The sequence below is a fragment of the Humulus lupulus genome, chromosome 1, assembly GCF_963169125.1.
Source record: "Humulus lupulus chromosome 1, drHumLupu1.1, whole genome shotgun sequence".
Lineage (NCBI taxonomy): Eukaryota > Viridiplantae > Streptophyta > Magnoliopsida > Rosales > Cannabaceae > Humulus > Humulus lupulus.
Genome location: NC_084793.1, coordinates 64,172,457 through 64,244,545, shown reverse-complemented (window position 1 = coordinate 64,244,545; position 72,089 = coordinate 64,172,457). Strand labels below are relative to the sequence as shown.

Below are 72,089 nucleotides of genomic sequence, written 5' to 3'. Positions count from 1 at the left end.
TTTAAAGCAGCATGAACGCAATAATTCATAATAAGATCAAATAATAAATGATGAAAATTACTGTCACAATACCTGATCAGCCTGAAGCATACGCTTAACACATTCACTGTTGGTGTAGCAATCTGCAAGATCCATACATCTTGCTTCATCTGCCAATGCAGCAGCAGCAGCCAAATCACCAGCATGCTTCAAAATTCGGCTCTGTAATAAAAAAAACAAAATTAAAAATTTGGAAGAAAAAAGATAAACAAAATTAAAGAATCCTGGTAAGTGCATGAAAACAATATCTCACCAAAAAAACTCAAAACGTTATAAGTTCAATAAAATTTGAAAGATAGTGGAATGTGTACAGTAATCAAATCCTATTTCCCATGGACAACACAGCTAAAGATACAACTCTAGTTAAACTGCTCCCAGAAGATATCTGCCCTTCACAATTAAGCTAAACCGGTTCTCACAACTAAACCGTAAAAATTCCAAGGAAAATGCATGTGAAAACCTCTAGACTATAAACAAAAACTTACTAAAGATCTCAGATATTGTGGCCACTGGCCAACAATATCAAATCTCTTTAAGAAAAGAATACACCATGAAAGATAATTTCAAAATATATCATCAAGTGTATCTATAGATACAGACACGTGCACAAACTATATCTTGTATGTTGACGCCATTTTTCGTCAACTTAAAATGTAGAGCACGTAAACAGTAAAAAAATATGGCCAGAAAAATGCAATAAAACAAGAAAAGTTTTTTACATGGTTCAGCAGTTAACTCTGCCTAGTCCACGAGTCTTTGTTATTAGAACTTAGGAGATTTCTGGAAATTCTTTAGGGATGAATTCTCCAGAGTTTCTGTCAAGATCACAAAATTTCGGTCCTTTACAAAGGTACATGACTTCTCTATTTATAGAGGAAGTCTCAGGATACTATCCCACACATTCAGGGAAGTTATCCTGTATATTAATAAATTTAAAGGCTTTAAAGCCTATAACTCCTATATACAAGGAAACGTCCCCTGAAGACCAGGGGGCGTATAACTAACTAATAAATATCCCTTTATTGTAGGGAAGTTACATAAATAAATGTAGACCGCGTCTCTTCAAGTGACTCACTAAGCTGTTCGAAATCAGCAATCAGCATCATCAGCATCATGCCAGTCTAGGTCTCTAAGTAACTTTCAAGTTATATTATTTTCTCCAATACCACATTGTTTCGAGCTCATACTCATGTCAGGCTCAGAACTCTTGATCCGAGGTCACCCGAGAATGGACGCCTTTCGATGCCTGTCTTTCAAGCTTATAAGGACTTCGAGGTCACCCATCTTCGAGGTTGCCACCAACTATGAAGATTCGGCGCCTAGGTTGCGAACACGTATTCTAGACATTGCGAGCTCACATCTGACGAATCCAGCTTTCGAGATCACAATTCTCAAGGCTCGAAATCTGGGTGTAACATATTGCCCCCTCAAAAGTATTTGTTCGAATCCTATGAGAAGGAAACTTTTGAACTACTTTCCTCGGGAACTGCATCGTCACACATAGTCGAGTATGGACACGTGTCAGTTGGGTATTGCTCATTCAAGGTACTCGAGTGCCTTGGAAATCTGCCCACGATCGTTTGCCTGCCACCTTTTCGGTACCATCTTGTCATTTATCCCTGGCCATCGGATTTGATAAGGATCCTGGCCAATGGCTCGGATTAATCCCTTTTTACCACTTCTGATAGTCTATATATAAGGTTCCAGTCATCTTCTTCCTCTTACTTTTCCGTTTATCAGAGAAAAAAGAAGAGAGAAAAAACCAGAGGCCATCCCAGAAAGTTTTCGCTTTTGCATGTTTTCCCAGCCAAAGAAGTAAAGGACCGCTAGCTTGTTCGAGACCGTGAGATCATACCTGCTTCTTCAGTCATCCGTTTCTCTGGAACCACCATTTTCAGTGTGTAAGTATCTGATCTTAACTTGTATGTATATCTTCTTTTTCTTTACGCCAGTTTCTGCCTTTGTTGCGTTTGCATTTCTGGGAATGTGCTGGTTTATTCTTTAGTTTGATATACTAGGATACTTTGACCGATAGATATTAGTTTAGGTTCCCCATTACTGGTTTTGAATCCAGTTCAAATGTAGGAAGACCCAAATATGGTCTTCTTTTCTGGGTTTTCAAATTTTGGAGGACATATCTTGTACACCAAGATATCGGGTACAAAATCTTGATTTTAAAGAATGCACGATACCCGAAAATACCATTTTTAAATAACCGCCACCTTTTTTTCCTGATATTTCGGGATTCTCAAAACTTAGACCCACTTCCCTTTCTTTTTCATGGAATACACATCGTGACACATAATCGGGTCTCCAGGATCGATCTCATCTCGTATCCAAGCATTTTCGAGCTTGACCTACCAAGATTGTTATTCTTGATTCCTTGCATGCATGGCCCTCACCATTTTTTCTTTCTCGCTAGATGCCATAGAATCTGGAAAGACGGTGGGGGTCGTTGCTTGCCATCCCGTATTCGCCAAAAACTCTGAGCCCAGAGTCGTTGTTTGCTTAGAACCAGTGCCTGATTTGTGAACACGAGCTAGCTCATGAACAAGAAGAAACTTGAGCTCATTATCGTCGTCAAATCGTTGAGGTCATAGAGAAGAAGAGAAAAATCCTTCGAGAGGCTCTTTACTCGGAATCTGACTCAGGGCCCAAACTGATCCCCCTTGATCCCAGGCTAAAAGTGACAGTTGCATATAACCCAGGAGATCTTCAATTCTCACTGATGGGGGAGTCCTCTACCTCGCAGCCGAGGAGGGAATTTTTCAAGGTCGAACATAACTGGAGCTCGATCACCTCGCTAGGTCAGATAAACGATATCTTGGCCTTTCATGGTATAAGATTATCAAGCTCGCTAAGGTTTCTAGCCCCTACCTCCCACGAGCGAAGCTGCCACGCTCCAGGAGATGGAAATCCTGACAACAAGCTGAGATATGCAGCTTCGAGCCAGGAGCAATACTGCCTTTGAAGTCTTTCTTCAAGGACTTCACCAACTTCATTGGGTTGGCTCCATTCCAGCTCAACACTAATTCTTACAGGGTTCTGTCTACCCTGAGATTGATATACCACGAGCTGAAGTGGGAAGGACCGTCGCCAGAGGAGATCCTGTATCTTTCCTGTTTGAAAAGCAATCCCTCCCGAGCTCGGGGAGGAGACAGCTTCTATTACCTTTCGAGCTATCCCAAGGAGAAAAAGATGTTTGAGGATCTTCTCAACCATCCTCCTAATTTTAAGAAGGCCTTCTTCTGGACAGATGGCCTATCTCCGTCTCGATACTATTCATTCAGACGGATTCGTAAGTACCCCAACCTCATTTATCTCTGTGCTCGAAATTTTGTCTATAGGCTCGTACTTAGTTGAAATGTATTTTGTTTTCCAGCCAACTATCATCGTCCCACTCCTTCCGACGAAATGAAGGAGCATAGAGAGACTCTGCTCCAACTCCCTTATGGCAGGAGATCTCTCTCATACCTTTTGCATGAAGATAAGCTCCGAGCTTGCAGGCTCTTGGGAGATGGCCAGTCCACCTCGGATTGGTCTAACAAAAAATATGACCGCTGGGAGCTCGTGCCTTTGCCAACAAGCATCCTCCCCCCAAGGAGAGAGGTGAGGCCCCCGCCTCCAGTTCACCGAACGAGCCCACAATCAGGGAACGAGGCCAACGATGAAGCCTCGAGCTCGGGTTCGGATGATCAAGGTATAGTCATCCTAAGCTCGAAAATGTGGTCCCCCACCCTATTAAAACACAAACCCGATAGGTTAGTATTGTGCGAGGATGATAGGAACCATTTTTATGTATGGACTTGGGTAGATGAACGGGTTCATAGGTTCGATAACTGGCTCGGGAAATACGACACTATGTATAGCCTGAACGAGGTATGGGATGGAATAGCCGTCCAATATGGGACCAACGACTATAGGGACCTTTCGAGGTTGACGTCCACCTATAGGGAAGGTACTCCCCCGCCTCTTCTGAAGATGGGGGAATTTCATGGTCTCCGAGCTCAAGCTCGGAGGAGAGTTCCAGTTAGGTTTCTCTCCACTCGCCTTTTCATCACTTTGTATATTTGCATGATGCTGAGTTACTTTAAATATTTTTTCTTTTTTGATAACTCATATTGTGGTGATTGTGTAGGTGAGATGGACTCCGATCTTAACAATATTCTTGAGAGTGGCGGAGCCAAAATGAGCAAGCGTCCCAGGGGGTCGCGAAAGACTGACTGGCCTGCCAAGGTCCTTAAGAGGACTGAAAAGACACCTCCTCCACCAGCTCCGTCTGCCACGAGCTCTGCTGTGGGGCCGACTCCACAGGTCGGGGCATCCACTATGGTCGAGCCCCAACCTCCCATCCGGGTTCACCCGATGCTCGATCCGCCTCCTAAAAAACCCTCTGCTTCCCATGGGGCTATGCTGGGCTCGGACATCTTATCCCGAGTGGGTCAGAGCTTTAGCAGTTTTGATGCTACTCACTGGCAATTTTTGAACAACGCCCGAGACTGCAACACACTCTACAAGAAGAGTGTTGAGCTCACCGCCGCGGTAACTTTCCTTTTCTTGCTACTAGCTATATGTATAGACGGTCCGTATGCTAATGTTGATTTCTTTGTATGCCAGGCTCTTGTTGTCTCTGCTTAGCTCAACTATAAGTTGAATAACGAGATCCATTCGAGCGAATCCTATGCTCAGGAGGCGAAGGATCTTCAGCTCAAACTGAGTGATGAACTAAAGGCAAACTTTGAGGCAGGAGCCGAGGAGCTTAAGGCCAAGACATCCGAGCTTGAGAAGCAGAACGCTAGGCTCGCAGAGCTTGAGAAGGAGAACGCTAGGCTCACGAAACTTGAGAAGGAGAACGCTTGGCTCAAGGAGGTTAATGCCAAGCTCGAAGAAGACAAGGTCGCTATTTTTGATATAATTGAGAGTGAAAAGGCTCTCCTCCTTGCCGAGTACAAAGAGAAGAAGGACTAGGCGGTCGTTCTGGCTATGTACAGAATATGGGCCAACAATGACAACCTCGATACCAGCTTCCTAGGTCCTCTTGAGGCAAAGCTCGTAGATAAGTGGAATGCTCGGCTTGAGGTGGAGGAGGCTGTTCGGGAGGCCGCTCAGGAGGCTGCTCAGAAGGATAGTCATGTTATTCGTTCTGAAGAGTCTAGTGATGCTGGTGCTGAGAAGGCTAAGGAGACTGCTCCTTCTTGAATCTCACCTCGGGGCTGCGTCCCTTTATTGTTGTAATTGTTTTAATTTATGCCCGTAGGGCTGATACAATTTCTTTTTCTTTTTGGATTTTTTTTAATATATATGCTTTACATTTCTTAGTTTGAAATATTTTGCACATTTTATATTAAAGAATCGTATATGCTTGTTTATTCGTACAAACATAGTTTGGATTTAGGCTCGAGGCTCAATGCATTCACGCACAGTTTACTCGAATTATCTGCTTCCGATCTCGTTATTTGTCAAGGTCAGATATTACTTTAACCATGCACCTGAAAGTACTTGTATGGTGTGTAATGCAAACAGTTTAGTTGTATCTTCTTTTTTTTTTAGTTACTTTTTCTCGTCCTCGGTTATCTTTCCGAGGTTATGAGTTCGAAACTATTTGTTTTATAAGATACTCCAGCCTTAATCTCGACTTAACTCGAAGTGGGTTTATGTTCCAACTTATCGTCGATTAGTTTTAGCTGGTTTGTTCCAAACCTATTAAGGTCGTGTTTGGTTTGTAATCCATACACTTATATTTTTAATCTAGTTCGCATATTTGGTTACATCCAAACATTTTTATCTTTCGATAATTTGGTTACGTCCAAACTATCCAAGCTCGCGCATTTGGTTACATCCAAACACTTGTATGTTTTTTATAATTCGGTTATATCCAAATTATCTTAGCTCGCACATTTGGTTATATCCAAACACTTGCATGTAATTCGTATATGTAGCTTTATTTTTCAAGCTGGTGGTATTTACATATACCAATGATGCCCCCTTAATATCCTATGAATGTGACCATAGGTTATTAGATTAAGAGAGATTGCAAAAATAAACCATATTAGACGAAATAAATCTTTATTTGATAAAATCCAAAAGTAGGCAAAACAGTACAAATAAATAAGCATGGTTACAGGCAACATCCTTCCTACACTATTGATAGTAAGGTCTTAGGTGTTCGCCATTCCATGCTCACAGTACTAGGCTCCCATCCAATCTCGCTAACTTGTAGACACCGAATCAGATGACTGACTCTATCTGGTAGGGTCCTTCCCAATTTAGCCCGAGCACGCCAGCTGCTGGATCTCGCGTTGCCAAAAATACACGCCTTAGCACCAAATCTCCCACACCAAATTTTCAATCTCGAACTCTCTTGTTGAAGTACCTGGTATCTCGCTGTTGGTATGCAACGTTTCTTAGCTGAGCTTCGTTTCTTCTTTCTTCGATCATGTCTAAGGTTTCTTCGAGCTGAGTGTGGTTCGAGTCTTGGTTATAAGTTTGGGTTCGAATCGTAAGAATTTCGACCTCAACTGGCAACATAGCCTCGCAACCGTACGCCAGGGAGAACGGGGTATGTCCTGTTGACGTTCGAGCCGTAGTCCTATATCCCCATAGGACTTGGGGAAATTCCTTGGGCCATCGCCCTTTTGCTTCTTCCAACATTTTCTTCAACGAACTCTTGAGAGTTTTGTTTTCAGCTTCGACCTGGCCATTTGCCTGGGGATGAGCTATTGACGAAAAACTCTTTATTATTCCATTTTTTTGGCAAAAGTTGGTGAACAAGTCGTTATCGAACTGGGTTCCGTTGTCAGATATAATTTTCCTCGGCATCCCATATTGGCATACAATGTTCTTTACCACAAAGTCAAGGACTTTTTTGGAGGTTATAGTTGCTAATGGTTCTGCTTCTGTCCATTTTGTGAAGTAGTCTACAGCAACCATAGCATACTTCACTCCGCCCTTGCCAGTTGGGAGAGAGCCTATGAGGTCGATTCCCCATACCGCAAATGGCCATGGGGAAGTCATCATGGTCAGCTCGGATGGTGGAGCTCGAGGAATCGTGGCGAATCATTGGCACTTATCACACTTCTTTACGTACTCAAAAGAATCCGACTTGATGGTAGGCCAGAAATAACCTTGGCGTATGATCTTCTTGGACAGGCTATGCCCCCCAGTATGGTCTCCACAGAACCCTTCGTGAATTTCTTCAATGATCTTCTTGGCTTCGGGTGGAGTCACACACCGAAGTAATGGCATGGAATATCCCCTTCTATACAGCCTTCCATCCAAAATGGTATAACGAAGGATTTGATACATTAATTTTCGAGCTTGGTTCCGATCTTTTCGAAGGACGCCGGTCTCGAGATATACGACTATCGGAGTCATCCAAGTAGGTTTGGAATCAATCATACATACGTCTTCCTGCTCTGGCTCGTTAATACTAGGTGCCGAGAGATGTTCAATTGGCACAACATTTAGCTCATCATTCTCGGTGGAAGTAGCGAGCCGAGCTAAGGCATCTGCATTCGAGTTCTGCTCTTGGGGAACCTGTTCAATCGCATAAAACTCGAAATGTTCCAACGCTGACTTTGCCTTTTCTAAGTAAGCTGCCATTTTTGTGCCACGAGCCTGGTATTCTCCCAAAATTTGGTTAACCACTAGCTGAGAGTCGCTGTAGCAATGTATTGCTTTAGCTTTGAGCTCCTTGGCTATACGTAGTCCTGCCAGTAAAGCCTCGTTATTCGATGCATTGAAGTCGAATCTTAAGGCAGAATGAAATTTACTTCCTGCAGGAGTGATCAAAATGACCCCTGCCCCCAATCCATTTTCATTAGATGACCCATCGACGTAAAGTTTCCACAGCTCGTGGCCCAGGGTTATAACTTCATCGTTGGTCATGCCAGTACATTCCACTATAAAGCCTGCCAAGGCTTGCACCCTAATGGTTGTCCTTAGGTGGTAGGTGATCTCGAATTGCCCGAGTTCAACCGCCCATTGAAGAAGTCGACCTGAAGCTTCAGGCTTAGACAAGACTTGTCTTAGTGGTTGATCAGTTAATACATGGATGGGGTGCGCCTGAAAGTTGGGTCGAAGTTTTCGAGATGAATGAATTAAGCTGAGAGGTAGTTTTTCCATCAAGGGGTATCTTGACTCTACCCCCAGTAATCTTTTAATGATGTAATATACGGGCCTCTGCACCTTCTCTTCCTCTCGCACGAGCACTACACTTATTGCGTGCTCGGTAGTGGCAAGATATAAATATAGCACTTCTCCCGTAATAGGTTTTGATAAGATGGGGGGTTCTGCGAGGTGCTTTTTAAGCTCCTGGAAGGCCAGCTCGCACTCTTCCGTCCATTCAAATTTCTTACCTCCCCTTAATAGGTTGAAAAACGGAAGACAACGGTCTGTAGATTTTGAGATAAACCTACTTAGTGCCGCCATCCTGCCGGTCAAACTTTGGACATCTTTATGTCTTTGAGGTGAGGGCATGTCAATCTGGGCCTGGATCTTGTATGGGTTGGCTTCTATTCCATGAGCGTTTACAATGAAACCCAGGAATTTTCCTGATGATACCCCAAAGGAGCATTTCTGAGGGTTAAGCTTCATGTTATACTTCCAAAGCACGGCAAAACATTCTTCGAGATTGTCAACATGGTTATCGTTAAGTTGGGACTTGACTAACATGTCGTCAACATAAACTTCCATATTGTTCCCTATTTGCTCCGAAAACATCATGTTCACGAGCCGCTGGTATGTGGCCCCATCATTTTTTAGCCCGAATGGCATGACATTATAACAATATAGCCCTTTGTCCGTTATGAAGCTCGTATGTTCCTGGTCAGGGGCATGCATTGCAATATGGTTATATCCAGAATAGGCATCCATGAATGACATCAGTCCATGCCCTGCCGTGGCATCCACGAGCTGGTCAATCCTCGGTAAGGGAAAGTAGTCCTTTGGACAAGCCTTGTTGAGGTCCGAATAGTCAATGCAGGTTCGCCACGTCCCATTAGGCTTTGGGACCAGTATCGGATGGGTTACCCAGTGTAACGCCCTGGATAACCAAGACCGTTACACTGTGTGTTTGAAGTAGTGCAAGACTTGCTAATCAAGTCATTTAGTTCAAAATGTGTTCCTAATGACACAAGCAGGTTAGGTTTCAAAGAATCTCGGTTATAAATGATTAAATTTTATTAAAAACAGATGTTTAATACATGGGATCCCAAGTCAAGGTTTAAATAACGTGAATACAAAGCTCTTAATTACAAGTAAGTAACCGAGCCACTCTAATGGCAAAATACATGTTTTAGGTTCCTGTTCCTGAACAAACCCTCAACCGTGGTGGCCGAGCAGCTGACAATGTACACCTTGCCCCCAAAGCTCTCCAACCCATGGTCGACTTGTCTTACCTGCACCATGTAGCACCCGTGAGCCGAAGCCCACCAAGAAAACATAATATCATGACATAACAGTATTAATAGCTAGCAATTCACAGAGCATAGTCCAATAACCACAAAATACTATTCAGTACCATCAAGCCATAAAATGCATTCAAGCAACACACTAACCAATAACCATTAATCCAGCTCCAGACACTCATTAAGTCACAGAAATTAATCCACAATAAACACATATCAAGCAATAACTAGGGTTAACGCCCGCAGGCCGCACCCTCTGTTTAACTCACCGCCTTTGGCTCGCTTAGGCCAACTACAGTGACATGCCCACTAACTCCGACCAGCTTAATCGAGCTCAGTGCATAATAAGTTGTCCTCGGATACCAGTGTCCGAGCCGCGCCCTACGCGCAAGTGTGGATTTCGGCACCCTTAGGCCGTTACCACATGTCCCCATGGCATAATACCACCTTATGACATTTATACAATTATAGGGAACTCTTAGTCCCAACACATTCACATGGTTTATTATGATCACATAACAATACATTCAAATATAGGGAACACTTAGTCCCATCCTATCCACATACACAGGTGCAGTTTTCTTACCTTTAATCTGTGCGGTTATAGAATTACGAGCAACGCCCCTCAAGCACGATTAGTTCCCGAGCCTAAGCCTTTATTACCTAGTCACATCCAAATCATAGGGTTTCATAAATACTCAAATATAGGTTCCAGTTATAAAACTAACTCCTGGGATATCAAATTCCACCAAGCACGGTGGTGAAACCAAACCTGAGCACACTAGGTCACTCCCCCATGCTTAAAACCCTCAAAATCCCAAGTGTGCAACCAAGGGCTGCGGCCCCCAAAGCCTAGCCGCGGCCGTTCCCCAAAACAGAACCTCCTCCCTCACTGAACCACACACGCGCCGCGGCCCTTGCCTTGGGCGCTGCGGCGCGCCCCCTTGGCCAAGCCCCCTTGGCTTCCTTGCATGCTAGGGCCGCAGCGCTCTAGACCAGAGTCGCGGCCCTCCTCTTTGAACCCAGATTTTACACCATTTCCAAGTCTGAAACCTCACCTTAAACTATCCCAATACTCCCCAACTCTTAACCAATTAATTCCCAACTTCTTTAGCATGATCTAAACCACCTAACTCCCAAGAAAACATAGCCTAACACACTCCAATCTCCTCCTTTCAATTTCTGAAACCCAAGTGCTAAAACACACACAAACCAGCCATCAAGCTCAATGAAAAACCTCTAAACCAGAAGTAGGGACTCACCTTTGCTGTAGTATCACTTTGCCAAGCTGTGACCAAGCTAAGCTCCCAAGTTTCCCCTCTTAATTCTGCCTTAAAACATCACAACTAAACTTGTTTCAGCACTTAACTAACACCCAGCTAAACTCATAATTCAACCACAGAAAACAGAGTTAGATGCTTACCTTAATCCCTGTTCTAGTGCTTGATAAATCCCTGAGCTAGACCTCCAAATTCTCACCACCAAACTCAGAAATCCCAGCTAATTTCCCTTGGTTTCCTTTGTGTTTTCCTCTGTATTTCCTTGAGCGTGAGAGAGAGAGAGAGAGCCTAAGTACTTAGTCGATTTATTTTTCTTCTAAAGGCTTCCTTAAGTCTAACTTATCTATTAAGTTAATCTCGAGGCTCAGGGTGCCGGAACTATCCCCGAGGCCAAAATGGTAAAATCCCCCAATATTCCCGCCTAGACATTCTAACCTCAAATATATCTCCATATATTTATTTCCATGTCCCGATAACCCAAATTACTATCTGCTATCTAAAAGTATCCCCGACTTCTCCAAAGTCTTATCTTAAATCCTCATTGTGACTTTTCCCACTATCTGGCCCTAGAATCGTCTTGAGTCGTGCTCAACGAACCTGTCCACATAATAATGTGGTTCTCACGCATATATCACATGTCATATTACCACATAATATAACCAATTATCATATAAACATTATTAGACATATATTTATCAATCTACCCACATAATAATGTGGTCTCAACAATTTATCACACACATTCACATTTATGCCCTTACCGGCCAAACAGGGCCCGCACACTTATCCAATACCCATTTCACGCTTTCTTACCATTAATTCCATTACCTTCCAATTATGCCTTCCCGACACACTAATCAAGGCTCTTGAGCCTTATTAGTAATTTTGGGTCGTTACACCCAGTCAGGGTAAAAAGCATCCCTAATGAATCGGTTTGCTTTTAACCTGTCGACCTCCTCTTTCAGTGCCTTTTTTCTATCGTCGTCCAGTTGTCTTCACTTTTGTTGCTTCGGTGGGAAGATTTTGTCGATATTTAGCGAGTGGCTCACTATGTTCGGACTTATTCCTAACATGTCCAAATGTGACCACGCGAAGACATCCTGGTTTTTCTTCAAGAAGCAAATTAATTGCTATTTAGTTTCTTCCTGGAGATGTTTCCCGACCTTTACCGTTTTGGAAGGATCTGACTCTTCGAGCTTGATTTCTTCGAGCTCTTCTAATGGTTTGAGGTCAGCTTTCTCCTCCACCCTTGGGTCGATTTCTTCATCTATCTCCAAGATCGTCCCATCTTTATTTTGAATAATGACGAGTGCCTCTGCGCTCGTCTGTTTCTTTCCTCTCAAGGAAATGTTATAGCACTCCCTTCCAGCCAACTGGTCTCCCTTCAACGTCCCGGTGCCACTAGGAGTTGGGAACTTAATGGACAGATGCCTTACAGACGAGACTGCCCCCAGCCCTACTAGGACAAGACTGCCCCCAGCCCTACTAGGCAGCACGTTGTAGGCCGAAGGTAGGTCTACTACTACGAACTCCATCATCTTGGTTGTCGAGACTGGGTAGTCTCCCAAGGTTATGGGGAGTTCGATGGACCCCATGCAAGCGGTCCCTTCTCCTGAAAAATCGTACAATGTTGTCACACATGCTTTCAGGTCGCGAAGGGCGAGTCCTATTTTCTCTAAGGTGGCCTTATAGAGAATGTTCACTGAGCTCCCATTGTCTATGAGAACTCGGTGAACTCTCTTATTCGCCAGCTGGAGAGTGATGACCAGTGGGTCATGGTGAGGAAACTGAACATGTGACACGTCATCCTCAGTAAAGGTTATTGGTTGAGACTCAATCTTTTGGCTTTTTGGAGCTCTAGGTTTGGGTTCATAAGGAGACCCATCCCCAGTATTTAGCTCGTTCACATATTGTTTTTGGGCATTCCTGCCCATACCTGCGAGATGAGGCCCTCCCGAGATGGTTATCACGTCTTCTCCATCAATTGGAGGGGGGCTATCTTCTTCCCTAGCTCGGGAATTGTTGTTTTGTGCAGGTTTTGGTGCAGCTGCCCTCTGGCTTGTAGATGCCTGATTAGTATTCTAGTTTTTGACATATTGTCTAAAATAGCCTCTCGAGATCAATCCTTAGATCTCATCTTTCAACTGTCGGCACTCATCAGTAGTGTGCTCGGTGTTTCTGTGAAATCGACAATATTTGCTGGAGTCCCTCTTGGACTTCTGATTTCTCATGGGGTCTAGACGCCTGAAGGGGACCTTGTTTTCATTAGCCAGGTATATGTTCTCCCGAGACTCGTTGAGCTCGGTGTACACTTTGTACACTGAGAAATATCTCTCCCCTTTCTTCTTCTTTCCCCCTTCAGCCTCGGGGTTACTCCCTTCGTTCTTCCTTCTCTTGGAAGGGTTTTCCGGAGTAGGCTTTGAGGCTGGTGGGTCCGCCGAGGTTGAGGCAGAGTTTACGTTCATCGTTGTAGTTACGGGCTGGGAGGTCATATTCAGTGTCGACCTCGCCTCCTCTACATTGACAAACCTTTGAGCTCATTTATTAAACTCTGTTAGGGACCTCAACGGTTTTCTCTACATTTCATCCCAGAGATCACTTCCTGGCATTACCCCAGCCTGGACAGCCATTAGATGACCGCTGTCATCCACATTTCAAGCTCGGGCAACTTCCAAGTTAAACCTCGTAAGGTAACTTTTTAATGTCTCGCCTGGCTGCTGCCGAACTTTAGTCAAAGTTGATGCCTCAGGTCTAACTCCCATCATGGCTCTGAACTGCTTCTTGAAATCCTTTAACAACTGATCCCAAGAAGTGATTGAATGTCTTTTATATTTCTCGAACCAACTTTTGGCAGGTCCCGTAAGTGATGCTAGAAATAACATGCATCTGAGCTCGTAACCCACATTACTTGCTCTCATTATGTTATTGAATGTACTCAGATGGCTATATGGGCCAGACTTTCCCTCAAAAGTTGGGACATGAGGGATCCGAAATCCTTGAGGAAACGGAGTATTGGAATATGGGGAGCGAATGGTTCGAGCTCCTCGTTAGAATCCTCATGCCGACCCCGACCTTGCTCATTCTGCAAAAGTCTGAAGGCCTTTTCCAACTGATCAATTCTTTTATGGACCGGGTCCGTGAGGGGTCTTGCCTGAAATTGGCTGTCGTTGATCACAATTCCAGGCTCTTGCCTCCGCAGGGGATCTTTACGCTCATTTATGCGTTCCCTCAGGTCCGGGTTTGATGAGTTAACATTACCCCGATTCTGATTCAAGTGTTCCCGCAGGTTGGAGCGATTCTTGTGGTTCCCAGTATTCTTTCGACCTCGATCATACATACAGACTGATCTAGTATCTCGTGATTCATCACTGGTAAGACTTGTCCCGTGATTATTTTGAGATGGGTCTCTTTCATGTTGCCTCGTCTCTGTAGTGCGAGACTAGGAAACTTGACTTCTTGTAGATTGGGCGCCTCTCTGCTCTCTGAAGGCTTCTCTATTCCTTTGCCTCCTTCTCGCACGTCTTTTCTCATCATCTCGAACTGGTTGAGCATTCTTGCGAGGCGGTGAAGGGTATCTTATAGGTGATGGCGGGAAACATATGGGTGATGGTGGCTGCCACCCATTTCGCGGCCTAGACGGTCCGGAGTTTGACCGAGACGGGTCGGTTGCATTCTGCGTGTTACTAGGGATTTGAGTCCGAGCCTCTGTAGGGGCGAGGTTATTCCCAGTTCCCGCTGGTACCTCCGCAGTTGAATTAACCAGAGCCCTAGCTCGGGTACTTCTTCGGGGTCTCGAGGGAGCAGATTGCTCCGCTGGTGCCGGAGGTTGCTCTGGCCTCCTCGTGGCAGCATTTTTTCGAGGACGTCCACAAGGCCTGCGGGGAGGAACATACACGTCCCTTGGAGGAGGGGCTTGGTTTTCACGCGGAGGTGGGGGCTGAGCCGCCTGAGCCTCTGCGGCTAATCTAGCCAACTCCTCATTCCGCTTATTAGCTTCAGCCAATTGTTTTTTCAGCTGTCGGTTTTAAAGTTCCACAATGGGAACGTACCGTTCATGATTGTAGTACATATCCTCATCCCTTGGAGGTGTTGGAGGTCCCCGAGAATTTGAGGACTCGCTTCTCTCTTCAGTATCTGGGTTTACCATTGGCTGCTTCCCAGGGCGTCTTGGATAGTTTTCTTCAGGAATGTTTTGATCATTTGTGGCCATAACTGTTCAGGGATCGCACTTCTTAAGGCTCTCAATGAAAGCACCAAACTATTGACGCCGTTTTTCGTCAACTTAAAATGTAGAGCACGTAAACAATAAAAAATTATGGCCAGAAAAATGCAATAAAACAAGAAGAGTTTTTTACGTGGTTCAGCAGTTAACTCTGCCTAGTCCACGAGTCTTTGTTATTAGAACTTAGGAAATTTCTGGAAATTCTTCAGGGATGAATTCTCCAGAGTTTCTCTCAAGATCACAAAATTTCGGTCCTTTACAAAGGTACATGACTTCTCTATTTATAGAGGAAGTCTCAGGATACTATCCCACACGTTCAGGGAAGTTATCCTGTATATTAATAAATTTAAAGGCTTTAAAGCCTGTAACTGCTATATACAAGGAAACGTCCCCTGAAGACCAGGGGGCGTATAACTAACTAATAAATATCCCTTTATTGTAGGGAAGTTACATAAATAAATGTAGACCGCGTCTCTTCAAGTGACTCACTAAGCTGTTCGAAATCAGCAATCAGCACCATCAGCATCATGCCAATCTAGGTCTCTGAGTAACTTTCGAGTTATATTATTTTCTCCAAGACCACATTGTTTCAAGCTCATACTCATGTCAGGCTCGGAACTCTTGATCCGAGGTCACCCGAGAATGGACGCCTTCCGATGCCTGTCTTTCGAGCTTATAAGGACTTCGAGGTCACCCATCTTCGAGGTTGCCATCAACTATGAAGATTCGGCGCCTAGGTTGCGAACACGTATTCTAGACATTGCGAGCTCACATCTGACGAATCTAGCTTTCGAGATCATAATTCTCAAGGCTCGAAATCTGGGTGTAACATTGTAGTATAACATTGATTTCAATAGCAAAATATCTCTGCTACAAGATTAAGAAGGGGAAAAAATCATATTATATTAAGAAAAAAATCCATAAAACTTATTCCAGAAAACATTTACATTAAAAAAAACTTTCATTAAGAATCCTAACCAACCTTGCCCGAGTATAAATCAATCGCGGTTGGGGTGTGCTCAATGGCCTCATCAATTTTAGAAAGAGCGATTTCATATTGTCCCCTTCGGTCGTAATGCTGGATCCAAACAGAAATTCTAAGCAAAAACAAATATCCCAACAAAAAATATTTAAGGGGGTAGCAAAAAGAAGAAAAATAAAGGTGGCTAACCTGTGCTAATTGGAATAAGGTCCACATAAGAGTTGAAGGAGGTTTTTTCTCTGACCTGCATTTAAAGTAAATATTTTTTTTAAAAGTGACATCATCAATAAGAATTACCAAAAGAATGCCTCTGGCAACAAAACCATGTGCCATACTAAAAAAGCACTTGCAAGATAAAAAAATTAGGGCAAATCAGAGCATTCACCATTCACAACTAAAATCTAAAAGCAAGGAGATAGTTTTATAATATTATGACACGTTCAGTGACCACAAATCTAAAATCATGTTGCTTAGATCATCTGCTTCAGTATAACATAAACATGATTGACTGTTCATATATACAGTATATAAAGAGAGCAGGAAAAAGATAAGTCTAATTCACTTGACAAAACCAAAACAAGGAAAAACAATACATAAATCTATAAACTGTAAACAACCTCACACCATGAAGAAGCAAACCACAAGCTCCACTACCCATTGGCTAATCAACTAAACTACACCCGGAAGACAACTCTTATAAATAGGCATCACTGAAGTGTATGAATGTTTCAACATGATTTGCATTAATGCAAATAAGTGCTACCACAGCTTACCTTCCAGGGAATTGACCAGAAGTCCTAACATCATGCTCCAGCTCAATAATAAGTTCCTCAAGAATGTCTACTTGGAAAACAGTGTGACAAAGCATAACTTAAACCTACAGAACTAATAGTTTCTTAGGTCCTAAGAAAATCAAAAAATTAATGTGTAAAACAATCAAGAAGAATGAGGAGCATACCTTTCCAGGATGATCATACAATGGAGAAAGATCAGTGAACAATGATGGAACTCCCTGAAAGCATCAAGAATATACGTTGCCATAAAATATAAAAGACCGAGTTAGAGTGATAAAAAAGTAACCATAAATACCTTAGTAAGGAGGGGCCTAATATAATTTTCAGCTGCTTCTCTAAACCTGACACCTTGCAGAAAGTCGAGCAGTATTCTCTTAAACACCCAACCCAACAAGATTCAGTGATAACTCGAAAAATTCCATAAATAAGAAGAGCATAAAAAAATAATAATAATGATGATGGTCATTCTAATGCGGTAGTAACCAAAAAGTAGTACCAAGAAGCTAATTTAATTGCATTCAACTCATAAATCACCTGAGGACTTTTCAGCTAAGCATTTCTAATATTAAGTAAATATGATAAATTCACGTCTAAAATGGAATGGTGTACCAAGAAAGAAATTTGGAAATTAATAATAAATCAATATTAAGTTCAATAGGCCAACCCATTGAAAAATTAACGAAGTTCTCCCCCTTTGAAACTAATTAATAGCAGTTTATTAGTTAAAATTTACCAAAAATAATATCAACAACAGATACATGCAGAACAGAAAGAATCCAGTGTATAAATTTAAAATCAACTCCATCATAGCAGTGCACAATATTTGATAGAATAAGGCCCGGTTTTATTACAAGTTTGTGTAATAGCTAATAGGCTTCACAGCATTCGGATAAAATGGCAACCATTACAAGGAAAGCAGCAAAGTTAAAATTCAGATCACTCAATATTTTACCTTGACAGCAGAAGACCAAGTGTATTGCTGCCTAAGAGAATTGTACAACGAATCCAACTGTTCAATTTGGTCGGGTGAATACTGACCATTTTCATAATAGAGCCCAACACACTTGTGAAGGCCTTCATAGTATCTGAAATTGAACTCAAAATAACAAGTTCAAAATATGAATCAAATTTTCACAAGGAATTGATATTTTGAAAAGAAATATAGCATTAGCATTACTAAATACCCATAATTGTCAGGATTCATAAAAAGTAGAGCCTTGAACAAAGTGGCACCTTCTTCAAAGCGACCAAGCTTTACTAAAAGAGAAACCTCTTGTTCTTTAAAAGCCAATTTATCAACCTTGAAAGACATAACAAGAAATGGTAAGCACTTGAGATTCGCATGCTAAAAACATAACCTCATAAGAAATATAATAGTTCAAACTTACTATTTTTGGCTCTTTCTTGTGCAACTCATAAAGAGCTCTCTCAATAGAACCCGATTCTTCTAGCAAAGAAACACTACTACAAAAAAGGCTTTTCTCTGCGGTTTTTTTACTCAATACACTACGATTTTCGAGAGTATTGAAAAGCGCAGTGTATTCGACCGCAGAGAAAAGTGTTACGCAAACCGCAGAGAAAAGCTACACTTTTCTCTATGATTGTAGTAAGCCAACCGCGGAGAAAAGAGACTTTTCTCTGCGGTTGTAATAAGCAAACCGCTGAGAAAAGCAACCTTTCTCTGCGGTTTGCTTATTACAACCGCAGACAAAAGTTTCTTTTCTCCGCGGTTGGCTTACTACAACCGCAGTTAAAGTGGTTCTCATTAAAAAAAATAATAATTCAATTTCGAATTATAACCTAGCATTTTTAATAAAAAAAATTAATTTTCAATTTTAATTATATATAATTATTTTTAATAGTATAACGTAATTTGTTAAATTGTTATATATACATTTCATATCTAATACAAAATAATTGGCTAGTAATGAATCAAAGACTTTAATCATTCTAACTAATATAAGTTAGCACTTTAATCTTACATACATACAAAAATTTAGATTTCATAAACAAATGGCATTAATCTAGCTAACCAATCACTTTGTAGTGGTAGTAAATCCTCTTTGACATTGAATTGCTTTTTTTCAAACCACTGCAAAATTGAAAAGTTAATATAGATTAGATAATTAAATACTATATCTAGCTTTTCTTAAGCAAAAAAGAGTTTAAAATATAACATACTTTCTTCTTGATAACTTCTGCTGGATTCGGTGCATTTACAAGATCATAAATGTATCTTAGTACATAATAACCACATTCATGACTTTCAGGTTGTTTTGGACAAGAACCTCTCAGCAATTTTGTAAATGTGTCGATGTATTCATTTTCCAAACATTGTGCTTATGCTCTACAAAAATTAAAATTAATAAAATACATATTATGCTCTCAACTTTTAAAAATTAATAATGCATACATTACAATTGAAGAACTTACTTTTCCATAACCTCCGTAATTATTGGTGGAGATTTATGATTTTTTAAAGGGTCCAAAATTATGGTCATCCCCCGCATCATCACGAGCACCAACATCCAATGTCGACTAAAATAATAATAAATTATGATTATTATAAAATTAAAATTCTACCATAGTAGTGATAATGTTTAAGTAGTTCGTTCTTACTCAACAATCCAAGGAATGAAATATATTTGGCCTCGTCTATCCATAGTCATCATCCATTTGGCTATAAGATCCACCGTATAGTTTTTACTTTCATCATTGCCAATAGAAAGATGTTCGGTGTCAAAAAATTTGTATAATTGTCGTGAATTTGGGTGCATGCTTTCCCAAATGCATCTGTAGAATCAATCATTCATATTACATTTTCAATTAATAAATTAATATCGTCAAAAAAAAAATTGGGCAGAGTTTCCTCTGTTTCTATAGCATATCCAAAATTATTAGAACCTATAAATTCAATTCAGACAAAACATACAACAAACAACATGCATGTTCTCAACCATAAGCCACCGCAGCACACAAAATTCGCAGAACCTACTTCACTAAGACACACATGTTTTCAACCTTTTGTTATCTCCGCAGCACACAATTTCATCTCAGAATTTACTTCACTACGGATGAATATCTAATATATTCAAACTCTTCTAATGTAGAGTCCAAGAACTTTACTTAGCTAAGATAGATAATAGTATGATAGTATTTATAGCATTATCTTTGTTACTATGGATTTTTGGTTCAGACCGGGAATTATTTGGACACTCATAGTAGTACTTATAGATTTTCTAAGTTTAATCTATAGTTTAAGAATATTAAGTATAACCTAAGGTTTGATTAAAGTGACTGATATTAAGGATTATATTTATTATATTATAAGGTTTAGACATCAACCAATAGGATTTTAAGCACATGTTATGAATGGTGATTAAGGATTAAGTATTTTTGGGGATTAAATCTAATAAGGAGTAAAATTTGAATGTTATAGGGTCAGTCAGCAGCTTTGAATACGTTGAGGGCTTAGTCAAGGCTGTTTACTCCATTCAAACTTAGCTAAAAATGTGTAATTTCGTGTTTAATTATTCAGCGTGTGCCGATATATCGCAGCTATAGGGGGCGATATATCGCAGCACGTAAATACGGAAAACACGAAACGATGCACGATCGCCTCGGGCATACTGGCCCAGGCGATATATCGCCTACAGGGGGCGATATATCGCCTCCTTCAGCATGAATTCAAACTCTTTTGAATTCATTTCCTTTCAGCAATTCAAACTCCTTCAAGAGTCCAACATCTTTTGAACGAGTCTTCAGCCTCTGCTGAACGATTATTCAAATGATTTTCACCTAAAAAGCCATTATTTTTATTCAAGTAAAATCAAGATATTTTCATTCCCAAACTCTATAAATAGGACCTAGTACCCAGCCATTATTCACCATTTGCTCTAAGTTCAGAAGCTGCTAGTGTTAAGTGAGTGTGAGAGTGTAAACACCTGGTTTGGGAAAAACTATAAGCTTAAACATCATAAGCTTATCAAACACTTTGGGAAGGGAGTTCTATAGTATTTCGGTGGAGGTTAGATTGATCTTGCAAATCTTTGAGGTAAACCCGAAACTCTACTTCATTTATTTCATGTTATTTCCTTTCTCAAAACCTTCTACTCAGTCCCCTAACCTCATTCTTATTTTGGTTAGGGAATCCAAGTTCTTAAGCATATAAGTCGGTAAGTATGTTTTTTATGGTTTAGTCTTTCCATCCTTTTCATTTCTTCTTCTTCTTTCAACTCACTCTTGTTCATTATGGTTTTAGGAGTGTTCCAAAAGTCCCAACTCAGTCCATTATATCCCGGTAACTTTGGTAAGGAAAATAGGCTAGAATCAATATGCTATGTGCTTATGTTATCTATATGTTTTATGTTATTAAATGTGTTACGATATGTATGTATATTTGTAGGCTTGGGTATATGACCCATATGGCTAACAAGACCCCAAATGGGTTATGGGCATATGACCTACTTAGCTAGTAGGAACCCACTAATTCCATGGGCATATGCTTGTTTAGTCTATGGGACCCCAAGTAATAATGGCCATTATAATAAGTGTATGTTATATGTATTATGTTAAGTCTTTATGTTTCTTATGAAATTTATGTGTATGACTATGTGTTAGATTTTCCTTGCTGGGCATTAGGCTCATTCCTTTCTGTTTATGTGCAGGAAATAAGCTTTAGAGGTGGAAAGATTCGTGACGCTTAGAGGATGTGTATCGATGGTGAATGGAGTCAAGGGGCCGAGCGTTATTCGATTCGAGGATGTAGTCTTGTTTATGTTTTTTATGGTTTTAGATGTATTTTTCCGCATTTTCTATGTAACTCTTTTTACTTTAAGTTATTTTTGTTTTAAAGACAATGGGTACCCATATCCTACTTATTTTTATGAAAGTAACCTTTGTTTCTACAAGTTTATAATAAATTATGGTATTTTCGCAAATGTATGTTTTAGTAAGAATTTGTATGTATAGTTCGATAATGGTCTAGATTAGTGGGTCATTACATCTAATAGTTTGTAATGACATAACGGATTGATACATACCTCATACCAAACAGCATAGCTGAGGATCCAATATTATCCATGGAGGCTGCTTGATAAACGTCTTTCGAAGTGATGAAGATATCCTCGCGTTCTCCTATAAACTCTGGGTCAACGGGAACTTGTACAACCCCATCTATTCCTTTAATGGAATAATACTCCTTCACTATAAATTTTAGACTCAGATCAATTTTGCCCCATTGGTTATCTGTTAACCAATTTGAAGGTTCTGGTTGAGTTATTTCAGCGAGGATGACTACGTGAGATCCAACTGATGATAAATGTGGGCTTGGTGATAGGGATTTGTGTTTAGATGAAGATGGACCCTACATAATAGCATTTAACATATCAATATAGTGTACCCATTTAAAAATAAAATTTAAATATCTAAGCAAATAATTTTATACCTGACAAGCAACAATTAAATTTTTTGGCCAAGGCAGGAATGTGTCTCGTGTGTCCCCAACATATCGTATATTACCAAAGGGAATAGGGATCTCAGCTTCTTCTTGTAAGACATCTATAAGCCAAACCCTCACAACTGAATCATCAAGTACATTTCCATGGACGGTAATTTGGCTACCCGTGTTTGGTACAATGATTACACCCTTATCTACCACATTGTCAATATTATCAGAACACAAACAAACTTCATAGCTCGGTGGTGGCGGAGAATCATAAATTGATGATCCATCATCTTCATCAAAAGGATAGTCTTCAGTTTGATGAAAATGATCATCTGCATTGGGGGCAGGTCGATAGACTTCATCACCTGTATTCTCATAATATTGTCCCTCATCATTTGTATTCTCATAATATTGTCCCTCATCAAATTGCCCTTCATCGTAGTATCCACACTCATCGTTTTCCTCATTATATTCTTCATTTTGAGCTAATTCCTCTTCTGTCCTAAATTTATGTCTTTTTAGCTCTTCAATCTCAGCTTTTAGTCGAGCAATCTCCTCTCTTGCAGTCATTGTTTTATGATTTTTTCCAAACATTTTGGAAACGGTCGCAGTGAACCTACAAAAAAAATCAATAAAGTCCATCAATAAACCAATCTAAATAATTCTTAAAAGAAAACAACTATTATAAATTATCATACCTGCCAGCTCGAACACGACCTGGGTGTTCTGGTGTCCCTAATGCTTGAGTCAAGATGCCATCTCGACCCTGAGCTGTAATTTCGCCACGACTCAATTTTCCTTTGACGTCCTCCTACTCAAGATATTACTTGGTTAAATTAGTTTATATAAATAAAAACAATATATTGATTGTAAAACCTTAGAAAACTTACTATCTTTTTGGCAATCTATCGGTCTAGCTCTGTCACGAGAACTTTATTTTTTTCACGCGATCTAAGCCAAACTTGATACCTCTCTGGATTTTGAATATTTCGTTCTTTTTTCTGCAATGTACAAGATAATTATAGTTATATGTTGCGATAATATCAACCATTATTTAAACTATAATATCAGTTATACTTACCAAATCTTCTCTTATATTAGCCATTCCTCTACGAGAGGTTCGATGCCTTGACTTCATTAGTAATGCACGTGCTTTTTGTTCTTGATGCACTATTTGAAACTCTGGACTTAGACGACTAGTTACAAATTTTAACCATTCTCTCTCATCAATTATATCGCTATACCTCTTTGAGGGAAATTTGAGTTCTTCCATCATACCCATTTCAGCCAAAGGTTTGATGTACTCGGTAGTGAGTTCACTTTTAAAATCTCTCATTATTTGACCAGCTTTTTTCAAAATCTCACGTTTGAAGGTTTGAGGAATTTTGTGACCACCCTGAGAATATAATTAAGAAAAGTAATTATTAAATTTAGATATCACACATAAATAAATAAATATCATAATGATAATTTCTTACAATGATATCCTCCCATAGACCATCTTTCAAATCTTGTGGGACCTTCCTCCAATCACCTGAGTTGATAGAAATCGTGGCTCATACTCTAGATGCAAGATATGATATCATGTTTGTATACACATCACCTATTGGTTGTCCCAAATCGTTCTATTGAAGATTTTTCTTGATTCCTTTGGCTTTTTGTTGGGTCATGTAACTCATTCTTGTTTTACCATGACCTTGTTGTTTCTCTTTGTCATCTCTTTTATCCGCCATCTGCATCACACAAATTAATAATCACAAGTGTTAATGCATTATACAAATAAATAATCACAAGTATTAATGAATTATATAACTTACTAAACATGTTTTCTTCTTTTTCTTATTTTATATCTGGTCAATTCACAATTGACCCATATTCCTTCTTTGATGTCGGTTCTAAGATAATCACGATCATCGGTATCGCTTTCATTATCATTATCCTGAATATTCTCAACTTGTTCATGTATCAATTTTCCAACAATGAAACAGTCATGATATAAATCATAATTTTCATTGTACTCTTCTTTTTCTGAGAACTTCCACTCGGGAACTGATAAAACAATGGACCATGTATCATTAACTGGATCAAGAATGTAAAACACTTGTTTCGCTTGGGCAGCCATGATAAAAGGATCGTTCTTGCTTCCCTTCTTGCTTAAATCAACCAGAGTGAATCCAAGTTTATCAGTTTTAACTCCAGTATTGTTGTCTACCCAAGAACATTTAAGAAGAGGAATACGAAATAATGAATAATCTAGCTCCCATATTTCTTCAACAATCCCGTAGTATGTCATTGTGCCTGAAATTGGGTTATTATCTTTTGCACTGGCAAAATGCATAGCTTCTGCAACTACACTTACTCCACTATTTTGAACCAGCCGAGCATCAACTCTTGAATTAGTATGAAATCGTTTCCCTTCAACAATGTAAGCTTGATGCTTTATTACATCAATGCTTGGTCCAAGAGATATGCACTTCAACTCAGTCGACAGTCCATGATTTTTTTCTCCCAACTTCGTCAAAATTGTATTCTTCAGCCACTGGCAAAACGTTTTATTATGCTCATCTATAACCTATTTTTGTTTATTTTTAATCTTGTTGGGAATCATCGACCGTAATAACTCTATGTGATCACTGAAACATAAAAGAAATAACAGAAAGTTTAAACAACAAAAAGAAAATCACTACTCTAATATATATGATTGAAATATATTTTCTACTTACATTATATATGATTGAATCTCAGGATTATTTTGCAACACAACTAATTGAGCTTGATCTAATTCTGCCCTAGACACGGTGATCACTGTTCCATTCCCTCGTAGTCCTTTATCAACTCCATCTGAGTTATTCCGTGGTTTGCTGATTCCGATTGCCTCAACCCCACTCATGTATTCTGAGAAAAATTCTACTGCCTCTTCCGATATATAACATTCAACCATACTAGCTTCAGGACGATAATGATTACGCACATAACTTTTCAACACCTTCATACTTCTTTCAAATGGATACATCCATCTCGCCCAAACTGGTCCACACAACTTGGCTTCCCTTACTAGATGAACCATTAAATGTATCATAATGTCAAAGAAGAATGGCGGAAAAAACATTTCAAGGTTGCATAGACTTTCCACTATCTTACAATGCAATGCATCCAATTTTTTCATTTCTAATTATTTTCCGCATAAATGATTGAAGAATATGCAAACATTCGTTAAACAATCTCGAACTTTTTTCGGTAATACTGACTGAATAGCAATCGGAAGTAATTGTTGCATCAACATATGACAGTCATGTGATTTCATACCCATCAGCCTCAAATCTCCTATGGATACCAAGTTTATCGCTAACTCCATTTTCTGCTTTTATGTTGTAAAATTTTACCATCATTGGTAATCTTTGTTTCAGACAACCATTGAATAATGGTTTATCTGCATCTCTAACCAATTTATCAAATTTTGAAGGATCATCAACAAACTCTTCTTGTGCTTCATCGAGCAATTCCATAGGATGATCGTCAAAATCACTAAAACCCAAATCATCAACCCCTCGCCTCCCGAATGGATATGGATTATTATTTTTCAATGATTCCCCATGCCAATACCATGTATGATAACTTGTATCAAATCCCCGACAAAATACATGATTTTTTATCATGGTAATATTTCCTTTTGTTCCATTACCACAATCTATACATGGACAATGAATTCTTTCCGGATCACTACAATTTGTTTGGAAAAATTCTAAAAATTGGTTGAATCCGTCTTGAAATTGTTGTGTTTCTCTATTCTCAAGAATCCATGACTTATCCATAATGATAATATCTACCTAATTCCTAAGTTGATAATGAAAAGAAAATTAATATAGTAATTGAAAAAATTATGTTCAATTATTAAATTATAAAATGAAATGGGCAGAGTTTTATTTATTTCTATAACATATCCAAAATTCATATGTATTTACAATTTCAACAAAAATAAAACATTATTATTATATATAGTAACTTATAAAACATGTTCAACTAATATCATAAAAAAAAATTGGGCAGAGTTTCCTCTGTATTTATAGCATATCCCAAGTTATCTACCTATAAATTCACATCAAACAAAACATATAACAAACAACATGCATGTTCTCAACCATAAGTCACCGCAGCACACAGAAAATTCACAGATCCTACTTCACTAAGACACACATGTTCTCAACCTTCTGTTATCTCCGCAGCACACAATTTTATCTCAGAACCTACTTCACTATGGATGAATATCTAATATATTCAAACTCCTCTAACAATAGTTTGTAAATATAAAAAAAAATAAAAAATTAAGTAGTAATTATTACTCACCTTCAAAATTAATATTCAACAATTTCAACCTCACACTCAAACAAATATTTCCTACAATAAAAAGTTAAACATTAGTAAATATATGGTAATTGAATTGATCCTAAAATAATATAATTAATAAAAATATACTTTAAAAAAACCATTACCTAAATAATATACAAAATTATGCAAGCAATAATTTTTAATATAAAAAATTATGTAAACAACATTATTATAAATAAAATAATACAAAAATACCCTAAAACCGAAATATACATTAAAGAAATCAAGTTTTAGTGATCAATACACGTTTTAAACAATGAAAATGTCTTCCAATCCTATATAAAATTTCAAAAATATTAAAAAAATAACCATATAAACATACATTGAAACCACCGTTAAACCCACACAATATTTCTTCATTTTTACCCTAAAACTTCAAAATAACTCAAGATTAAGTATATTTACATGATTTCAAGCTTTAATATGCAAGAAAATGGAAAAAAAAAAAAAAAAACAAACAAAAAAAAATGGACAATGTGGGGCTTACCCGTGGCTGGGGACGGTGGTGGGAGCTTCGGCCGTGCCTCTCTGTGAAGGGATGAACATGTGCAAATGAGAGGGAAAAATAGGGTATTGTGCTGAAGTAGGTGGAGACCACTTTTCTCCGTGATTCTATACCCAAAACCGCAGAGAAAAGTGCACTTTTCTCTGTAGTTTTGGGTATAGAACCGCGGAGAAAAGTGTAGAAAAGTACTACACTTTTCTCTGCAGTTCTAGATCCAAAACCGCGAAGAAAAGTGACTCATTCAAACTTTTCACTGCGTTCTTTTTTAAAACCGCAATAAAATAGGGCGCGGACATTAAATATAATTTTTTTGACTCTTTCAAACCTTTTCTCTGCGCTTTTTATTTATTGTTGAAAAAAAAATGCAGAGAAAGCCTATATTTGTAGTAGTGAAATCTGGAGAATAAAATTGATAAAGGCCACTATTAAAACCATATGATGGGATGGGACCATATCTAGAGTCCAAGAACTTTACATAGCTAGTTAGATAGTAGTATAATAGTAATAATAGTATTATCTTTATGACTGTGGATTTTTGGTTCAGACCGGGATTTATTTGGACACTCATAGTAGTACTTGTAGATTTTTTAAGTTTAACCTATAGTTTAAGAATATTAATTTTAACCTAAGGTTTGATTAATATGACTGATATTGGGGATAATATTTATTATACTATAAGGTTTAGATAAGAACCAATTAGATCATAGCACGTGTTATGTATGGGTTATTAATGATTAAGTATTTTGAGGATTTAATTTATTAAGGGTAAAATTTGAATGCTCTAAGGTCAGTCAGCAGCTTTGAAAACGTTAGAGGGCTTAGTCAAGGTTGTTTACTCAATTTAAATTAAGCTAAAAATGTGTAATTTCGTGTTTAAATAATCAGCGTATGCCGATATATCGCAGCTATAGGGGGCGATATATCGCAGCACGAAGATACGAAAAACCCGAAACGATGCACGATTGCCTCGGGCATACTGGCCCAGGCGATATATCGCCCCTCTCAGCACATTTTGAAAGTTTTCAAAATCATTTCCCATTCAAACCTTCAACCTCTTGATAAGTCCAGCACCTTTCTGAACGAGTCTTCAGCCTCTGCTGAACGATAATTCAAATTATTTTCACTTAAAAAGCCATTATTTTTATTCAAGTTAAATGAGATCTTTTCATTCCTAAACTCTATAAATAGGACCTAGTACCCAGCCATTATTCATCTATTACTCTAAGTTCAGAGGCTGGAAGTTGCTAGGTGAGTGTGAGAGTATAAACACTTGGGTTGGGAATCATAAGCTTGATCATCATAAGCTTATCAAACACTTGGGAAGTAAGGTTTTATAGAATTTCTGTTCAAGGTTTAGATTGGTCTTACAAGTCTTCAAGGTATTCCCACACTCTAGTTCATTGGTTTTATTTCATTTAAGTTCTTATAGTCTTCTACTCAGCCTTCTAACCTTATTCTTATTTTCGTTAGGAAATCTAAGTTCTTGAGCACAAGGTTTTGGTAAGTATATTTTAATAGTATAGTTCCTTCATCTCTTTTTCTTCAATAGACTCACCCTTTCATAAATGGTTTTTAGGAGTGTTCCAAAGTCCTAACTCTGTCCTCATATCCCGGTAACTTTGGTAAGGAAAATAGGATAGAATTTATATGTTATATGTTTTTATATGTTATCTTATGATTTTTATGTTATGAAATATGTTATGTTAAGTATGTTTGTAGGCTTGGGCATATGACCCATATGACTAACAAGCCCCAAATAGATTATTGGCATATGACTTGCTTAGCTAGCAAGACCCCACTAATCTAATGGGCATATGACTTGTTTAGTCTATGGGACCCCAAGTAATAATGGCCATTGTAGTATGTATGTGATATAAGTGTTATGTTATGTTTTTATGTTTTTTTATGAAATTTATGTATATGGACTATGTGTTAGATTTTTCCTTGCTAGGCATTAGGCTCACTCCTTTTTGTTTATATGTGCAGGAAAATAGTCTTAGTGGCGGGAAAGGTTCTTGGAAGCTTGGAGAATGTGTATTGAGGAGGAATGGATTCAAGAGCCGAGCGTTTCGATTCGAGGATGTAGTTTTGTTTCTTATGGTTTTTACATGTATTTTTCCGCATTTTATTATGTAAATCTCTTTTCAATTATGTCATGTTTTGATTTTAAAACAATGGGATCCCATATCCTACTTGATATTTTATGTAAGTTTAACTTTTATCTTTACAAGTTTCTTAATAAAGTTATGGTCTTTTCACTTGTAAAGATTTATTAAGGATTAGTGTTATGTATAGTTTTCGTTAATGGTCCAAAAGTCTAGAGTAGTTGGGTCATTACACCATAAAACCTAATAAGTTTTTTCATTTGAAGTGTGAAACGTAGAACCCACTGATTGAAAGGGCATCAAACTAGACTAACAAGGAAAAATAAATAACTGTTTTCATATTTACCATATAAAAGCAGCTTTTTATAAAGTCAAATAACTTAAGAGATGTTCATGCATTCACAAAGAGCATTGCTATATGGCACCCATGATGCCCAGCAATACCTTAGGTTGATTGGTGCAATGCAATTAAGTATCGGGTCCCACATATTTTTATGTTAAATTAAAATAAGAGGGACTCGATACTATATTGCACCAATAACGGTATGCTATGTAAGGTGGTGTTGTGGGACTCGATACTATACTGCACCAATAAAGGTATGCTATGTAAGGTGGTATTGTGCACCAATGGTACCCATTAGCATTAATCATTCACAAAACCAAGGGAACCTAAAAAAAAGACCACAAGAATAGGTGGGGAAAAACCTGAAACATAAATAGCCAGTAACAGCTCCAATACACACAAAACTTCTAGACAACTACAAAACCTAACAATAACTAAAACCCATATCAAAAAACAAGCCTAAAAATCAACATAATAGACAGCTAGTCACCTATAAGATCTACATTAATATATACCATAAGAAACAATATACAGAAGATACCACTTAGAATACCTTATACAAAAGCATTTCCCCATGTTCACAACGTTCATTATCAGGAGGAAAATCATCTTCTAGTGTCCCTTCATATGCTTCCAGAATTTCAACTGCTTTTAAAGCACTAACAAGAAAAAATAAAATTTAATAGACCAAAACTTATACTCAAATTTAATAACCCAAACACACAACCAAGAAGAATTTATCCACTGAAAATGTAAAGAGGAACTATTCTTACATATTTACATATGCTGTGTAGAAAGAAAAAAAAGTATTGTTTGTATACATATATAATACTTAAACACATGTACAAAAGAGAGGAATAACATTTTCTAAAAGCAACAGATGGACTGTATTAACTTCCACATGATTTATTTGATCTAGATTTTTAAAAGGTTCAGCTTACATCATACTATTTAACTGACTTTTTGACAATAAATTCATAACATGAATTACAAGTGTAATTTTTTACTGAGAACAGCTGCATGAACCATGACAGCGTATTAGCAAAAAATTAACAGCAATGGCATGACCAATGTCAAAACCAATGTTTGAAAATATGAATTCATAGATCTACAGTCTATAGTATAGAAATTTCCAGTTGTGTTTAAAGCACGAATCAATTTGAATTATGAATGAGAGAACATAAGTTTGGAAACTTCTTGGTTGTTTATATCAAACATTAAGTATTTGAGTAACATTAGTAAGTGGGACCAACAAGAAAAACAATTTAGGTTTGTCACTCTAAATGATGGCCACTAGAAAGATAAATATATAAATATATATAAACAAAGGATCAATAAATAAGGTCAAATTCGTACTTTGAGTTTAAATGATGAGCAACAGCAAAGCCGATCCAATTCATACGATGATTTGATTTTAGAGACAAGAGTTGTTGTCTTGTCTCGACAAACCCTGCCAAATCTTGCATTTGCGCCTGTACCACAATAGATAAAGAGCCATCATTAACCAAAACAAATTAAGGATTTAAATCAAGAAAAAGGCACTACTCACAAAAAATGATGTAATAAACAAGCATGATATTAGCAGCTATATTTAACAAGTGTCATGTATTCCAGATAACTTTGAAACAGAAAATATAAGTGCTAAACTTCAATATTGTTTTTAAGTTACCAACAGAGCATAAGTCTCTAAAAGAAGAAAATTAACATCAAAAGCATACCTGTAACAGTGACAGATCCCGCAAAATTTCAATATTGTCTGGATCGATCCTTAATGCATTTCTATAGTATTTGATTGCCTCCCTGTATTCTTTATCGGACCGATAAAGAAGACCATAAACATGCCAGCATACATGACTTTTAAGATCATTCTGCAAAGAGACAAAAAAGCCTTAAAGAACTAAAGACCCTACTGATTTTGAAAACAAAATAGAACATTAAAATTTTAGACAACACCCTCACCTTTAATCCTTGCTGAACAAGCTCATATGCTTCAGATTTACGGTCCATGCAATTTAATGTCAACCCCTTCATTTAGACTTCAAAATTCTATTAACTTAAAACACTAATATAGCTATAATTTTTCAAGCAAGGATAGTGATAACTAAACTTGTTGAAGTAGCACTAATGAAATTTAAGTTGAGCTTTTTATGTCCCACGACATAAAAAGCAACATTCCATCATTATTCTCACAGAACCATCAAAATAGAAAAATAAATAAATAAAAACGATGAAAATAAAAAATTCGCATACTAATTGGACTTTCAGTTGCACCTCTCTCTATTAACACCCAAATTTCTGGTCCTTGCACTTCTGCTTGCTCATCCTATGAATATTTATTAATTATAATGCAAATATAGAAATAAAAAACAGAATGAACTGCACTTCAAATCTCAACCCTCGTACATGTATTGATTAAAATGTACATGCATTCAGGTCATTTCTCAAGCAAAATTCATTCAATTGCCACTCAAATTCCACAAAGCTAACATGATAATCGCATCTCAAACAAAATTTAACCAAAAAAATTACAAATAATACACCAGCTAAATGTAAGTCCCGTACATACACACATACATATATAAAAAAAAAAGAATTAATCATTTTCCGCAAGAATAGAAATGAAAAAAGTGTGTTCACAGGAAAAACCTCGAGTGAGAATGTAGATAGCGCTGCAATGGCTTCTTCCACAGGAACAACCATAGTAGTAGTAGCAGAGGTCTTAGCTACGATCTGACAAAAATTGAATCATCACAATTCGGCAAACATTTTGAGCAGAAGTAGAAAATGGAATTGCTCAAAGTAGTCAACATATTCTCTTCACACACACATATATATATGTATAATTATCCAAAATTCATGGCTTACCGGATAACTTGGGAGAGAGGAGATCGGAAGAGAGAGAGTGAGTGAGTCACATTAGGAGACGTTGCTCTGAACTCTGGCTCGTCTCCTCTACTTAGTTAGCGCTATCCGGATGGGGGTGGTTAGAGAAACCACTAATATTAATGATTCAATCAACTATTGAAATCCATCAAACCCATTTCAGAAATTTCCCAAAAACCATCATCCAAATTGAATAAAAACCCAATTTTTTTTCTAAAAGAAAAATCATCTCGTATCTCATTGAAGGATGATTTGGGTGGGCTTGGATTCTCAAGAACAGTGGGCAGGGCACTAACCACCGAGCTAGCTCCATCTATCAATCTTCTTCGGTTTCCATGGAAACCACCGCACATCATCGTTGTGAGCCACCGCATGCCGCCATGAGTGTAGTCGTGGTCTCCCATGGAAGTGAGAGAGGAAGATAGGGGAGACATGGAGCTTGAGAGGAGATGATTTGAGAGAAATAGAGAGAAAGATGAAGGGGCGGCTGAGAGGAGAGAGGCACGTATAGGAAGAAAAAGGGATTAGGGATTTTTACTTTATTAATATTTTTTAATATAAAAAGTTTTAAATAGATAAGAGAGAAACGTGAAAATTTAATGTTGGCGCCCAAAATTTTGAGTCACCCACTTTTTACCTGGCATAATATTTTTTTAATTCTATTAGATTTTAGTGTTATCCTATGCCTTTTTTGGTGTAGTGAGGTTCTTCTTGTAGGACCCTTTGACTCTCTTGATGTTCATAAGGGTATCTAATCCTCGTGAACTCAAGAGATGCCTTGCAAGATTTTTTTTTTATAAGGGTCTCTTTTAGGACCTTTTTTTGTTATATACTCTGCCCCCCAAGTGGTTGGCGAGATTTATCTCTTCGGGCACTTTGATCATTTTGCTCATGGGAATTGGTAGTGGTCGAACCCTACCTCTCTAATGGGAATTGGAAACTTTCCCTTAATCTTGCCTAAAATCAAATAAAATAAAGAAAATAAATCAATGGAACAAGATGTCAACAAGCTGAATAAGGAAACTTTTCTCCTTGCTTTTCCAATCTCCCACACACCTATCCTCTCTCTCTCGTCTCTTTCATTTGTTTCCTTTTCTCTATGTGAACACTAGTTCTTCTATAATCCTCTATAATTGGTGATTTTCTAAAATTAGGGAAATCACTCACATTCCCACAATTTAGTCTATGTTCGTGTTATTCCACTTGCATGCTCACCATGCATGCCATGCACTTGCACAGACACAACCATACATGCTCTTCTCTACTTACCATGCACTCACATACACACAATCAAAACACATGTACAAGCAATCACAAAATAAATAAAACAATTTAAATCAACTCAAATAATTACCACTTAACACTTAAATAAATAAAAATAAAATAATAAAAAATTTTGGTTCGCTACAACACCGGACATTGTGGTATTTAAATACCGGACTGACTATAAGTTATTTTCTTTTTGTTAGTTCAGTTATAATTTTTATACAATGGTTTTTTTTTTATTTTGTGACTAAGATTCTTGCTTTGTATAGTCCTCTGGAATAAGTATTGAACGATTGTTTTTGGATACTGTTTGTGGGAAGATTCTTGATGAAAGTGTGTCTGCGCGAAAAAATTTCATCAATGATCTTATTATCTGTAAAAAGGTATGACTTTGATCGCTATTTGTGCTTTAATATATTACCCTATAAAATATATATTAATATTCTTATGACCTTGTAGATACATATTCCCATCCACATTGAAAGTAAACGTCATTTTATACCATTTGTTGTTCGAGTAGACATTAACGTTGTTGAAATTTGGGATTCTCTTCCTCGGAATGGTAGATCCTGTGGGGATAAACTCGTTATGCCAGTGGTTAGTTGTTTTCATATAAATATGTAAATTTAAATTAACGTTCTTCTAAGTATTTGATGTTGGATCCATTTTGAAATATGTATTCTCACGTCCTTCTCTATCAAACCCTGCACATCATTTTCATTACCACAATATCAGCTTACTACAATTAAAAATGAGATTTTACAAAATTTTCATGATAAATAGGTTAATTATTAATGTTGTTTTATAAATATAGGAAATACAACAAATAGAAATTAGCAATAATGAAATGAAGTAAATAGTAAATAATTCATTTAACTTCACCACAAATTTAAAACAAAATGAAATAAAGACAACCAAAAAATAAAATATTACAGACAATGGCGTCGGAATCCACCAATATTTCCTTTTTACCATATGAGTGAAATCAATCAGAGAGAAAAACTTTGTTATTCAATAATCGAGTGTTACAATACAACCCAAAATACAATACTGAGTAATATAAAAAAAGAGCTGAAGTTAGTTAGGACTCTAACAAACTAACCATGTGGTCTAACTAATCAACTTAAGCTAACAGAATATATAACTAAATCTAATAGCCCCCCTCAAGATGGAGTGTACAAGTTAAAAACACCCATCTTGGATACAATTGTAGAAAAAGGGGTAGGAAATAAAGCTTTAGTAAATATGTCAGCTAAGTTGTTTTGAGACGAAACATGGATGAGTTTTAAGGATCCTTGTTGAACCTTCTCTCGGATGAAGTGGCAGTCTATTTCGACATGTTTGGTGCGTTCATGATAGACAGGATTCTCACTAATGTGAATTGCTGCTGTGTTGTCGCAATAAAGGTAAGCTAGATGATTGTGAGAGATTCCAAAATCCTTTAAGAGAGCAAGGACCCAAGTGACTTCAGAGGTTGCATTTGCCATGGCATGGTATTCAGCCTCTGCTGAAGAGCGGGAGACTATTTGCTGTTTTTTTATTTCTATGAGACAAGAGAAGAGCCTAGGAAGATACAATACCCGGAAATGGAGCGTCTAGTGTCTTGGCAACTTCCCCAATCAGCATCTGCAAAAAAAGATACTTGAACATTGGTTGTAGATAAACTTGTTTCAGCATATGCTGAAATGTTGGGAGACGTATCTGATGGGAAAAAAAGACCTAGACCAGGAGTACTTTTAAGATATTGTAGAATGCGCTGTGTAGCTTGTAGGTGAGGTACTCGAGGACAAGTCAAAAATTGACTTAGGTGATTAACAGCATATGATATATCTAGTCTTATTATTGTAAGGTAAATCAGTTTCCCAATCAAGCTTCTGTAAGTAGTAGGGTCTTGTATTGGATCTCCTTTATCTTTGCTAAGTTTTAGATTGGGTTCCATGGGAGTTGAAGCAGGTTTTGCTCCTAGGTACCCAGTTTCTTTTAGTAGCTGAAGTATAAAGGGTCGGTGAGAAATTGAAATTCCTTTCTTGGTTCTGCCGATTTCAAGGCCTAGAAAAAAACGAAGGGAACCAATGTCTTTTAGTTTGAATTTGGAGTTTAAGGCTTGTTTGAATAGAGTAATGGCAGAGTTATTGTTGCTAGCAACAATGATATCATCTACATATACAAGAACATCCAAAAAAAGAAATTTTGTTCTCTTTATGAAAAGAGAATGGTCTGATGCGGATTGATAAAAACCATCATGAAGAAGTGTAGAACGTAATTTGTCATACCATTCTCTAGAGGCCTGTTTGAGACCATAGATGCTCTTGGTTAGTTTGCAAACTGAGTTTGGTGGAACTTTGTAACCAGGAGGTACTTTCATGTATACTTCCTCATGTAAATCTCCATGTAAGAAGGCATTATTTATGTCTAATTGGCAAATGTTCCAATTGTTCATGGCAGCAAGAGCAAGTAGGATTTTTAAAGTATTGAACTTTGCTACAGGTGCATAAGTTTGGATGTAGTCGACACCTTGTTTTTTATTGTAGCCTTTGGCTACTAAGCGTGCTTTATAGTGTTCTACTTCACCATTGTTCTTGTACTTGATTCTGTATACCCATTTGCACCCGATAACCTTATGACCAGGTGGAAGAATGGTGACAATCCAAGTTTTGTTCCTTTCTAAAGCATCAATTTCAGTGTCCATGGCTTGTTGCAAATGGGAAATTTTGGAAGCTTCAGTATAGGTTTCTGGTTCAACTTCCGAGTATGCAGCTAGTATGGCAGCTCTGAAAGGAGATGTTAATTTGTTATATGAAAGATAATTTGATATGGGGTGTTGGGTGGAAGATGTGTGACATATGTAGTCATGTAAGTGGGATGGTTTCTTGGAGATGCGCCCAGTTTTAGTGTAAAAATTTGAAGGGCTGGCAGCTGGTTTGGAAATAGAAATGTCAGCTGGTGTGGAAATAGGTGCGCCCAGTTCAGCTGGTTTGTCAACTGAGGGTGCAGCTGGTTTGGAAACTGAAGTTACAGCTGGTTTGGAAGGTGATATTGCTGCTGGTTTGTTAACTGAAGTTGCAGCTGGTTTCGAAATAGATAAGTCAGCTGGTTTGGAAATAGATGTGCCCAGTTCAGCTGGTTTGTCAACTGAGGTTGCAGCTGGTTTGGAAACTGAAGTTACAGCTGGTTTGGAAGGTGATATTGCTGCTGGTTTGTTAACTGAAGTGGCAGCTGGTTTCGAAATAGATGTGTCAGCTGGTTTGACAGCTTGTAAGTTCATGTTAATGGGAAGAATGGAAGAATTGAAACAGTGATCAATATCTTCCTGAGATGTTTGAGACAAAAAAGGAAAAATGGTCTCATGAAAAATAACATCTCTTGAATGATAAATTTGATTAGTTTGAAGGTCAAGTAGAGTGTAGGCCTTCATACCGGGGGGGTATCCAATAAAAATAGAGGCTCGACTTCTTGGTGAAAATTTATGTCTATGAGAATTTAGAGTGGAGCCATAGGCTAAGCACCCAAAACATCTTAAATGATCATAGACTGGGGGTATTTTATAAAGTATTTCATATGAAGTTAAGCCTTTTAACAGGGCTGATGGAATTCTGTTGATTAAGTATGTACTGGTCTGAATGATATATGACCAATAAACTAGGGGTATATGAGATTGGAAACAGAGAGCCCTGGCAACATTTAGAATGTGCTGGTGTTTCCTTTCGACCACTGAATTCTGTTGTGGTCTTTCCACACAAGAGTGGTAATGAATGATGCCTTTTGAGGGAAAAAAATATTGCATGTTCAGCTCCTTAGCATTGTCTGAACGGACAACTTTGATTGGAGTTGAAAATTGAGTGCAAATCATGTTGAAAAAGGAAGGTAGGACAATTTGTGCTTCCGATTTTGTTTTGAGCATATATGTCCAAGTAAACCGTGATTTGTCATCAACTATTGTGAGGAAATATTTATATCCTTCTATGCTAATTATGTGAAATGGTCCCCATATATCTATATGGATCAAATCGAAAATTGCTTCAGTAAAATTGTTGTTAGAAACAAAAGGTAGTTTCTTTTGTTTTGCTAAGTGGCACACAGAACAATGGTGATTCGGTTGAAAAGAAGAGTCAATCTTTTTATTGAAAGTATTAGAAATGTACATAGAAGGGTGACCAAGGCGTTTATGCCAATGATCTACATTGTTATGATGAAAATTAAAATGAGATTGACTAAAATTGACAAGGGGAGGAATCTCTTGATGCAAAACATAAAGTTTCCCTTGTTTTTCAGCTGTCCCAATCACCACATTCTTCAAAGGATCCTGAATTAGACATGTTGCAGATTGAAACAAGATCAAGTTAGAGGTGTTATTGAGATATTCATTGATGGAAAATAGATTGATCTTGAAATCGGGGACATAAAGGACATTGTGTAAAATAATAGATGAATTGATTTTGACAGAACCAATTTTATGAACTGGTATTTTGGTGCCATTGGGTAAAATAACTTGCTTTGGAAACGAAATGTTAGAAAAAAAAGAAAAACAAGATTCACTGTAACAGATGTGGTGTGTGGCACCACTGTCAATTATCCATGAAAGAGAAAAAAGCTTATTACCAGCCATGTTTGAAGCAGCAGGTGGAACAACAGGTTCAGGCTTAGGGGCTGCTTGAGTTAGTTGTTGGCTGAGTAGAGAAATGAGGTGTTGGCACTGAGTGGAAAGATCAGTACGGACAAGAGTGCCTGGAGTTTCATCAGGAAAAGTGCTAGTGGAAGCTTGATTAGTAGCAGCTTTGCCTTTGTTTTGTTTCTTCTTGTCTCCATAACCAGGAGGAAAGCCATGAATGAAGAAGCATTTGTCCACCAAATGACCTGGTTTGCCACAGTTGGAGCAAGAGGGTCGAGGCTTCTTTGCTCGGGATGAATTGTTCGAAGAAGGAGGACGAATGGAAGAGGCCAGTGAAGAAAGATTAGAAGAACCAAGAGTTCTTTGGCGCTCTTCTTGAACAATCATGGAATACACTCTAGATAGGGTCGGAATTGGTTCATTGAGAAGGATCTGAGCTCGTACAGATGAATATGACTCATTCAGACCTGTCAAGAACTGGAGGACCTGGTTTTGATTGTAGTAATCAAGAAGTGCTTTCATTGCACCACAAGTGCAAGTAGTGTTGGGTTGGAACTCTTTGAGTTCATCCCATAAAGATTTTAGTCTGGTAAAATAGGAGGTGACAGATTGATCACCTTGTTGCAGACTTGTGAGTTGATTTTGTAATTGAAAATTTTGGGGTCCATTTCCCTCATTGAATCTTTCAGCAAGATCATGCCACATATCAGAAGCAAAATCAAAGAACATTATGCTCTGAGATATTTCAGTAGAAACAGAGTGTAATAACCAAGACATCACCATGTTATTGCAACGAATCCAAGAATTGAGAAGAGGATTACCAGGTTCTGGGCGAGGTATTGAACCATCGATAAAACCATATTTGTTTTTCGCAGCAAGGGCCATTGTGATTGCTCGCTTCCATGATTGATAGTTTGCTCCAGTCAGAACAGAAGAAACTAAAACCAACCCAGGGTGATCTCCGGCGCTGAGGAAGAACGGACTGGATAAGTCTTCATGTGCGGGTCGATCAACTGAGGATGGTAGACGTCAAAGATGGGTCGGTGGTGGAATGGAATCACCAGGAGGAAGATCGCCAGGAGAGCCTATTGGATTGGGAATTTCAGAGCCAATATTTGGGCAATTGGGCGGTCTTGTATTATGAGGTCTCCGTGGAGTCGTCGATGGAGGATTCGCAACATAAGGGTTATCGGAGATCAGCTCAGATTGGGAGTTCTCAGTGGGATGAATGCCATCTTGTGAACGAGTTGTAGGTCTGGCCATGGAAGCAAAGCTGGAATGGTTAACGTCTGATACCATATGAGTGAAATCAATCAGAGAGAAAAACTTTGTTATTCAATAATCGAGTGTCACAATACAACCCAAAATACAATACTGAGTAATATAAAGAAAGAGCTGAAGTTAGTTAGGACTCTAACAAACTAACCATGTGGTCTAACTAATCAACTTAAGCTAACAGAACATATAACTAAGTCTAATATACCACGCTCAGATTCCTCAAATGCAGTCAAAATCTCAACAAAAAAATTCAAAACCTAATACCAACAATTAGGTAAATATAGAAAAACTAATTGCTAAAATTAATCCTATTTAGTCAACACGATTTATTAAAACAAACAACCATATACTCAAGGTGACACCACTTGATTCTCTCCCAATGTGATGAAGTCGGGCCTTCTACCAACAACTCTATCGCCCAAAAAACGATCTCATTTTAAAAATAAAAACAACATAACAATTTCAACTATTAGAAAACTCAACTTCAAATTTCATTATTTAACAATAAAAGACAAATCACTGACAAATAATATAATATTCTACATTCCATTATGGGAAGAAGGAAGAATTACTTCAATGGTAAGGTCGGTTCTATCACATATTTCATCAGAGCACAATTAGATACATTCGCACCAACCAAATCTTTCCAACTCAGTACAATTAAATATCATACTTGTTAAAGCAGAATCCAAAGAACAAACTTGAAACATATACATAATTAATTAGATCCTTCCAATCGTTCATAAATCAAAGAAGGCGCAACTTCCACCTGCTTATTCGTTGACACATGTTCTAATTTTTCACCAAAACATTCTACAATACCAATCTCAAAATTATTTCCCAAACATAAAGATGAACTGCCATTCACCTGCTCATGATCCACTGGTAAGTTAATTAACATCTTCCAATTTACATGCATAATAACCTTCAATGTCCAATACGGTGGTCTGCCCCATGGATTTTTCATTATCAACTCCAACACGACTAATTTCAAAGAGCCCACCTACATTCTTAACATTGTTCAACCTACGCTGTTGTGATTTCTTACAACACAGACTCAATTTTTGCTACAGCAATATCACAGCAATTCAAACAATCAATATGATTAAACCAGAAATGAAATCAATTATAAAACAGAGAAAAAATTAAAGAGACAAGACAAAGAAATTTATCCTGGTTCGGATCTCAATGTGAGTCCTACTCCAGCTCTCCCCCAAGGAGTTTCTCCACTATGTAAGGTTGTTAACAAACACCAATTGAGAGTATTACAAACTGAGAATCACACAGAGAAATATTGACTCTCAAAACACCAAGGTTGAGCTGATCGAGATACCATGAATACCATGGTTCTTCATCTTCAAAAGTCTTCTTCTTTGACTCTCTTTCTCTCTCAACAATCTCTCTCAGTTTTCTCTCTTACTCTCTTTTCATTACATTCATAAAATGATATTACAAGGCTATATATAAACTGGTTAGTGAAACTCACACCCCGAGCCAACTAACACTTGAAACATACTTAACTAACTAACAACCTTAACTAACTCTTCCAAGAAAGGAAAAAGAATTCCAAAAAACTAATTTTTTGTGGATTATAAACCACAAATTCCACCTTAATCCATAGAAAATTAGGGATAACTGAACTTGGGGAAGTGAACCTGAGTTATTAAACAGGTCCAAGATTGAGCAAGTCCATGCAATGACTGAACTTGCTCACTGGCAACACTTTGGTTCCTGCATCAGCAGGATTCTCCTCTGTAGGCACCTTTTCCAAACTTATCTCTCCTGCATCTATCTTGTCTCTAATCCAAAACATCCTTATGTCAATGTGTTTGGATCTTTCATGGTAGACAGGATTTTTACTCAAATGAATTGCTGACTGACTATCTGAGAAAACACAAACACTTCCTTTCAGCATGCATATTTCTTGTAAGATTCCCTTGATCCATGTTGCTTCTTTGAAAGCTTCTGTAATAGCCATGAATTCTGCTTCAGTAGTTGATAAAGCAACAACATGTTGCTGCTGGGATTTCCAGTTTATGCAACATGAATTTAACATAAAACAGTAACTGGTCATTGACTTTCTGGTGTCTCTGTTGGAGGCATAGTCAGCATCTACATATCCTTCTAAGTTTAGATCATTTCCTCCCTTTTCGAATTTCAAACCATAATCTGAAGTTGTCTTCAGATATCTCAATAGCCATTTTAAACCTGTCCAGTGGTCTTCACCAGGGTTTGACATAAACCTGCTCAGAATGCTTACAGCATATGCAATGTTTGGCCTTGTGCTTATCATAGCATACATAACACTGCCAATTTCTTTGGCATAAGGGATTTCTTCCATTTTCTTCTTTGACTGATCATCCTTTGGTGATTGTTCTGTAGACAGAATAAAATGGCCAGCTAAGGGAATCTGAGTTTCCTTTCCACCTTGCATGTTGAATTTCTTTATTACCTTTTCAATGTATGATCTCTGAGTTAGCATCAGGCTTCTTTCTTTTCTGTTTCTTAAAATTTCGATGCCAAGTATTTTCCTTGCTGCCCCCATGTCTTTCATTTCAAATTCACTATTCAGAACATGCTTGAGCTTGTTTATCTGATTTTGATCCTTTCCCATGATTAACAAATCATCGACATAGATTAGTAAGAAAGTAGCAGCTTGTGACTTCAAATTTGTGAAATATAGACAAGTGTCAAAGTTGGATCTGACATAACCAAACTTAGTGATTACTGAATCAATTTTCTTATACCATTGCCTTGGGGACTGTTTAAGTCCATATAGAGATCTCTTCAATAGGCATACCAGCTCTCCTTCCTTCGATTCCACCTTGAATCCATCAGGCTGATCCATGTAGACTGTTTCTTCAAGTTTACCATTCAAAAATGCTATTTTCACATCCATTTGCTGTATGTCCCAATCCAATTGAACAGCTATTGCAATCATCATTCTTATTGTTTTCATCTTTACTACTGGGGAGAAAATTTCTTGATAATCTACTCCTTCAACTTGGTTGAATCCCTTAGCAACTAATCTAGCTTTATAGATTTTTGGATCTGCATCTGTTACACCATCTTTGATTCTGAATAGCCATCTACAACCAATGATCTTCTGCCTTTCTGGTTTCTGAACTAATGACCATGTATCATTTTTCTTTAATGATGCAATTTCTTCATTCATAGCTGACTTCCATTTCATAGAGCATCTAGACTTTATGGCTTCTTGATAGTTGTTTGGAACTGCTTCTTTTGACTCATTTGTTACTGCAAGTGCATAGGCAATTATATCTGCTTCCCCATATCTGGCAGGAGGCCTTATTTCTCTTCTGGATCTATCTCTTGCTAACTGATAGCCTTCTAGATCTTCTGATTGACCCTCTTCTTCAATTTCATGGTCAATATCATCTTGATCTTTGGAATCAACATTAGAGTGCTGTACTGGTTCCACCTCGATCTGTACTCCAGTTTGATAATGTTTACCTGAAACATCACACAAAGTACCTTTCTCATTTCTTTTAAAGGGGAAATCATATTCATTAAACACAACATCTCTACTGATTATTACTTTGCAATTTTCAGTTGATAACAGTCTATATCCCTTGACACCAATTTGGTATCCTAGTAAGACACACTTAACAGATCTTTTGTCTAATTTATCTCCTACAACATGAGCATATGCAGCACAACCAAATGTCCTTAGATGCATTAATGAAGGTGGTTTATTATTCCATAATTCTTCTGGTGTTTTAAGATCAATTACTCTACTTGGGCTTCTGTTTATTAAATAACAGGAAGTATACAAAGCTTCACCCCAATATCTTTTTGGCAAACCAGAATTTAGTAAAATGCATCTAACCTTGTTAAGCAGTGTTCGATTCATTCTTTCTGCAACTCCATTCTGTTGTGGATTCTTTGCAACAGTTCTATGTCTCCTGATTCCTGTTTCTATACACAGCTTATCGAATTCTTCATTAACAAACTCAAGCCCATTATCAGTTCTTAAAGTTTTAACTTTTCTATCAGTTTGGTTTTCAACAAATATTTTCCAGTTTCTAAACTTTTCAAGGCATTCATTTTTGTGTCTCAATAAGAAAACCCATACCTTTCTGCTATAGTCATCTATAACAAATAAAAAATATTGATTTCCACCTGGAGTTTTGACCCTGCTAGCTCCCCAAAGGTCAGCACGTAGGTATTCCAGAATTTGCTTAGCTCTATAGTTGCTCCTGGAAAATTTAATCTTGTGTTGCTTGCCCTGCACACAGATCTCACAGAAAGGTAAGTTAGCATGTGTATAGTTTAGAAGCAAACCTTGTTTTGATAGCTCTACTAGTCCTTGCTCACTTATGTGGCCTAATCTTGCATGCCACATTTTCGAGTCTGTTTTGGATTTAGTAACAGCTGCTGCTTGTGCTGGAGTTATGGTTTTTCCATCTAGGAAATATAAACCATTTCTTTTGATGCCCCTCATTACCAGAAGTGATCCCTTAGTGATTCTCATTGTGCCTTTTCCTGTTCTGTATTCTAAGCCTTCATCATCTAATGTACCAAGTGATATTAAGTTTCTTTTCAACTCTGGAATGTGTCTAACATTGCTAAGAGTTTTAATGGTGCCATCATAGCTTCTGATGGATATCGAACCAATACCAGTGACCTGACATTTATGGTCATTTCCCATCATGACCTTTCCACCATTAATCTTGGTATAATCACTAAACCAGTCTTTGTTTGGACTCATGTGGTAAGTACAACCACTATCCAGAATCCATTCCTCATTGTCTTTGTAATCTGAACTGGTACAAGCCTCACCAAGATCTGAAGATTCTTTCTGATCTTTTATGGCTACAAAGACATCACCATCTGAGCTGTAGTTGTCATCAACTGAAGCATTAGAATCACTTCCTTTTTCTTCCTCATCTTTATTCTGCTTTCTTTTGTCTCTAAGTTCCCAGCAATATCGAATCAGGTGACCTGTTTTGCCACAGTGATGGCATTTTCGAGTTTCTCTTGGCCTAGACTCTGATCTGCTATTCCCTCTTGTTCTTGAATTGTATCTTGGTTTAGAGTTGTCTCTGAATCTTGAATTTCCTCTTCTTGGTTGTCTTCCTCGAATTGTTAGTGCCTCCTCAGTTCTGGCTTCTTGTCTTGCTGCCTTTTTCCAATTCAATTCTGCATCCCTTGATCTCAGTGTGCTCGTGATATCTTCGAGGGTGAGGGTGTCTCTGCTGTACATTATCACAGTTCTCATTTCTTTGAACTGATCTGGTAGTGCATTCAGTATGATCACAGCTTGGTCTTCTTCTTTAATTGTCTCTCCCATGTTGGTTAGAGATAACACAATTTTATTAAGGTCATCCAAATTCTGCTCCAATGAGATAGTGGCATTCATCTTAAATCCATAGAATTTTCCTTTTAGGAAAATCTTGGTGGCTGTCGACTTGGCCATGTACAACTGCTGCAGCTTGTTCCAAATTCCCAAGGCTGTTTTCTCTCCTATCACTTGCCTTAATACATTATCTGCAAGATTCATTATGATGGCTGATCTTGCTTGTTTCATGACAACTTCTGCTTCACCTTTCTTTGCTGCATCGAGATCTTTTTCAGACTTTTCAGGCTTTTCCTCTAATGCATAATCCAATTTCTGGTAGATTAGGATTGCCATCATTTTCTCTCTCCAAAGACTGAAGTCCCCCGATCCATCAAACCTCTCTAAATCAAACCTTGTCGATGATGAGGCCATTGATCAACCTTTCTTGATTCTTGATTTTGTAGCAACTTGAGTCTTGAATCCCTGAAACCTGGCTCTGGTACCACTGTTGTAATTTCTTACAACACAGACTCAATTTTTGCTACAGCAATATCACAGCAATTCAAACAATCAATATGATTAAACCAGAAATGAAATCAATTATAAAACTGAGGAAAAATTAAAGAGACAAGACAAAGAAATTTATCCTGGTTCGGAACTCAATGTGAGTCCTACTCCAGCTCTCCCCCAAGGAGTTTCTCCACTATGTAAGGTTGTTAACAAACACCAATTGAGAGTATTACAAACTGAGAATCACACAGAGAAATATTGACTCTCAAAACACCAAGGTTGAGCTGATCGAGATACCATGAATACCATGGTTCTTCATCTTCAAAAGTCTTCTTCTTTGACTCTCTTTCTCTCTCAACAATCTCTCTCAGTTTTCTCTCTTACTCTCTTTTCATTACATTCATAAAATGATATTACAAGGCTATATATAAACTGGTTAGTGAAACTCACACCCCGAGCCAACTAACACTTGAAACATACTTAACTAACTAACAATCTTAACTAACTCTTCCAAGAAAGGAAAAAGAATTCCAAAAAAACTAATTTTCTGTGGATTATAAACCACAACAACCTTCCTCAATTATATTATCAAAATACTTGTCCTCAAGTACTGCCCTCAACTCATTCTCACACAATTGACCTAACTGATGTTTCACCAACTTCGGCTTGATGGATGCTAAATAATTAATTAAATAAATGTTATTTTCTTTTAACTCACTCACAACAACATTGCAACCAAAAAGTAAAAAAGAAAAGATCTTTTAAACTCGAAACCATTACTTACTTTTTGGGTATCTCTTGCAGGCAGCTTTTCCCTTCACTTATTTTGAGATTCCATACTATGTGTAATTCATGTAAAGCATGCAACTCTTAATACGTTACCAAATTAAAAATTTTCCTTATCGTGCTTAGCTTTGATTTTCATTTCCAAATGCTATGTCTATTTACCACTAATTGAATTTTTTCCTGTCTTTACTTTTTCTTTAACTTTTTTCAAAAGTATATATACTTTTCAAGGCATGCTAGACAAATATCAATTGTATGTTTTACAATTTCTCTTCAAAACATGATTAAATAGGACCCGTGTTTTTTCTTCTATGCAAATGTTGTTTCCTACATTGAGTTGCCACGTCCACTTGGATAAAAACGCATGCCTTGGTAAAAACATAAATCTTTTAATTAACTACAAATTTAATCCAGATGTCATTTGTTGTCTAACACAAGATACCCATGTTCGTGTAGGTGAGATTCTAACTACAACTATTAAATAGCATGATAGACAGTGAATACTATTACTTTCTCCAACTCTCCTTCTAGACAAAATAATTTAAAAGCAACAAAATGCACTGTCGAACATCTAGCTAATATATAACACCAAAAATACAAAATAAACAAAAGAAATGGAGATTTTTTCGGCCTAAAATTAGGAGGTTCTTGTACATAAACTTTATGTATCATTATTTTAATCAAATCAGTAGAACAACAAAGACAGCATGTACTCAACCTCAACAAAAGTCTATGCAACTGCTCACATATGGCTATCTCATTCGCCAGAAAAATTCCATTGGTACGGATTAAAGTGAAAATTTTCATAGGGAATTTTCTGGTACACCCCTTGTTTTGGGTGTACCGGTGCACCACTAATGCTTTGACATTGGTTATAGCTAGCTTTTTTGTGGGATTACATTGAGGGGGTGTGCAGCAGGGGATTTTTTCTTGATATAAAAGGGGTGTACCAATGTGACTATTTCGTTTTTATGTGATTGGTACACGTGTGCATATGTCTCACAATTATGATTTACCTCTATGTTTTATCTTTTTTAATGGAACAAACCTTTCTATTTGATTGAGAAGTTATAGTGCACCAATTTTTTTTTAGTTTAATTAATTTTGTGCTTTAATTTTTATTAATTTTTAAGTGTTAGGAAATTATTTTTAATTGTTTTTGTAGAAATTATGTGAATTTATTTTTGCTAATTGTATATTTAATTTGTAAGTGAATGAGTGTTGGTTGTATGCACTAAGTTGCATGGTTAGTAGAAATGCACATTAACACTTGTGTGTGTGCATGTGCATGTTGCATGGTAAGCATGCAATAGTTTTCCCATGCATTATTCTAGATTTTTCCTTTTATTTGTTATTTAGTTTTTCCTTAATTAAAAGGAAAATAATGGGAGAAATAAAGAGAGAATGCTCTAGAAGGTTTCGTTCACACAAGAAAGAAGTGGGAAACAAATGGTAAGAATGGATAGAATTGTGATTTTTGAATTCTCGTAATCCTAGACTCAGCCTCAGTAAAATGGGCATAACTTGGACTGTGGGTATCCGATTTAGACACAATTAGTACAGTTGGAAAGACAATTAAATTTCCTACATCTTTTGTGAAATAATATTTTCTCTAAAACGCAATGAAAATGGGTCAAAACCCAGCCTCAAGTCACAGAACCCTAGAGTTACGAGAATAACATAAATTCATTTATTTGTCATGGACAGGCAAGGAAGGAAAGAGATAAATTAGTGTGCTATCAATTATCAAAGGGATTGATTGGCTGAGAACAATTATTATTTGATTTTATTTTGTTGATTAAGGGAAAAATAAAGGAAACTGATAATTGCCTTCTCCTTAGCTAGGTTTTGGTGATTAGGACATTTAAATAGAAAATAAGAAAGAGCTTGAAGGCTCATTTGGTTTGGTGGCTGTCATGTGCTTCGAGATAAGGGAGAGGGAGAGCTCGTGAGTTCTAAAGAGAGAGGGAGAGAAGAAAAACATGAAGTAGAAGAGAAAAGAGGAGAAGGCCAATGCTAGTCATCTTAAGGTATGGGTTGAGGTTCATAGTTTTGTTTATCTTTGTTTTTCTCTGTTCCTCTTGATTCTAAGCAAGGAAAAATGATGGTGATGATAGGTTTGATTGTGTTGCAAAAACTGAGAAGGTTGGTGGCTAGGGTTCGAAATCCCTAGGGCAAGTATTTGGTTTATGGTGTTTTGTTAGTTTCTACTTACTCTTGAATTCAAGATTCATGATTGTTTCTCTTCTTTGTGTGGGTTTCGAATCCCTAGGGGTAATCAAGTGGTGGCTAAATGTTGAGTCCTTGATTTCTACCAAGGAAGGTAATGGATTTCTTTACCTATGTTGATTGGATGAGTCTATTCTTGGTTATGGTTTTGTGGTGTTTAATGGTTTGGTCAATATAGATTGATGATGGACGGTTGTTGTTTTGATTAGGAGATGGTTATTGATGATGTTGTTGTAACTTTGTTGATCTTGTTCTTGGGAAGTATGTAAGATTATTTAAGGTTGAATGTTATATGTTTGTGTGATTATTATGATTATTATTATTTGTTAAATAAAGATTATGTATGATTAAGTGTTGACAAGGGTTTTGGTTTTTGATCTACTAAATATGATGATGGGTGTTTTCATATTTTTTTTTAACATTAAATGATTTGTTGATTTTGGGCTATGAGGGCTTCGGCCTAGGAGTGGTGTTCAAAGCATGCTTGTGTTTCTTTTTATGTTTTAATGTCAATTATAATCTTAGAAACATGATAGGTTGTTTGTAAGATTTTAAATGGATATATATTAGTTTTTTTTTTTTTTTTGGAATACTTGAATGATAGAAACATGTTAGGGGGTTATATTCAAGACATGATTAAATATGGTTTTTCTTTTATTTATGCTTGCTGTTTTTATTTATTTATATAATTTGTGAGGATAATGGTAAATTAATGTTTTGAAATGCACATATGATTCTTCAAAATGGTATTTGACTAAGCAAATAAAAAGGGCATTTTTTCACGTGTTAATAGTGTTTTTATCAAATTGATACATGCAAATTTTTGTATATTTTATGAAAGAAAAATATAGTATTAATCCAAGTTTGTGATTTTGATTGAATAAATAGTTGCTGGAATTTTTGGTAAATAATAAGAAAAGTCTTTTAAATGAGATAAGTAAAACTAGTGCATCAAATAAATTAAACCCTGAACAATGTATATGATAAATATGGTATTTTAAAAATGTAAATATGTAATTTTCACGTTATTATTTATGTACAGTTTTTTTTTATTTAAAATGTGAAAAAATTATGGTTTAAATTTATTTGTGATTTTAAACAAAATAATAGTTGTTGAAACTTCGGGTTGTTAAGATAAAATAATTATTTTATTTAATAGGAATAAGTCCTACACCTCAATAATTTATGTCTTAAATAATATGTATGGAAATGTAATTTTCCACACTTTAATTATGAATTTTCACATTTAAAAATATGCACTTTTTTTTTAGATGAGTAAAAATTATTTTCTAAAGGAAACAAGAAACTTATTTAGTTTTTTTAAATAGCTACAAATTTTGTCACATTTTTTATGCTATTTAAATAATAAATAGAATTATTATTTATGAGAAATTAGAAAGGGCTTAATGAATCACTTTACAAAGTAAATATGTTATATTAAAATTTGTTTGACAAATTTTGGGACTTAGAGAAATAATTCATTGTAAATAAATTTGTTGCTGAATTTTGTTTGAAGAAGCAAGAAATAAACATATAGGAATTATCGTTTAAAAAATTATAATATATAATACATAATTCTAATTTTTATAAAATTTTGGTAAAACATATATTTAGTAATTATACTAATATAAATTTAAATATTATAAAATATTATTATTATAATAATATTTAATACAAAACTAGATATTTAATAATTATATTAATATAAATTCAAATATATATTATTATTATAATAATATATAATCCAAGACTAAATATTTAACTATTATATTCATATAAATTCAAATATTATAAAACATTATTATTATAACAATATATAATACAATCTTAATTTTTATAAAATTTCAGTAGAATAAATATTTAGTAATTATATTTCTATAAATTTATATATTATAAATTATGATTATTATAATAATATATAATACATAATTTTTATTTTTATTAAAAATTTGATAATTTATAGTTAAAAAGAAAATATGCTACTTTTTATAACAACACACATTATAAATACATTATATATAAGTGTCGTGACTCGTGTGTGTACAAATAGTATAAATATGTAATTATATAAGAAATTAGAATAACACATTTCTCTTCTATCAAGAATAAACAAACTTCTTTTCCAATTATTGAGGTGTGCTTTTGTAACGACCTCATTTCTTAACATACATATATAGTATAAGAAAAACGTTTAACCAAAATACGACAATACTGAAATTCTGAATTTACATAAAAAAAAACTTTATTAAACAATACATAAACTAATGTTCATAACTTCAAACCATACAATAACCACAAACTAAATAAAAACTTTATCTTACATACAAATCTTAATACTTTTATAAATAATTTTTGTGGCATTACTACACATTAACGTAGAATTAGATATGTATCCAACCGATAAATTTAAAAGCTTTATATTAATTACAACGTTCATGAAATACTTTTAAAGCTTTATGTAAATTATAAAGTTCACACAAAATACTTTTTATGAAATATAAATATAAAATCAAATTTCTCGTTTATTTATAAAATAGCATAGCAGAACTCCACTCCCTTCAGGTCAGCCCCATATGTACAGTCATGTTGGCTCCACGTATACTTATCAACAATTTATATTTGGGACATCTTACCTACAACACAAACATTATCTGATGAGCTAAGGCTCAGTAAGCAGAATAGCTACCTCATATGCATTAAAATAAACGTGCAACATGTTATGTATTTTCTTTCTTTTACTTTCCTTTCTTTTGGGACCTAAAGGATGTTGCTGCCGGCATTACATAGGGAATCACATTCTCACCTAAACATAAACATGATAATAGGGAATTTCTCCCTCATAAACATTCATTATATAGCTCATAAACATTCATTATATAAGGAAGTACATCTCCCTCCTTACATTTTTGGGACGTAGGTCTCCCAAGCAGCACATCTACTTTAACGCTTTCAATAACTTGTTTGTGAACATTAAGCGTACTTATGTATAAGAAATATAACATTCTTAAAAATAACTTATGCATAACAACATGGCAGAATAACATATAAAGCATATAAATGCACATAAGACACATAAAAGACTTGTATTGTAGATGAGGATTCTACTTACCTTGCGTCTTGATAAAACAACCGAAATTGTTAGCTTCCTGATAAAAACACAAACTATTAACTTACATAAAATCTACATGATGTAATTTTAGTTTATAATTGTTGTTATTCTATTTTTCTTATTTTATTGTTTATTTTATGTCCAGGCGTATGGTCATACTATAATTGTCCATGGTAAGATCCCAGTCTAAAAGTCGTGGTCATGGTCACGGTCATACGGAAATGTCCAGGTCATAGTATCAGTCCATAATAATATGGAATAAGGTCATATAATAAAAGTCCATAATAGTCCAAAGTGTGACCATAGCTTATATAAGTTTAGTATTATAAAGATACATAAAAAAATAGTTTATATTTCAATTTTGGCATTGTAAGTTATAACGACATGGTAAAATAATCTATATATAAATTTTGGCATTTTAACGGCATGGTAACATAATATATATATAAATTTTTGCATTATAACGACATAGTAAAATAATATATATATATATATATAACTTTTGGCATTATAACGACATAGTAAAATAATCTATATATAACTTTTGATATTATAACGGCATAGTAAAATAATCTATATATAAATTTTGGCATTATAACAGCATAGTAAAATAATCTGTATATATATAATAACTAAATAACTTAAATGAAAGGCTCGGGAAAGAGCTTACCTAAAAGGTTTCGTAGGCTAGCGTTACGAACAGAACGTCGCCTAGATCTTCGAGGTTTAGAACTTTAGAAGAGTGTTAAAAAGATTTTTGGGTAGAGAGAGAGAAAGAAAATGAGGTTTTGTGATTCAAAATGAGTTTTGGAAGAGCTATTTATAGGAAAATCTTGGGATACTATGCTAATAAAATATTTAAAATATCAAGCATAGTGGAATAATAAAATATTCAAAATATTAAGCATGGTGGTATGCTAAAATCATCATTGTATCACTACTGCATCATCATGTGGGAACCATGGGGTGGACCCCGTTGTGGGACCCATGTGGACCCTACTGTGGGACCCACTATGAATAGTACATGGTGAATAGTAACAAAAAAAATGAAAACTTCCTAATCTTTTTATATTACTTAGTCCAATATTTTTTACTCATAAAATTTTCTGAAAAAGTTTCTCTAACATCTATAAATTAATTATTCTCATGTATTAGTTACTTCAACAACTTAGAATTGTTAAAATCCCACAATAAATTCCAACTATATCCCCAACGGTCAGGTTACTGTTTCCAACGGTCGGATCACTATTCATCAATGGTCATAACGGCTAGTTTTTTTTGTCCTATAAATACTTGTTCCTTTAACCATTTACTTGCACAACTTCTTCATCTCTTAATCTTCTAGATAAAATTCATCATCAAATCATGAATTTCTCTTTATTGTTCTTAACTTTAGTGATTGTTTGCTTGTATTTAGCATCATTCTATGGGTATTATACTAATGAAATGCCCATGAATATTATAGTTGCGTATTCATTAGTTATTCTTCCACTTTACTTAATAGCTCTAGCATTCGATTAACATTGTAATGCACTCAAAAGTATGAATAAAAACATCTTCTCTTATTTTTCATAATTGTTATAATGCATTTGTAGAAAGAAGTGGGAGTTACAACATTGAATAACATTATAAATGTTTTATAACTTGAATATTGTAGTTTGTGATCTAATATGTTATCGTATTAATTTTTTTTTTTAAAACTAGACAATTTCTTTTAATATATTTATGTCATTCTTTTATATAAAATATGGTTTATTTATTTAAAATTTATATGACAATCATAAAAATATAACAAAAAAAAATAATAGTTTTTCTAAAATAAAACTAAGTAATGTTTGTACGTTACTTGCACATATTATATTAAAAATATAAAAGCAAAATCGAGATGAAAAAATTATGGCTTTTATACCATCAATGTGCAAAAATTTGAGAATTATACTTTTATTAATTTATATGGGAAAATTTATTAAAAAAAAAGTTAAAGTATGAGAACACAATTAGTAGCTAACTAAAATATGGAAATGCCACATTTTTTTTTATCATAGTTATGTTTTCTTTAATTTTGAAGTTAATTTTATTCTTTTTTTTTTTTTTAAGTTTTTCCTTCATTTTTTTATTATTTTTTCTTTCTTTTTTTCATTATTTATTTTTTCTTCCATTTTTCCTTTTTTTTTTCTACTAATTTTTTCCTATATCCTTTTTTTCTTTCCATTTTTACATTCTTCTTCTTCTTCTTTTTCATTTTTATTCATTTATCTATTTTTTTCTTTCATTTGTATTGTTTTGTTTTTTTTCTTCATATTTTTTCAGTTTTCTTTTATTTTTTTCCTTTTGTTTTTCATTTTTTCATTCTATTTTTTCTTCATTTTTGTATTTATTGTTTTCTCCTTCCATTTTTTTTCATTTTTTTTACTAATTTTTTCATTCATATTTTTTTTCTTTTCATTTTTCCATTATTTTTTTCTTCTTCTTCTTCTTCTTCTTCTTCTTTTTATTTTTATTTATTCATCAGTTTTTTTCCTTCATAATTTCTTTTGTTTTTTTTTTCTTCATATTTTAAAAATTTTTGTACTTATTCCATTTTTTTTTTCATTTTTTTCACACATATATTTTAATATTACATAATTATTTTACTATTTTTTTATTTATTATATTTTATTATTGTAATTTTTTTTATAGTTTTTTCTACTATATGTAAAAAATTTAAATCAATTTTTTCAGCATTTTCTTTTTACTGTAACACTTATAGGAATACCAAAATTTGGAAAGAAAACTAATAAAAATATGAAAACGTGAATGGGTAACTGGTTACCTTTATGTTCTTTGTGTGTATATTTCTGGGTGTAACAGATACCTTCACGTTCTGATGTGTGTATATTTCTGGTTTCTTTATGGTAACTGGTTACCTACCGATGTTACTAAAATCATAGTTACTTCTTCTTATTTTTTTAATGAAAGTATTCTTCATCTTTTTCCTTCAAATTTGATGTTTATTTTTATATTTAATATGAGTAACCCGTCACCCCTCTTATGGTAACTGGTTACCCGTCTTATGACAGAAAGTTAGTCATCTCATGATAACTAGTTACCCCTCCTAGGACATGTTATTTAACCTATCTCTAGGATTTTTTTTACATAACTGTCAAAGATCAATTAAGTAACTGGTTACTTTACCCAGGATTAAAAAAAACGTACAATCTAAAAAAAAAAGAAAAAATGTTTATAATAAATAAAAAATAATTTAAAAAACAATTCATATTACAAAAAAAAAAAATTACAAAACAACCAAAGAAAAATTTAATATAAAATTAGTAATATAAAACAAACAATATAAAAAAAACAAATAAACTAAAAAAATAATAATCAAATTACAAACATACCCTTCAAAATTAATAAAACTTGATTAAGAGTAAAGTATGACATAAACCAACTTTTTATACAAAAATATGGGAAAATAAACCCATAAAAGTGAAAATTTAAAAAAAAAACCATAGATTAACTTTTTTCGAAAAAAAAATCATATTTTTGCACACTATATTAAAAATCCCTTATAAAATGTAATTCCTGACTTGCCAACTAACATAAATCACTGTTTTAATATGCATTTGCTATTTCAATTTTTGTCTTGACACATTATTAAAATTTAAAACTACTTAATCAATTTTGTAATTTTGTAATTTTTATTTATAATTTTAAATAATGCGTAGTAAAAATAGTATATATTTTGTCTATCATGACGTGTACGTTATATTACACAGTTATTTTAAAAAACACTTTTACGAAGGTGCTACTTTAGTCCAAAACCCAAATATAGAAATAAAAATCGAAATAACATGAAACTAAGAGGAGGAAATCAATTTTAACATGAAAGCTAAACTTAAAATAAGCAAGTTTTTAATAGTAGCACTTATGCTTCTTTTCTTCAAAATATCAGGTGGGCTTTCAAAAATACCATGTTAAAATTCTTTTCTTCAAAATATCACGCGGCTACTTTTGAAATGTTTTGGGACACTTTAAAACTGGGGCCCAAGTCATAGTCACGGCAAACTAATGTCTAGGACTGAGCTTGGCTTGCTTATGCCTTGGTCCAGGCCTGGTTTGTGCATACGTAATTTGGTACAAAAAATGATATATTTCTAATTGGTATATCAAAGGTGTTCTTGATTTGTTTGTAAAGGTTAGTAAAACATCAATTTAAAGTCCATAAAGGGTATATATAAGCTAATAAGAAGAACATTTTGGCAACATTGTTAAAATTCATCAATGTTCAGATAATATCACGCGGGCTTTAAAATATATTGGTATTTTGGCAACATTGTGATGAATTAGTCATATGCACGAGTGTTTTTTGTTCTTCCTTGCATGTTTTGGTACTAAGACTAAGCACATTTCAAGAAGACTAAGCATATTAATCAAATATTAAGACTAAGCATATTTATCTAGTTTTATAGTTTATTGAGTTAATTTTTTTTTTCTTTTTTGACGAATGCTTTGTGGGTAAACAATTTTGATGTGCATATTTTGGTACTATAAAATATCGTTATTGGTCCTTTTTGTCTAACAAAAACATATTTGATATTCTGTTACCGTAAAATTATGTTTTGTTCATGCTATTGGTATTTTATGGATTCTGTTTATCTTTGGAGTTATTAGTTATTTTCCTTATTGAGTCAAAGACATAGATGTTTGCATGATGTTATTGGCAATAGTTGCAGTTTCAGATAAATTTTTTATTCTCATGTCCATTATAAGTGATAATTTTATTTTTATTGTAGGATTTAGTATTATTGTCTGTTACATTTTAATCATTCATTTTTTTTTCTCATTTACTAATGTTGTTTTTGTGTGGATGATATTTTATTTTATTTTATAGGTTGCTTCTCAGATATACAAACAAAAAATTAAAGTAGATGGTGATGTTGGATTTGATTATTTCGGTAGATGTTGTGGAAACAAATTGTTTAACTATTTTGTCTGCTTTTGCTAAGAGAACTATATTTTACATTGACATTGAGTCTTTGTAGCAAGATATAGTAAGTTTGTTATCCAAATTTTCAGAAATGTCCCTAATTCATGTATCGTTGTTTTATGAATTAGTTGTGTATGCTCTTAAGATGGAAAAATAACTTGTTTGATTAGATGATATCCTCATTTTTATTGGGATGTTTAAATTGTTTTAGGTTTTACAATAATAGGTTATTTTCAATGAAGTTACTAAAAAGATAATAATAAATTAATGTTACTCAATGATACATGTGTGAAAATGAAATGCTCCGGTCATAACTTAGTCACATTATTATGACAATTAATAATCCCACACAGGGGTGACTAGATGGGGAAAGAACCCGAAAGCAATAATTGTAGTCTCGACACAGCCTATTTCGAAACTGGGATGAAGGGATGAAAGATTTGAGTTCCATATAGTCTTTCAAATGTCTACTGCACTCACTTCGGCCCCTATTCGAAACTTCTTCCTCAGACTCTAACAAGCTAACAACTTCATCTTGAGTGATGACTATTGTATTTGATGCTCACTAGATCCTTAATTATTAGAATGTTCTTATTTGACACTTTAAGGTGTCAAACATATGATTGGTTAACGATACTCTGTAATATTTATTAAATTCAAATGTGTAGGACTCGATATTGGATTGTACCAATAATAGCATGCCAAATTCTAGTGTTGTTAGGCACCAATAGTGCCCTTTAATAATTCTCTAATTATTGTGAATGAAGCATGATGATGCTTTTCTTTTTATAGCAAACTGCAAGTATTATTTAATTATATACAATTTTATATATTGGGAGCAGGTGGAACGGTCGACTTTTCTTTTTCTTTTTGGTCACACATGACAAAATAAAAAGGTCCCCATGGATTAGTTATCAAACAAGAAAAAAAGACCCCATGGAATATAAATATATATAATTATATATATTAAAAATGAAAGAAGAAAAGATGATATAACAATCAACCTAGAAGAAGAAAGTATGATTTGGTGACAATATTGGAACTTTGGCACATATTAAGTATAAAATATAATTAATGTTAGAGCATTTATATTGGAGTGTCAAAGTTTTGATGCATGACTAATGCATATATAGGATATCCTACTTTAAAAAATAGTTATTCTAATAGAGTGCTAAAAATTATACCAAATTTGGTACGAAGTACAACAAGATTCAAATTTGAATTAGCAATAAATAATTACTTTTTTATTTATTTTTCTAACATTATTTTTAGTATCTCATTTATTATTGACATTAAATATAAATGTATTTTTTATATATATATTTTCAATAAATATTAAATGATAATTAATTGAAAATTCATTTTTGTATAAATTTTACATATATATTAATATATATACATGGAAACATAGTTATCAAAATTGTATCAAATATATCATTTATTGAATTTTTGTGCTAAATTTAACATAATATTTATATTTCCTATTGGATATAGTCTTATTGGGTTGCCAAATTAGTATCATTTATATCTATATACATATATCCTGGTGCCACTCTAGCAATGGTGCCATTCGTCTATTCTAGGGTAATAAATACAATATTATTAATGTAATGTCATTCCTAAATTACTTCATCAGTATTATAAATTATTTCAGAATAGAATGACACCTGATACTATATTTGAAACCTATATATGCATTATATATGTGGAATGTGTTATCTAATAATTACGTAACCATGATGGTTACAATTATAATGACATACTATAATATGTTTTAGCAGGTCATTAATTTAAAAGTTTTTATTTTAAGAATTGAACTATATTAATTATAAAGAAGTTATGCAGTAGGATAGTCATTTTTATTCTACTAGCTAGTATGATATGCTCCCTATGACGTTTTCACTCTAGATTTTTTCATGACGGTCGTCGATGTTCTTGTAGGGAAATTTTTGCAAGTTTTCAAGAAATTTTGAATAATTTACAGTACCGAGAATAGAGTTCAAACAACTTGTTGCACTCATTTTTTTATACGTGTGTAAAAACAGCTATTTAAACTTTATTTTTGGTAATGGTATTCTAAATTACTTGAAATCTTATATGAGGTTGGCTAAAACTACAATAAACATTGTTATGAAAAAAAAATTGAGATTAAGACGCACCCTAATATTCATATAGAGAGTGTCATATTGGTAGGGTACAAATGATTATCCTATCAGAAACGTTCCCGTAATTATATATTAGTATAATAATTAGAATTCGAATTCAGGTAATGAATTATTTGTTTTTTATTTTATTTTTGTACCCGTAAGACCTTTAAATTATTTCAAATATTTGATGCAAGGGTAACCAATATCATAATTTGGCAACATCTTTCAACCTGACTAATATATGATGTAGACTGAAGATTAATCTAATACACTTTTATTTAATTTACAATTGTTCACATCTATTGATATAATAGTTTCATTTATTTAATTCTTCTTTTTAAGGAATATATCGCCAATTCAGAAATTAGAAAGGGGATAAATAATATTGAAACTACATAATTATTAATCCGACAGTACAATCTCCAATTCCAACCAAAACAATAAACTAGGAAAAATTTAACTAAGAAAGAAATAAACATACTAAATTCAAACAAAAATAGAAAAGAGAATTAGAAGAAGACAATATACTATAACAGTGGACTTAATATTTAAAATTAAGTTATTTTTCTTTTTAAAAAAATCGTGTAACAAATGGATAGTTACATAGCTTTTTTTTTTTTTTTTAAAAAAAGTTTTATTTTTTAATCCTGGTGATTTTTATTATTATAAATTAAAATGTCAAAATTATAAAGTAGTTCAACTTGATATATTTTTTTTGACAAACACCAATAATAGAATTGATTTTGGAATCTTCAACCTCGAACAATATTCCATCAACAACCCGAAGTAGTTGTATTCATTGTTCCTTACAATCACATGTATTTAGTTTGTACTATATACAAATAACATGCAATGCAATGTATGCTTATTTACTTTTATTTATAAAATTTATTAATTATTTTTATTAAATTTGTAATATTGTCTTATAAATTTCAAATAAATAATATTATTATATATAAAAGAATACTATAAACATATTAAATAAAAAATTAAACCAAAATATTGTTAATAATTTTTAAAAATATATATATATATATAATATGATAACATTTTTAAGATAATTTTTTTAATAAAAATTAAGATTATGTATTATATATTATTATATATATAATATATAATATAAGGGATGACGTCATGGGGACCAGTCGAAGGTTTTGACGAAGTCCCACTAGATGAGGAGGACCCGACTAGAGAAATCAAAGTCGGGAAGGAGCTAAAGGTGAAAATCAAGGCACGGTTGGTAGAATTTTTGAAGAACAACCAGGACATCTTTGCCTGGTCACATAAGGACATAGTTGGAATTTCTCCGTTTGTAATAAGCCATGTCCTCAATGTGGACAAAAACTACCCACGAGTACAACAAAAAAGGAGACTGCTTGACAAAGACTAATCTCAAGCCTTGATGGAGGGGGGGGGGGGGGGGGGGGGTCATCATCATGTCCCCAGAGACGACAAACAATTTTGAATCACCCAACACCTTCCTAGAGCATCTGACATCCTTTGCAGTGCAGACGCCGATGTTTTTGCCAAGTGAATTAGGTGATGATGTTGGGAATGGTTGTTTGCTCGTCCTTCCATGCCACAACTCCCTGAGATGGGATTAACTGCGCTGGCGTCTGATAGCCTCATGGTGTCATCACTAGCAGGAGGCGGGGAACTGGTTGCCCTTGTTGCTTTTGTTGTTGCGTTAGTAGGGATAAAAGCAATTGGTAGAGCAGAGGGGTTGCCAGAGTTTGTGCCCACTGCGTCAATAGAGGTGATGGAGGAGATGTTGCGCATCAGTAGGCTGCATCTTCCTGCTGAAGCAGTTGGGTCGCTAGGTGGTCAGGGCGATTTGCTGCAACAAGTGTCCAATCATATATGGATGGTGAGTTCTGATTGCTAGAATATATGTGTGAATACCCTGTATATGTTAAGATTTTTGTCATGTATTGTGTGTTGCGTTGATGTTTGACAAATTTATTCATTTTTTGCATAGCTATGTATGCGCGTCTGTTGCTAGGAGGGAATATGCAGTGACTGTTTAGAACAGCTCTAAGATGGATGAACAAGCGGTATCTGCGAATCAACTACCCAACGCAGCATCTGGAGAAATTGAGGCAAAGGGGTGATGCCCTAGGCTCAATCTATACTGCAAGTGGGGAACCTGCCGAAGAAGGTGATTTTGCAGGGCAGGTGGCTTCTGTTTCGGGCAGTGTTGCTGTTGCAGAGGCTATTGGAGAGGCATCTGCACAAAGGGTGGTGGAGGCAGACAAAGCGTTTATACCAACGACAGAAGCAATGCCGACTGGTGAAAGAGGTGCCGTAGAACGATCGACATAGCTTTTCTATGTTGTATATACGTGTTTATCCTCCTCTCTTTGTCATTTTTGGACAATTTTAGATGTAATGATGTGCATAATATTGGGACAATGTATATTGAATGCATAGAATTGTATTGTATATGAAAATTCATTTGCATTTTTTGCTATCCGTTGTTGAATATGTATGTTTGATATTATGATAATGATAATATTGCAGCTGGCGAGGTTTGTTTGACGTGTGTTGATGAGAGACTTCACAGTCCCTTTAGGCCTCTGCATGAGAGATATAGGAGAAAGATGTATAGATGGTGGGAGAGAATGCTCAGTTAAGTGTGGAGTTAGTTATGGGTGCATAGTTTTAAGGTGATTGAACGGTTCTGATGATATTTCCATTTCAGGTGAACATCGTGATTGGGTAAACGTGACATTTCTGAGGTGGATCTTTTATAAGAAATAGTGGCTGTACTCAACGTGAGCGTTAAATGAATTAGTGAGAAGTTGAATCACGTACTACATATCATGTGAGCGATATGGGTTAGGTCATCCGAAGCTAGAGAGTGTGATGGTGGAGTATATGCGTCGTATTGAGTGGGATTAGTCAGTAGCAAAAGTTGTATGTAATAAGTAACATTATGTGTGTCTCAAACGAAAATGATGATGAGTTATGTAAATAAATGTAAAGTGATATTTAACAGAACATATTATATAAATAAAACTGATCTTTCGATAAGTCATTAATTTACAAAACCTGTGGTCATTATTCGTGCGATCGCTGAGAGAGTTGAGTATGTTGCTCTTGCGTTCATTAAGAGAGTTGAGTGCGTTGTTCTCTCCTTAGAAATAAGTCGACCCCTTGGGTGTGTGAAAGAGCAAGTTAGATGCTCTACCATTTGTGAGAGGGGGTGATGTGACTGAGCTCGGACGCAGAACACAACATGTGGGGCTAGGCGCCGAGGCAGAGCTGAGAGTGGCAGAACCTAGGATTGATCATCTTTCCATTGCACCCATACCTCGGTTTACTGGGTATTTCTTGCTGAGATAGACTCCCCGAGGGCGGGGGTGGGCCATCAAGAGGCGGCCAACGTGTAAGACGTGGGTATGAGTGCTGGAAAAGTTCCTCCCATCCTTGGATTGCCAAACCAGATACTTTGTAACTGAGGCAGAGGCAAAGTGGGGTGTCTGATGGTTCTGCTGTAGTAGTCAGGGTAGATTAGACTGCATGGGCGGGGCTCCTCTGTTTGCTTGACCTGATGGGCTCCTCTGTGAGCACAGCAAAGTAAGAGGACAGGGTAGATGGTGAAAATTACCCTGATCGATCAGCCAAAATCGCGTAGTCAGGCCAGATTAGACTGAGAAATGGCTGCCCTTAGCTCCCCGTTATTTTAGTCAGGTCAGATTAGAACACGTTTGGTTGTGTAATACGTTCCCTGATGTCAGACGCATTGTGCAGATGCCACGAGTGAAGTAGAAAGACTCATAGTGTAAGGGTTCGCTAGGCGAAATCATAAGCTTTTGCTTGTAAGAGAGTTAGTGGAGTGATTGAGGCACCATGCCTCTGTGTGTATTTTGTGTGTTTAAGTGATCATCACAAGGCCATATTTATATTGGATGTGGTAGGTGGGGCATAGTGCACGTGAATAATGTTTTATCCCATATTGGTAGGTAAGAATATATTAAAGTATGCATGTAATAGTAGCTCTAGTGCAGAGCAAGTAGTGTGGTAGTGTTCACATGCGTGAACTGTTTATGGTGCGTCGGGAAGATTCCTCAGGCAGATTTGCGTCAACAAATGTTGACTAAGTAAAGTATCACAGAGTAATGTAAGAAAGGAAAGTTGCTTTATTACTATTGAATTTTGGAGTACATATAGCTGTTAACAGTAATAATGTTTTAAAGACATTGACTTCCAAGTACGCGGTACATTTTTGCCACTATGTATATTCTTGAGAGTGTATGATCCTCGCCCCAATGCTTTTGTGACTTCAAAAGGACATTCCCAGTTAGGTTCTAGCTTCTTTTGATTGCCAGCGACTTTACGCAGAACCCAATATCCCTTCTTAAATGAGTGTGAGTGGACCCTTTTTTTGTAATAGTGTTCTGCTACCTTTTGGTATTTTTCGTATCTAATTTGTGTTATCATACGTAATTCGTCCAAAAGGTTGAGGTCGTGGGTTAGCTGCTCATTGTTCGTGGTTAGATCAGAAGCGATTTCTGTACGAAGTCTTGGCAAGCCCACTTCTGTGGGGATAATGGCTTCTATTTCGTATACCATAGCGTAGGGCGAATCACTCGTGGATGTCATTTTTGTTGTCCTATATGCCCATAGCACCTTTGGTAATTCCTCTACCCACGCGCCTTTTTTTATCTTCCAGGTTCTTTTTAATGTTGGCAAAAATGACCTTGTTAGAAGCCTCTTCTTGGCCATTGCCTTGGGGATAGGTGATAGAAGCAAAGCTTAACTTTATTTTTTATGTGTCACACAGTTCTTGTACTTTGGCATTTTGGAACGGGGTCCCGTTATCAACGACTATTTCCCATGAAATCCCGAACTAGCAGATGATATGCTTCCATATAAAGCTCATGTTTTCTGTTTTGCTGATTGTATCGAGCCTCTACTACAACCCATTTTGTGAAGTAATCAGTGGCTAACAAGGCGTATCATTTTCCTTCGGCGACTCTGGGCAGTTCCCCAACTACATCCATCCCCCACTTTGAAAAAGGCCAATGGGCGATAGCAGAATGCAAGATTTGTGTCGGTTGATGGATGGTAGGTGCAAATCGCTGGCATCTGTCACATTTTTTTGCATAGTCGCATGCTTCTGTCATCATATATGGCCAGTAGTACACTGTTGTGAGTGCTTTGTGTGCTAAGCTTCATCCCCCTGTGTGGTTCCCATATGTTCCTTCATGGATTTCTTCTAATAATCTTTTTGCTTCTGTGGGGCGCAAGCACCGAAGGTAGGGCCATTAAAGGATTTGTAATACAACGTTCCATTGGTAATGGAGTAGTGTTGAGCTTTAAGGCGTAGAAGCTTTGCATCTTTCGCATTGGCAGGCAGTTCAGATTCAGTCAGATAGCTAATAGTTGGGTCCATCCAACATTTTGGTTCTATCGAGATAGAACAAGCTGTCGTAGCTTCTTGTGCATGGGCTGTGGAAATTGATGAGTGTCGTGAACATTCCTCCGCAGAGGCCTTCTTTGCGAGGGCATCTGCCCTCTGATTTAGCTCCCTAGGTATTTGTATGAGCTCGAACTGCTAGAATTGTGACTTTAATGCAGATACTTTTTCCAATAGGTTGGTTAGATAGGGTGCCTTAGTGTCCAATAGGTTTGTGGCGTGTTGTTCTAACCGTATGGCTTCCTCAATTTGTAACCTAGAGGGTGCCTCCAATACAACGCCAATCCCGGATCCTTGTGAATTGTATGCTCCGTTAGTATGCATCGTCCACATCCATTCTTCTTCAGAACTCAGAAGTTTAGGAACGGTCTCGGGTGTGAATGATTGTATCTCGACCATGAAATCAGCTAGTACTTGGCCCTTCTTTTCTTTTCATGGTGGGAACCGTATGTCATACGTCCCGAGGTCAATTTCCCATTTGGAAATTCTACCAGAGAGGTCAGGCTTGCCTAAGATCTGTTTTAATGGATAGTCCGTGTATACTACAATGGTATGACCTTCAAAATACTGTTAGAGCTTTTTCTTTACGGTAATTAATGCGAGGACCAATTTCTCCATCATGTTGTAGCGTGTTTCAGCGTCTAACAACATCGTACTACAGTAGAACACTGACTTCTACTGGCCTTCGTCTTCTCTGAAGAGTACAGAGCTTACAGTAAAATGGGAAACAGACAGGTATAAAAAGAGATCTTTGTTGGGGACGGGAGAACTTAATATGGGCGGAGTACTCAGATAGGCTTTTAATTCCTCGAAAGCTTTATTTTGATCTACCCCCATGTGGTGTTGGTGGACTTCTTGATGCACTGAAAGAAGGGCTTGCAGCGGTCTGACATGAGAGACATGAATCTACTCAAGGCTACAACTTTGCCTGTTAGAGCTTGAATATCTCGGATGGTTCTAGGCTCCTTGACTTCTAATAGTGAGGTAATTTGGGTCGGATTGGCCTCTATACCCCTCTTTCTAACCACATACCCTAAGAAGTGTCCAGAGGATACCCCAAAAACACATTTGGCCAGGTTCAACTTCATTTGGTAGGCATCGAGTATGTCGAAGCACTCGGTTAGATCTTCCACATGTGTGACATCCTATCGAGATTTGACCACCAAGTCGTCAATGTGTACTTCCATGTTTTTACCGAGCAATGAGGAAAAAAGTTTGTGCATTAGCCTCTGATATGTCGCTCCTGCGTTTTTCAGACCAAAGGGCATGACTTTGTAGCGGTATAAACCGCGCTCTATGGTGAAAGCCGTGTGAATCCGATCCTCTACTTTCATTGGGATCTAATTGTACCCTAAGTAGGCATCAAGGAAGCTCAGTCTTTCGTAACTCGTCGTGGCATCTATCATTTGATCAATTTTTGGAAGATGGTAGCTATCTTTAGGACATGCCTTGTTCAAGTTAGTGTAGTCTATGAACACTCGTTTTTTTTTTTCCATTTTTCTTCGGGACCACCAAAGCGTTTGCTAGCCAACTGGGGTATAGGCACTCTTCGATCGAGCCTATGCTCAATAACCGTTGTACCTCCTCTTGCATTGCCTAGTTGGCTTCAGGAGAGAACCTTCTTTGCCTTTGCTTGACGGCTGGGAAGTTGTCTGATATATTGAGGCTATGACTCATGACTGTAGGATCTATACCCAGTATAACGTGTGGGGACCAGGCAAAAGTCCCAATTATGGTTTTGAGGAACTGGATTAGAGCTTGCTTTTCTAATTTTGGCAATCGTGCACTTACCAGCAGTTTTTTGGTCGGATCGTCTTCATCTATACAAATCTCGTCTAGATCGTCGAGAGTTGTTTGAGGCTTACTATGATCTTCTTCTGCCTCTATGCCTCTGAGATATGTTGGTAATCTGCCCTCTGATTGCTATTTGGTGGGGTCATCGACAAGGGAGGAGGTGTCAATTTCATTTATCTCCTTCAGGGTCAGGTAACATTTCTTTGCCTGCCTCTGGCACCCTTCTATGTCGATGGTGTAATGCCCATTGGGTGACTGGCATCGCATAACTTGGTGCAAAGTGGAGACTACGCCTTGCATTATGTGGATCCAGTTTCGCCCCATGATTGCGTTGTAGCTTGTGAAAGAGCCCACTAAGAGGAAGTCTACCACCAAAGTGCGTTTTGCTGCGACTACATTCAACCTGATAGCGCCCTTTGGGTATACTCTTTGACTATTGAATCCCAGGATTGGTGTGACAGAGGGTTTGATCTGACTTTCTTCGAGACCCATTTTCTAGAAGGCTGCCCAGAAGAGAAATCAATGCTGCTGCTCCCATTGACTAAAACTCTTCTTAATTGGCAATGATTGACTTGTAGCATGATGACCAAAGGGTCGTCATGGGGTAGGTTTACTGCCCGTAGGTCATCTTTTGTAAAAGATATTGCAGAAGCAGGGTAGCACCTCTCTTCTGAAGTAACAAAATTGATGGCGTGGCCTAATGATCTATATCGTTTTACTCTTTCCTCCATTCTTTTATGGTTTTTGGACTTCTACTCTTGTTCTGTGGTCAGCTCCATGGTCCCGTGTATCATGGGGACTTGTTTGAGGGGTTCTTGTGAGCTTGTAGAAGCCACATTTGTGGAGGCCGTCGTCGTTGTTGGTGTTGGGGCAGGAGTGGTATTGGGCTGTGGGATGCCGAGCCTGTCAGATCCTTTAATGTACTGGGTCAATCGTCCATTTCTAATAAGGGTCTGAATCTAGTTGTGGAGGTTGTGGCATTCAGAAATCGTATGGCCATGGTCCTTGTGGAAGGTGTAGAACCTATTCTTGTTTCTCCTTTCTGGGGGAGTGGTGATTTTGTATGGTTCCCGCCGGATGGGTCTGTCTTTGTTTTGTTCGTAGATGAACTTCTAGGGGACTGTGTACTTGAAAGAGGAGTACCGTGGTGGGTCTCGGCTTGTTCCTGGCCTCTTTCCCCCCTTCGTGTGGTCTAACTCCTGTCTCTTTCTTTTCTCGTCCCTTGTAGATGGAGGGGACGGGTTGTTTGGTGGTGGCATTGAAATGAGAGCAGACTTCTTTTGTGCGCGCTCTCGATATTCCAAGACCCTGAACATGCCCTCGGCGCGAGCCTGAATCTTGGCCATGTCATATGGAGGAGTCATAGTGAGATTCTCGTGTAAGAGGGACCCCACTTGCAGACTTTTGACGAAGAGATTGGCTGTGGTTGCTGGCTCCACATCATGGATTTGGTGTACAAGGTTGATGAAGCGTTGTAGGTACAACTTTGGCTGCTCATTTTCTCCTTGCTCAATTTGGTAGAGGTTTGCCATCGTTCTTGGAGCTTCGCAGTTGGCATTGTACTGCTGAAGAAAAGCTCTGCGAAGGTCTTCGAAGCTGCTGTCAGAGTCGTGGTTTAGTTGTCTGAACCATAGCAGAGATGGTCCAAAAAAAGTTGTGGAGAACACTTTGCACTGAATGGCTTCATTATTTACTTCCAAGGCCATCTTCTGTTTGAACTGGAATAGGTGATTGAGTGGGTCTCCCTTCCCATTGAATTCAGGTAGAGGGGGAATCAAAAAATCTCTCGGCTTCGGCTCGTTCTGTATCCACTCTGCGAAAGGTGATCTCTCGGTGATTCTTGAAAACAATTCTACGTAGTCAGAGTCGTATGCAGATCTTTCGTCAGAGAACTTCTGCATCACCTCTCGCAACATTTCTTCCTTCTAGCTTTCCAAGAATTTGACAAAGGGGGTAGGCTCTTTGGATATTACGCCTCGTGGGGCCCATTCCTGGGTCTGTTGTGGCCCATTCTCTGGGGCAGGTTGGGCTGTTCTTGTGGGTTCCGCGTCGGTTCGTGTATGCATTTCGCATCGCTTGGCCCATTGCTCGTCAATCCTTTAGTGGTGTCGTTCTGGGGATGATGGCACGGGACCCTAGGATCCTTCTCTGATGTGATGAGCGTTCCTTTCGGGTGAGTCGATCTGGACTACCTGAGTTCCTAATCCATCAAGGTTGGGACTTTCTTTGTCTTGGGTTTTACGCGTGGCTTCATTTGCTTTTCGCAACTCAGCGATTGTAGCTTCTAATTTGGCCTGAGCTGCGGTCAATGCCCTGATGGCCTCATCTGATCTTTGTTGACTAGCTTCCAGTAGTCGACACATTTTGTCGATTTGGTCGCTGACATCTGTCGCAGGGGCGATCGGGGCGACTGCACTTGGTGCTTCGTTGTTCTTTGGCGGCATGGCTTTTGTGTTTGAGTGAATCTTAATCGTTCGGAAGTTTCTTGATTCAAATATTTTGTGAGAAAGCGTTTCCCACAGACGGCGCTAAATTGTTGATGCAACAAATTTGTCTTTCTAAATCGAGAGGTACTTGTCGTCAAACTCTGGTTTTCTGATCCTTCTCCAGCAATTAAGGTGGCTCCGATGATCGTCAAACTATCTGGAAGTACCTGCAAGAAAGACACTCAAATGCTTAAGTCAGATTCTAATCATTCTCTAAATGAGATCATGGTATTTATAGAGTAAGAGGTATTAGGGAGTTAGTCCGTTAAGTCTACTTCCTGATTGGTTGGAGGAATAGCTGAATTTCCTGCCAAAATGCTTTCGGATCTTTTAGGTATGCAAATGACAGAAGCGAGGCCCGCCTCTGATCCGCGGCCTCCGATTTTGATGCCTCTGCCTAGGCTGAAACGCTCCATTTCAATTTACTTAAAATAATAAACATTTGGGCCGAATATTTTGAGCCCAACACTATTTAATAGTCATTACATATTTTAATAATCAACTACTGAGTCAGCAATCATAACATTAAGCACCTATTGAAATATATATTAACATAACCATTAAATGATAGGCTGAATGTGTTCATATATCTACTACTATCTACTAAGCATGAATAAGCTGATGTTGTCCATTTTACTTTTCCAATTTTTATCTAACAATTTTTCCTTTTTGTCGTTTTTATATTTGATTAAATCAAGTCATTAATTCATTTGATAAAGGACTAAATAGTCATTTAACGATACAATAAAGTAATTTACATTTTGACTAAGGGCATAAATGTATTTTCATGTCCTTTTTATCAAATGAGGCAAATCATTTCTTCTCGTTATTATATTTTAACTTTATTTGTTATGCATTTTTTTTCCCTCAAATATCTCTCTATAACCGACTTTTGTATACATGACACATTTTTTGTTACAGTTATGCATATATAACCATTTGTTTATATGAATTATCCAAATTGTAGAGAAATTCACTTGATATCATTTACCTAATTGATAGTAAAAAGATAGCTTAGTTTTGTCATTTTCTTTTACTTAGTTAACTCAAAATATTGTCCAAGTGATCATTATATTAAAAATAGTACTTTTTTTATTATATCCCTATTACTTTATTGGTTCATTTTTTAGTCAATGCAAATATATATATTTTTGAAAATACTTGATAGTTTATTTTCTTTAATTTTATTTCTCTTCATTTTTTTCTTATTTTATTCTTGCTATGTTTTTCTTATTTATATATTTTTTACTCAAATCTTTTTAAAAACATTAACTTTAATGTCTATTATATATTTATCTATATCTATTTCTATATGCTAAGTGAATAAGTTATTGTCGTTCATCATTCATTTTCCAATATTTATCCTTTGTGTTTTAATTTTTTCTTTTAATAACATTAAGTCATTTTTATTTATTTAGTACCAGATGATATATTACTTTTTCAATGGTGTAAAGTAGTTTTATATATTATTATACAGGTACAAAATTGTATTTTTACATATCTTTTGTCTTTTATCAATTTTGTTTCATTATTATAATAATTTTATATGCATGTATATTTCTTTTCTAATGTCTAAGTTTATGAAATGAATTTAGTAAGGTGTAAGTTTATGGTTAGTTATTTCAGTTTTATGTTATTTTATTTTTACTCTAAAATTTTAACTTTCGTAATTTTTATTTTAAAATTATAATTAAAATGATTTTTTTATTTGTTATAAGACAAATAAAAAAACATTTCATATTGTACATATTTTTCTACATTAGAAAATAATAAAAAAAATGTTTCTAAAAACAATTAGATATAATTTTCATGTATGTATTTATTTATTTTTTCTAAGTAAAACTAGAATTTATTCAAAGATCAAAGAGCAATATAGTAACCATGTATTAAATGATGATAGAATAGTATTTTCTTAATATTTATTTTTTCTTATTTTTTTTGGACAACTAAAGTTCAAGTTTATCTATTATGAAATTTATTAGTTGCTAAGTATATTATATTTGTTATCCCTCAAAATTCACGAGATGACGTAGCGAATGAGAAAGTTGCACGTGGCATTAGGGCTGAGCATAAAATTTGAAAAATCGTATACACCGACCTTCTGAACACCGAAAAAACCGAAACCGATAAAACCAAACACCGAAAAAACAGCCAACGGCGCAAACCGCCACTGTTCGGTCGGTTTGAAACTTTTGTCCGAACCGACCGGCGGAACTGAAATCGACCGAACAATATAATATATAATAATATAATATTATATAATTATTAATTATTAAAATTATTAAATAAAAATAAAAAATATGAAATTATGTTTTATATATTTATGTTTTAAAAATGCACAAAAATGGATTCCAACAATCCAAAATTTTTCGTTTTTTAACTAAAACTTTAAAAATAAATAAATAATTTAAAAAAAAAAAAAAATAAGAAATTCGGTTTAACCGACCAAACCGCGGTCCAAAACGGTCGATTTTTTCTTTTAACTAGTTTGGTCGGTCGGTTTTTTGATTGCACCAATCCGGACCGAAAACCGAATTCTGAATTTTATGTTATGAAAAAACCGCCCAAACCGACCGATGCTCACCCCTACGTGGCATCACAAGTTATGAAAAAAACGAAAAAGTATTGAGAAAGACCGATAAACAAAGATGGATAGCTCCAGGATCTATAGGGAGTCGACAATGCCTAAATCCCCTTGGGTCAAACTGCCCCTAGCCCCTAGGGGTGGTCGGCCTAGCATGCCTAAGTACCACATGGGGTGGTTGACCCACCATATTCTCCATAGGGTGGTCGGCCTAAACTCCCAAATACACTTCGTCGGATATAGCTCATGCTTGTTCAAGCTGAAATCAACATGTCTAGCACCCAAGAGATCAACAGGCCTAGCACCCAGAAGATCAATAGGCCTAGCACCCAAACTCTAAAGGGTCATCAAGCCTAGCACCTAAGTCTCATAGACCAACCAAGACTTAGCGTTTTCTTGAATGTTTTAGTCGTGCACGGTCAACCTTGATCCAGAGAAATGAAGAGAAGATCCGCGATCTCATAATCATGGGAAGGTGGACAAGTATCTCCACTCCCAATGATCGTATACCAAACCATGATCTCTAGTCTTGCTGACCATGTAACAGCCATTGGGTACTATAAATAAAGGACCCAGGGCTTCATTTAAAGGGGGATGAATTTTTGGAGAGACTTTGGGATCGATCATTTGATTAACTTCTAGCAAAATCTGGGACGAGTGAACTCTTCAGTTCATATTTGTAATTGTCAATTGAGTTATTCAATACTAAAGACTAACTGGATTAGGTTATTACTGTTTATCAGAACAGGGCTGGACCACTATAAATTTCTATCTTTTGTTTAGATATTTGTACTTTATCATATATTTAGATTTATATTGTTCAAAATGTGTCGTATATCATACATACGACTGTTGGCCGATTTCACAGGTCAACATTTTGGTGCTTTCGTTGAGAGTACGAAATAAAAAAATACACTTTCATCAGTTTTACGATGCCTCCAAAAACCAGTCAGACGAAGAAGACGACTCCCAGGGATTCCACCACTTAGGATCTCGTCGATCCCGTTAACGAACCTCAGGTGGAAGTTGGAAATCAATTTGATGCAGAGAATCCACAGGACGCTCATCAGGAGGAGATGGCGCATTTTCTGGCGAGGCATGAGGCCTTTGTTGCAGAAATTTCCCTCCAAAGGGCGACTATGGAATGACAACGATGGGATATAGATGAGTAGGTCCAGAGGCTAATTTAGAGGGAGCAGGAAGCTG

General features: G+C 36.2%; 4 protein-coding genes and 2 long non-coding RNA genes across 7 annotated transcripts in view; all 6 read right to left on the bottom strand.

Moving 5' to 3' along the window:
• Positions 1 to 461, bottom strand: part of LOC133793438 (uncharacterized) — a 1,596-nt gene extending 1,135 nt beyond the window's left edge. Inside the window, exon 1 of the long non-coding RNA XR_009874823.1 lies at positions 1 to 461. This exon is cut by the window's left edge and continues 444 nt beyond it. This is a non-coding gene — a long non-coding RNA (uncharacterized LOC133793438).
• A 14,790-nt stretch (positions 462 to 15,251) lies between these two features.
• On the bottom strand, positions 15,252 to 17,835 carry LOC133815714 (uncharacterized). Its single transcript, XM_062248527.1, has 6 exons — positions 17,677 to 17,835; positions 17,020 to 17,097; positions 16,889 to 16,942; positions 16,120 to 16,174; positions 15,931 to 16,026; positions 15,252 to 15,278 (listed from the first exon to the last, which is right to left on the bottom strand). The coding sequence occupies exons 1-6, from the start codon at positions 17,802 to 17,804 to the stop codon at positions 15,252 to 15,254; spliced, it is 438 nt and encodes a 145-aa protein (XP_062104511.1). The 5' UTR covers positions 17,805 to 17,835.
• A 99-nt stretch (positions 17,836 to 17,934) lies between these two features.
• LOC133793453 (uncharacterized) lies at positions 17,935 to 18,183 on the bottom strand. The gene is made up of 2 exons (XR_009874828.1): positions 18,113 to 18,183; positions 17,935 to 18,024 (listed from the first exon to the last, which is right to left on the bottom strand). It is a non-coding gene; the product is annotated as an uncharacterized LOC133793453 (long non-coding RNA).
• Positions 18,184 to 30,034: 11,851 nt separating this feature from the next.
• LOC133793427 (N-terminal acetyltransferase A complex auxiliary subunit NAA15-like) lies at positions 30,035 to 32,498 on the bottom strand. Of its 2 annotated transcripts, none has more exons than XR_009874822.1 (4): positions 32,375 to 32,498; positions 31,228 to 32,239; positions 30,866 to 30,981; positions 30,035 to 30,168 (listed from the first exon to the last, which is right to left on the bottom strand). XR_009874822.1 is itself a non-coding variant. In XM_062230793.1 (4 exons), exons 1-4 carry the CDS (start codon positions 31,538 to 31,540, stop codon positions 30,054 to 30,056), a joined length of 453 nt encoding a protein of 150 aa, XP_062086777.1. In that variant the 5' UTR covers positions 31,541 to 31,791; the 3' UTR covers positions 30,039 to 30,053. The 2 variants fall into 2 exon arrangements, 1 of the variants encoding a protein (XP_062086777.1); XM_062230793.1 differs by lacking the exon at positions 32,375 to 32,498 and having other exon boundaries at positions 30,039 to 30,168; positions 31,228 to 31,377; positions 31,469 to 31,791.
• A 5,923-nt stretch (positions 32,499 to 38,421) lies between these two features.
• LOC133815701 (uncharacterized) lies at positions 38,422 to 39,152 on the bottom strand. Its single transcript, XM_062248511.1, has 2 exons — positions 38,513 to 39,152; positions 38,422 to 38,453 (listed from the first exon to the last, which is right to left on the bottom strand). Exons 1-2 carry the CDS (start codon positions 39,150 to 39,152, stop codon positions 38,422 to 38,424), a joined length of 672 nt encoding a protein of 223 aa, XP_062104495.1.
• Positions 39,153 to 66,925: 27,773 nt separating this feature from the next.
• Positions 66,926 to 68,257, bottom strand: LOC133815691 (uncharacterized). Its single transcript, XM_062248503.1, has 2 exons — positions 68,006 to 68,257; positions 66,926 to 67,738 (listed from the first exon to the last, which is right to left on the bottom strand). Exons 1-2 carry the CDS (start codon positions 68,255 to 68,257, stop codon positions 66,926 to 66,928), a joined length of 1,065 nt encoding a protein of 354 aa, XP_062104487.1.
• Positions 68,258 to 72,089: the final 3,832 nt, after the last annotated feature.

Bases quoted from the DNA above. Each gene is read 5' to 3' on its own strand.
- LOC133815714 (XM_062248527.1), bottom strand. From the start codon at position 17,804: ATGAAGGCCTTCACAAGTGTGTTGGGCTCTATTATGAAAATGGTCAGT. The intron at 17,098-17,676 runs GTAAAATATTGA...TGGGTGTTTAAG, and splicing joins CTTGGTCTTCTGCTGTCAAG to AGAATACTGCTCGACTTTCT. The intron at 16,175-16,888 runs GTATGCTCCTCA...CTTTAAATGCAG, and splicing joins TGTATGATCATCCTGGAAAG to GTCAGAGAAAAAACCTCCTT.
- LOC133793427 (XM_062230793.1), bottom strand. From the start codon at position 31,540: ATGAAGGGGTTGACATTAAATTGCATGGACCGTAAATCTGAAGCATAT. The intron at 31,378-31,468 runs GTGAGGGTGTTG...GTCTCTTTGCAG, and splicing joins TTGTTCAGCAAGGATTAAAG to AATGATCTTAAAAGTCATGT. The intron at 30,982-31,227 runs GTATGCTTTTGA...ATTGTGGTACAG, and splicing joins GGGATCTGTCACTGTTACAG to GCGCAAATGCAAGATTTGGC.
- LOC133815701 (XM_062248511.1), bottom strand. From the start codon at position 39,152: ATGGCCCTTGCTGCGAAAAACAAATATGGTTTTATCGATGGTTCAATA. The intron at 38,454-38,512 runs GTCATTTGGTGG...TATGGAGACAAG, and splicing joins CTCCAACTGTGGCAAACCAG to AAGAAACAAAACAAAGGCAA.
- LOC133815691 (XM_062248503.1), bottom strand. From the start codon at position 68,257: ATGCCGCCAAAGAACAACGAAGCACCAAGTGCAGTCGCCCCGATCGCC. The intron at 67,739-68,005 runs GTAGTCCAGATC...TTGGAAAGCTAG, and splicing joins TTGATGGATTAGGAACTCAG to AAGGAAGAAATGTTGCGAGA.